General features: G+C 36.5%; 8 protein-coding genes across 16 annotated transcripts; 3 read left to right on the top strand and 5 right to left on the bottom strand.

Annotated features, from left to right (window-relative positions):
* Window positions 1-1,022: 1,022 nt before the first annotated feature.
* LOC131012120 (uncharacterized) lies at window positions 1,023-3,279 on the bottom strand. Its single transcript, XM_057940034.1, has 2 exons — window positions 1,960-3,279; window positions 1,023-1,628 (listed from the first exon to the last, which is right to left on the bottom strand). Exons 1-2 carry the CDS (start codon window positions 2,764-2,766, stop codon window positions 1,023-1,025), a joined length of 1,413 nt encoding a protein of 470 aa, XP_057796017.1. The 5' UTR covers window positions 2,767-3,279.
* A 10,893-nt stretch (window positions 3,280-14,172) lies between these two features.
* On the bottom strand, window positions 14,173-21,298 carry LOC131005378 (phenylalanine--tRNA ligase alpha subunit, cytoplasmic). The gene is made up of 19 exons (XM_057932324.1): window positions 20,953-21,298; window positions 20,555-20,677; window positions 20,435-20,470; window positions 19,939-20,031; window positions 19,616-19,672; window positions 18,864-18,919; window positions 18,631-18,723; window positions 17,900-17,990; window positions 17,353-17,390; window positions 17,215-17,253; window positions 16,695-16,771; window positions 16,533-16,617; window positions 16,354-16,450; window positions 15,678-15,774; window positions 15,253-15,324; window positions 15,059-15,125; window positions 14,855-14,980; window positions 14,629-14,683; window positions 14,173-14,379 (listed from the first exon to the last, which is right to left on the bottom strand). The coding sequence occupies exons 1-19, from the start codon at window positions 21,097-21,099 to the stop codon at window positions 14,326-14,328; spliced, it is 1,503 nt and encodes a 500-aa protein (XP_057788307.1). The 5' UTR covers window positions 21,100-21,298; the 3' UTR covers window positions 14,173-14,325.
* A 1,355-nt stretch (window positions 21,299-22,653) lies between these two features.
* LOC131005423 (NADH dehydrogenase [ubiquinone] iron-sulfur protein 8, mitochondrial) lies at window positions 22,654-25,958 on the bottom strand. Of its 2 annotated transcripts, XM_057932416.1 has the most exons (8): window positions 25,760-25,958; window positions 25,153-25,249; window positions 24,142-24,195; window positions 23,947-24,038; window positions 23,717-23,830; window positions 23,310-23,377; window positions 23,115-23,226; window positions 22,654-23,031 (listed from the first exon to the last, which is right to left on the bottom strand). In XM_057932416.1, the coding sequence occupies exons 1-8, from the start codon at window positions 25,811-25,813 to the stop codon at window positions 22,936-22,938; spliced, it is 687 nt and encodes a 228-aa protein (XP_057788399.1). In that variant the 5' UTR covers window positions 25,814-25,958; the 3' UTR covers window positions 22,654-22,935. The 2 variants fall into 2 exon arrangements, with proteins under 2 accessions (XP_057788399.1, XP_057788398.1); XM_057932415.1 differs by having other exon boundaries at window positions 22,654-23,226; window positions 25,760-25,935.
* An 8,653-nt stretch (window positions 25,959-34,611) lies between these two features.
* On the bottom strand, window positions 34,612-35,436 carry LOC131012110 (F-box/kelch-repeat protein At3g23880-like). The gene has a single exon (XM_057940025.1). The coding sequence runs from the start codon at window positions 35,269-35,271 to the stop codon at window positions 34,612-34,614; it is 660 nt and encodes a 219-aa protein (XP_057796008.1). The 5' UTR covers window positions 35,272-35,436.
* A 4,939-nt stretch (window positions 35,437-40,375) lies between these two features.
* On the top strand, window positions 40,376-42,322 carry LOC131005448 (uncharacterized). Of its 2 annotated transcripts, XM_057932457.1 has the most exons (3): window positions 40,376-40,619; window positions 40,873-40,991; window positions 42,013-42,322. In XM_057932457.1, exons 1-3 carry the CDS (start codon window positions 40,471-40,473, stop codon window positions 42,030-42,032), a joined length of 288 nt encoding a protein of 95 aa, XP_057788440.1. In that variant the 5' UTR covers window positions 40,376-40,470; the 3' UTR covers window positions 42,033-42,322. The 2 variants fall into 2 exon arrangements, with proteins under 2 accessions (XP_057788440.1, XP_057788439.1); XM_057932456.1 differs by lacking the exon at window positions 42,013-42,322 and having other exon boundaries at window positions 40,873-41,317.
* Window positions 42,323-42,810: 488 nt separating this feature from the next.
* Window positions 42,811-44,921, bottom strand: LOC131005361 (putative pentatricopeptide repeat-containing protein At1g12700, mitochondrial). Its single transcript, XM_057932292.1, has one exon. The coding sequence runs from the start codon at window positions 44,800-44,802 to the stop codon at window positions 43,015-43,017; it is 1,788 nt and encodes a 595-aa protein (XP_057788275.1). The 5' UTR covers window positions 44,803-44,921; the 3' UTR covers window positions 42,811-43,014.
* Window positions 44,922-47,143: 2,222 nt separating this feature from the next.
* Window positions 47,144-51,220, top strand: LOC131005400 (ADP,ATP carrier protein-like). Of its 4 annotated transcripts, XM_057932370.1 has the most exons (4): window positions 49,482-49,639; window positions 49,843-50,184; window positions 50,249-50,620; window positions 50,686-51,215. In XM_057932370.1, exons 2-4 carry the CDS (start codon window positions 49,852-49,854, stop codon window positions 51,031-51,033), a joined length of 1,053 nt encoding a protein of 350 aa, XP_057788353.1. In that variant the 5' UTR covers window positions 49,482-49,639; window positions 49,843-49,851; the 3' UTR covers window positions 51,034-51,215. The 4 variants fall into 4 exon arrangements, with proteins under 4 accessions (XP_057788355.1, XP_057788354.1, XP_057788352.1 ...); XM_057932372.1 differs by lacking the exons at window positions 49,482-49,639; window positions 49,843-50,184; window positions 50,249-50,620; window positions 50,686-51,215 and adding exons at window positions 47,144-47,576; window positions 47,641-48,015; window positions 48,096-48,620; XM_057932371.1 differs by lacking the exons at window positions 49,482-49,639; window positions 49,843-50,184 and adding an exon at window positions 47,197-47,576 and having other exon boundaries at window positions 50,686-51,220.
* Window positions 51,221-54,727: 3,507 nt separating this feature from the next.
* LOC131005406 (uncharacterized protein At1g01500-like) lies at window positions 54,728-57,698 on the top strand. Of its 4 annotated transcripts, XM_057932391.1 has the most exons (4): window positions 54,826-54,926; window positions 55,121-55,195; window positions 55,658-56,455; window positions 57,244-57,698. In XM_057932391.1, the coding sequence occupies exons 3-4, from the start codon at window positions 55,703-55,705 to the stop codon at window positions 57,466-57,468; spliced, it is 978 nt and encodes a 325-aa protein (XP_057788374.1). In that variant the 5' UTR covers window positions 54,826-54,926; window positions 55,121-55,195; window positions 55,658-55,702; the 3' UTR covers window positions 57,469-57,698. The 4 variants fall into 4 exon arrangements, with proteins under 4 accessions (XP_057788371.1, XP_057788374.1, XP_057788372.1 ...); XM_057932388.1 differs by having other exon boundaries at window positions 54,728-55,195; XM_057932390.1 differs by lacking the exons at window positions 54,826-54,926; window positions 55,121-55,195 and adding an exon at window positions 55,254-55,522.
* Window positions 57,699-60,948: the final 3,250 nt, after the last annotated feature.

The raw sequence follows: 60,948 nt of genomic DNA, 5'->3' as shown, positions 1-60,948 counted from the left end.
AATCCCTATGATTTAAACCATTCGTCTCTCACCGTGCCCTAGTTCTTTTCTGAAAATATTATCTGAGGGATTTGGGTTTCTTTTGGCCGTGATTTGTTTGATTTCGCCGGTTAAATGTCGAGATTTTACCCTGATCTGTTCGATTTTGACTGGATGGCGTCTTTGCAAACGTGGGTTGAATTGACGGTGATAGAAGATAGATGCAGAGAAGAGGCGGCTCGCCGAGCTTCAACCCAAGAAGGTAAACGGTCGATTTCTCCATCTTCTCCCTGTCCTTTGACGAATTCCGGTGAACAGCCGGTCTCCGCTTCAAGTTTCATGTCTGATGCTTACCCTGATTCATTCTTCTTTTGTGAGGAAAATTGGGAGCATCGAAACATGAGCGATGCTGTTGAATCTATGATGCGGATCCTGCTTCCTGCGTTCTTTTTGGTGAGATCTGCCCTATTTTGGATCTTTTCTTTATGGTGATCTGTGATATGTGGGATTATGTTGCAATTGTACTGTGGGAAGTGATAATCTGTGGCTGAAATGATAGTATTATGCTCATTCTATAAATGTATTCTGTCCGAAAATTTGTAACATCGATGATTACAATTTCAGATTGTATGAGATGATCTGAAAACTTGATCTTGCATGTTCCCTTGTTGATTATGGTTTGGTTTTCTATGGTCTAGTTGATTTGGATGGCATTCTTAAATGTTGGATCTGCTTGAAGCAGTGTGCATTTCATTCCCTGTGTTGGATCTGCTTGAAGCAGTGTGCATTTCACTCCCTGTGTTGGATCTGCTTGAAGCAGTGTGCATTTCACTCCCTGTGTTGGATCTGCTTGAAGCAGTGTGCATTTGTGCATTTCAAACTTGTGCATCTGAATTTCATTAGAACTTTGCAAGCATAACATACATTACAAAAACAACAAAAAGTGTGCAGCTGTGCATCTGTGCATATGTGCATCTGTGCATTACAAAAATATGTGCATTCACTTTACAAAAACAACAAAAAGTTTGGAATCCTTGAAATCTTCAATATCCACTTGTGCCCCCTTGAATTTGTAGCTGCTGCATGCTACAAGCCAGCCCATCTATTGTGCCTCCAATCATGCCTATAGGCAGATGCCTTAAGAAACCTTCACTCCCATTAATATTCCCCTGCTCAATTAGGTAAGCTATGCATTCCCTAACAAGCCTTGAATCAACTTCAAGGTTTGAAGGAAGCATATCCTGCCTAATCAAGGCATCCTTCTTCAAATGGGGAATTTTGTAACAGTTTTGACCTTTTACCTTGAGTATTTCAATCATGCAACTTTGTAGGCTAAGAAAAACCTTATTCAAGGTTTGTGCACTTAACTGATCAAATGAATTTTTAACTGCCATAAGTAAGTCACTGACATTGTTGCAAACTGATTCAGTTTGTAGCGATTGTATCGCCCTGAACCACCCCAAATCATTTATGTTGGTGTCGGGTGAGTTTGGTGGTTGATGCACCAGGTGTATGTCAAAGCCATCACTAGAGGCAGCTGCCCTGAAATCAGGGTCGTTGTCTTTAATGTGTGGCCGCGCATTATCCTGCTGTATGTAGATGACTTTGCTAGCAAAACTAGGCCACTTTGCCTTTATAGCAGGAATAATCTGAAATTACAATAAAACATGTATACTAAGCATCTCACATTACATGAAAATATGGATTATAAGCAACTGAAATTCCATGTATACTGAAATTACATGGGAATATGGATTCAAATCATCTGAAATTACATGAAATTATGGATTATAAGCAACTGAAATTCCATGTATACTGAAATTACATGAAAATATGGATTCAAATCATCTGAAATTACATGCAAGCATGGATTATGAGCAACTGAAATTACATGTATACATACTACTCATAAACTGAAATGATTTGGACCCCAAGCATTTTATTTGAACATTCCTTGCATAAATCATTCACTTGCCATACCTTGTTAATTAGGCAATCCTTCACCACTTCTTTGGTGATACTTTGAATGGGTTTCCACTCCATTGTGCCTGCTGCCCTGTTCTTACTCTTCCTCTTTGCTGGAACCAGTTCAGTAAATGGAAAAATGCCTATTTTTCCATCAAATATGCATTCTCCATCAGGGCCAAAGATAGGCCTACACACTGCACACATAAACATCACCTTCGTGATGAATTTTTTGCTTTTACAGGTTCTATGAGGCTCACTCTCTGCAGGGGTTAAGTAAAACCTTTGGTTGGTTTTGGTTATGTAGAACCATTTTTCATCAATGTGGATTGTGTTGTGCATGTTTTTAAATGTCACACTCCTCATAATCCTATCATACTCTAGGGCCTCTAATGAAAACCGTAGCCTAAGCAACTTGTTAGGAGCCGTAAGATCGGGTTTAATAGCATTGGAATGAGCTTTGATCAGCCCTAGCTTAATCCATCTTCCTACGGTACTTTTGCTACATTGAATCCCACATGCAAGCCTTCGAATGGTAGATCTTTTGGACAAGTCTAAGTTGGCAATTAACTGTAAATCTAATTGCACTCTCTTTTGTCTTGGTCTTTGTATTTTTCGACTCATGGAACATATTACCTCACCCTTCTGTATTTGCTTTTTTGCAGCTGCCCATACCCGATTGATTGTGCTTCGTGAGCTGCTCCATTTTGCAACAGCTGCTGAAATCTTCCCTCTAGCAGGCTTCCCTTCCTTGCTGTCTTCAAGGAGGAATTGGATTATTGCTGCCCTCTCAAATGTGGAGAGATCTTTTCTCCTAGCCATAGTGTAGTTTTTGTGGTTTTTTTGGTTTTGAGTTGTTGTAGCAGCTGCTTAGTTTAGTCTTTGTAAACTGAATTGGTCTCTATTTATAGAGGGGAGAAACCTTGTAAAGTGTGGGAAATTTAAAATTCTCAAATTTTCAATGAAAAGGCAAATTGGAATTGGTTTCTGCCGCCAGAATTTTAATGAGTTTGCACACTTTTCTTTTTGCCCCAAGTTTTACTTTAATCTGCACAGGTTCATGTTATCCATTTAAATTTAATGTTACAGGTTTAGATTTAAATTTAAGACTTAATGTTACGGGTACAGAATCTAAATTTAAGACTTTAATTTAAATTACAGAATTTAAATGTCAAATTTAAATTTAAATTAAATTAATTAAATAAATATTGCGAAATTTAATTTAAATTACAGTAATTTAAATTAAAATGCAGAATTTAAATAACTTAACTAAAAAAATCTTTAAATACAAACCTAACTAAATGGACCACACACCTTTACTCCTTAATCTACAACTCCTTAATCTCCGTGCCGAAAAGTTTTGTCCCATGAATAATGGGACGGAGGGAGTATTAAGAGTAATGAAAAAGTGAAAAGTAAGGGTAATGAGATATTTATAAGTAGTGGTGTATAGTCCAAAAAATAAGTAAGAAGTTCTTTTGTGAACGTCCCAAAAGAGAAAAATAGAAAATTTTCTTTCGTGGACGGAGGGAGTATGATTAATGAAAGAATTATCAACTTTCAACTAGCGAATTCAAATAATTTATAATTATACATTAGTGTTATATTTTGCATGTCATTGTGTAAGCGCACAATAGTCTATAGATGTACAATTGGCGTATAATTTATATATGAGACACACTCTTATACGGTTATGACAATTTTATAGTTACAATAAAATTTTATTTTCATTCTGTCAGAACTCTGTCATGTATCTCACTCTCTTCAAGGGATGGGTGACTGTTTTTAGTGCTGATATGATATCGGTTGAGATGTGTAGATTTCCCGAGCTAGGCATGTCAGTGTGGTGTATCATCCAAGTTACTTTGAATTCCTCAAGTCTTGTATCTATCATGAAGATGAAAGGGTTGCAATAGAAGGATTTCGGTCACTGCAAGAGTTGAGAGACATCAGTTTTAGCGAGATTAAACCTGCACTGTATCTTATACAGCAATTTTGTTGTGTTTCTCCCAAGCCTGTGCTAAGGTTTGGTGCTTTCAGGGCATTGCAAAAGGTTGGTATTTCATTTGTTCACTCTAGGTATTTAAATTCCTAATTTCTAATCTTGCTTTCTCCTCTATGTAAGTTGATCAAGTTGAACTAATCTTTTCTCCAATTTGCTGCTAACAAATCATAATAATTTGTATATTTCCTCAAATCTCATTTTGATGTAGCAGGTGTGTGCGGCGCAGAGACGGACATGGGCAATTCCTAGAGATTATATTGCAACTTGTCGGGATGAGAATGCAATCAAGTTATATCATGCGGCCTATCATCGTGTAGATCATGATCCATATATCAATCTGCATTTTTAGTTATTCATGGTAATTAATGGTTAATATTTGTTTTTTGTGAATAGGAGAAAGAGGCTCCAGCAGAAGCAACTCAAGTGATTAAATCTCAATCATATGCAATTAAGGAAGCTTCTACGCATAACCTTAGAAGGAGACAAGTCTGATTGGAAATTGGGATCATCATCTGCACAATCTGTAATTAATTAGGTTCGTGCGTTAAACCAAATGGTCTAAACTTAATTATGTAATTATTAGCCATGCCGTAGCAACAGAAAAAATCTTATTCAGATAAGATGATGATTGATCAATGTCAACAATTCTGAATTCAAAAAATGTCACGCCGATTTTAGCCGTTAAAAATCGAAATACAAAGCGTATAAAGCTGAAGAAATATGGTGATAAAGTTCAAATATTTGCAGAAATATCACATAATTTTAGGAGTGTGGGATGTCAAACTCCATTTCCTAATTCTGAGAAACTCCAATGTGAATTAAGAGGGTGACGATCATCTTTGAAATAACTGGTTCAGACACTTCATTGGATACACAAAACGAAAGATGCTTAACACTCCCGGAAATTTTCTAGTTCAACGGAATTCCCCGGCGGCAAGGTGAAGATGAAGACTGATTGAGTGAATTAAATTATATACAAAAAAGGATTATGAAGCGAGGAAAGGATTATATACTGAAAACAAAAGTTAAAAAAAATGTTGACGTGAAAAAAAGGGTTAATAGCCAAAAAAATACATGAACTATCATCAAATTTGCAAATTGCACACGACCTTCAAAATTAGCCCCAGAATACACCACCTTTCGATTTAATTGTAATTTGCACATGCGTTGACCATCATCTTAAACGTTGTTGACGTGGCAACCGGAAATTGCAGACGTGGACTAACAGCCGAGCATGTAAAACGACGTCGTTTTATCAAGTTTTTCTAAATAAAAAAAAATAAAAATAAAAAGGAAAAAAAAAACGTTTCTGCTCTCTCTCTCTCTCCACACAGAGACGCCACTCCCTTCTTCCTCACCGGCGTTGCCGGCGTCGTCACCGGCGTCGTCGCCTCACCTTTCTCTCGCCTCTCACCCTCCCTCTGTAACACACGCACAACCCAAAAAGACAAGGAATTCAAACAAAAACCAGCCCAACAAAACCCTAGATCTGTGCAAAGGGAGACGCTCTGTTCATGGGCAATTCGGTGGGGAAGAAATCCACCCCAATCCACCGCCAGATCTGCAATCCACCGCCTCGCCACCGCCAGATCTGCAATCCTCCTCCGCCTCTGAAGCCTCTCGGTTCGCGCGGACCTTGCTATTGGGGATCTGCAGCCATGGCGCTAGCTCTTAGCGGTGGAGGAGGATGAAGGCTGCGTTGAGGGAAGAGGACAGAGATGCGACTTGGCGGAGGAAGACGGAGTAGGTGAGATGGGGGGAGGTGGCGGCGTCGATGAGGAATGGCGCCCCAGATCCGCCGCCTTTTCCAGACACCGAGCACCACCTCTACCTCCACCTCCACCGCACCGCACCGCACACCTTCAATTCACCGTCATATCTGCAAAACCCTCAAATCCCCTAAGGTCCGACGCCTGATTTTGGTGGAAGAGCTGGCCGGCGGTGGTGGAAAGCTTGAGGAAGGAGAGGAACGACGACACTGTGATTTGAGAGAGAGAGAGAGAGATGATTTTTTGTTTTTTTTTTAATTTTTTTTAATAAAAATGGCATATGCATTGCCAAATCAATTAAATTGCCACGTGTATTGCCACATACAATAAAAATGTCACGCGTATAGTCCACGTCATTGCCGGTCAACTTTAATTATGGCCGGAGTTCTCGCCGTGTGCAAATTACAACAAAATCAATAGCTCATGTATTCTGGGGCTATTTTTGAAGGTCATGTGCAAAATGCAAATTTGGTGAAACTTCGTGTATTTTTTGGCTATTAACCCTGAAAAAAATAGGAAATTGAGAAAAGCATAGTAAACATAAGGGACTTTGTATATATCATCCATTAATAACATAACCTACACACTAACCTAACATATATATCACACACTAATTACTAACTGCATCAGTCTAACATAGATAAAATCCACCGCTAGTACAATAAGCATATATATATATATATATATATATATATATATATATATATATATATATATATATAGGGTCGCATTCAATGGAGACCAATTCTTATATAGAGAATGAAGACCAAATCAAGGCCATTCATCTCAATCCAATCAATGATCTAGATTATTTCCTGATTTGATTTTCATGTAATTAAATAATGGTTAATTACATTTATTTAATCCAAAAAGGGCAAAAACGTCCACTCAAATCCACGAATTATGGCATCTGGTTGAACAAATCCCGAAAATTATTCTCTTCCAATTATGGGATCTGATCCGTCAATGAACATAATAGATGAACATTAGTATGTTCATTGTTTTCCTACGAACATTTCAATGAACATTAGTATGTTCATTGGTTTTTCTACGAACATATCGACGAATATCAGTATGTTCATTGGTTTTTCTACGAACATATCGACGAACATCAGTATGTTCATTGGTTTTTCTACGAACATATCGACGAACATCAGTATGTTCATTGGTTTTCTACGAACATATTAACGAACATCAGTATGTTCATTGATATTTTCTGCGAATACTTCATTGACGATATGCAGATCTGCAAATCCGGCGACGGCGCGGCGCGACGATCGCCACCACAAGCGTTCTACCATCGTCGTCTTCAACGGCTTCACCTTGACGACGCCGGGGGAGCAGCAGGAGGAGGAAGAAGAGATGGAGGTGATAGGGGAGGGAGGCGGTGGAAGGGAGAATAGAGGGGATGGCGGCGGAGCAGAAGCGGCGACGGCGGAGAGGAAGGCGGCGGAGCAGTAGGAGAGATGGGGGCGGCGGAGCAGCAGAGATGGAGGCGGCGGGGGAGGGGGGAGAGTGATTGAGAGAGAGAGATAGAGAGAGAGCGTGAATGAGAGAGAGTGAGTGAGATTAGGGTTAAATAGAAAATGACATGCTTAACCTTTTGATTATAAAATAAATGAAAATTAATAAAATTAATCAATTAAATTACCACCATTAGATTAAGTTAGATCAAGGAACCAGATTTGGTCTTCATTCTCTATATAGGGGAGTGGTCTCCATTGAACTCTCCCATATATATATATATATATATATATATATGTGTGTGTGGGAAGGCTAAAATAAGAACGCTTCTTAAAATATAAATTAGGAATCATTTTCAGCCCTTAGATCATCAAGATCTACAGTTGATTCATCACCTTGTTGGACAAATTCATGGTCCTGAGTTCGAATCCCAAAGGTAGCTAAAAAATATTTTTCGCAATTCATGCCTTTATACAGTTTATTCATGCGTGTTATACATAAATTTCATGCATTTTTGCTGGTTCGTAATTCTTAAAATAAGGGTGGTTTATTGAATAACCGCCCCCTATATATATATATATATATATATATTCATCTCTTCTCGTTCTTCTTAATTAACTATCGACGGTAAGAGGCTAACATCGATCGTACCCATGGCCTGCAACAAGATAACAAATTCACATTATTAACATTTATGATGAATTGAACATTTATGATGAATTGAATTAATGATGACAGAAGAGTAACAAACATCATACATATGGCGAGCTAAAATAAAAACACCTCTTAGAATATAAAACAGGAACCATTTTCAACTCTTAGATCATTAAGATCTATGGTTGATTCATCACCTTGTTGGCTGAATTCATGGTCGCGAGTTCAAATCTCATAGGTAGTAAAAATTTATTTTTCGTAATTCATATAGTTACACAACGAATTTATACGTGTTCTACATAAAATCCATACAATTTAAGTAGTTCTTATTTTATATGGTAGGAAGTGTTTATATCGTAGTCCTCCCATGTATATATATATATATATATATATATATATATATATAGGGGGCCGCTCCAATGAGACCCCGTAATTTTAGTGAGATCTAGGACACGATCTGGTGCGTTTATTTTATCAATCCTATGGCTGATATTGTATCTGGAGGGTGATTTTTTTCGCAGGGTTCGAATCCTGGAGGGAGCAGAATATTTTAAATTTTGTTATTCATCAGTATATATTGCATTGTTCATCAGTATATATGTCTTATTCATTACGAATTTTTTAAATTTTATTTTTCAACAGTATATACATCTTGTTCATTAGATGTACATTTTGTTCATTAGTATTATATGTCTTATTCATTGTACTCATGTTACACGAAAAATAGGGGGTCTCACTGGAACGCGCCCCTATATATATATATATATTAATTTACTTTTGCATATTACTCCATCTGTCCTACTATAAGTGGCTCAAAACTTTTTGGCACGGGAATTAAGGAGAAGATGTAAATTTGTTAAAAGTGCTAAGACCCACACTTTTATAAGGGTTAAATTTTTTCATTTATAAAAACAAATCACTTATAATGAGATGACCCAAAATGGAATACATATCACTTTTAGTGGGACGGAGGAAGTAATTTTTACAATTAATATAAGTTTTTCTGGACTTTTATATATAGTGTTGCCACATTTTAACCAAAACTGTCGGTTTCGGTCCGAACCGGCCCGCAGTCAACAGTTTTGGCCCGAATCATTGACCACGGGCCAGAACCAATAATATGTGTGGACTGGTTAGGGGCCGAAATTTTTGGAACCATGAGCCGACAGTTAACCACCGAGCCAGACCGATTGACCACCGATTCAACGCGGCAAACAAGGCGGTAGGGCTAAGCGGCAAGCGGGCAGGCTGGCGCGCGATCTCTAAGGCAAAAACCAGTTTTGGGTGGTTAATCGACGGTTTCGCTGTGCCGCCCCTCCCCTACTCCCAAACTTCAAACTAGGTATTGCATACTGAGCTATAATACGATTGCCATATAATATGCTCATGGTTCTTCAATGGGACCCCATATGAAAATGCTTCTTCATATACGGTTTATGGCCAACTCCTACAATCGCATGCAGTACTAGTCTCCTCCTAAGGTTATGAGTAGAGATTTAACCACTTTAGTTGCTTCTGCATGAAGCCCTTTTTCTAGTAACAAATATTAATGAAAGTGACGATCATCGTTAGGTTTTCACAAACTCGAGTCTATATAAACTAAGCCATAACGAGTTATCAATGCATCACTCATTTCATCACTTTTAACATTTTTATTTGAAAATAGCTTAAGACTTTCCTCAACAAAAAAAAAATAGTTGACAATATGGCTAGCTCAGTTTCGGCAGACTATGATATGCGCATTCATTTTGTCGCCTCCATCCGACATCCGCTTGTCCTCGAGACTCTGGAAGACAAGCGGCAGTATGTCACCTCGGGGATCGACAGGGCAGTGGAGCTGATGGGCTGGGTGAGAGACAGCGACGGGAGTTGTGCGGCGCTCGAGGAAAAAGCTGTGGACTTGATGGAGGGGATCAAGTCGATGATGGGAATGAGCATGCTAGCTCACACAGTGTATGGTCAGGAGATGTGTGGACTGACCTCGGAGCTAAATGAGGTGCATGTGGCTGCAAAAAAGATTGCGGGGAAGGTAGACGATGAAATTGAGAATCTTGGCAAACAAAATGTTCGTGATTTATGTTTGATAACCTTAGGATTCCTGATTAGTCCACTTCGTGCTTCTCCCCTGTGCTTGCCAAAAGGCATCGTTGCTGCCACGTTTCAGATTTGGCCAGAAACATATCAGATCAACGCGAAGATGACCATTAATGTCTCTCATTGAAATAAAGATAGGCGCAAATAGAGGTGGAGGTAAAGGTTGTTTTTTCACCAGAGCCTTGGAGAGTTGGGCCATAAACTGTATATGAAGAAGCATTTTCGTATGGGGTCCTATTGAAGAACCATGAGCATATTATAAGGCAATTGTATAACTCAGTATGCAATACCTAGTTCAAAGCTTGGGAGTAGGGGAGGGGCGGCATAGACCTTGGGGGCCGCTGAAGTACCTCGACATATGAAAGCATTTTTTGCCTTCGAATCTTTTGGATAAGAGAAGAAGCAGCTGCTATTAAATTGAAACCCTTTTGGACCTTTTGGATAGGAGAAGAATAGCAAATATGAGAAGTTAATAATCAGCATTTTACAGAAGTCTTGATTAATATTTGTTTTTTCAACAATAGGATAAAAAGGGTCCATGCAGTGGAAACAACTCAAATGGTACAATGAGAAGTTACACACATATACCCATTGCTAGTATATAAAATTAGGCTACAATCAGCATATATGACAATATCATTTGTCTCTTCTCGTTATCTTTTATTAATATCGAAGGTAGTTGGCTAATATTTTTTTACTCGATTTGAAGAAAATTTAAAATATCCAAAAGTAAACATACATAATTATATTTTCCATGGGTCTATAATTAATTGTTATGTTGTGCACGTCAATCTATATGATGTGCAATAACAACTGCAGGTGTCTACAAATAAAAACTAGTGTTTTCCATTTATTCGTCTGTTCGTTTTTGGATGGCATCGTCAAATTAGCCAAGTATATATATATATATATATATATATATATATATATATATATATATATATATATCTTTTGGTTTGCTTATTTGGGATTTAGTTGTTTATGATAATTAGTGCACGTGTTTGGTAGAAACTGGATTAAATTGTGATGTATATGATTTGTGTTTGTACACTACTTTAAGTTGACGCATCGAACCACCCTAGCCAAAAAGCTACGACCAAAGAAAGAATTTGGATTGGATTGGATTGGCCCAAAAATCTATCAAGCCAAAAACCATGGTTCAATTCAATTTGAAAATTGAGGTGTCATTAGGCCATTTTTTTGGGAAGGATGAGAGAGGTTGGACTCACTGAATAAAATATTCTTGTATTAATTTATAAAATGTGACAAAAAAAAATTAGAAATATGCACGTTCAAAATGTATGCATATTTTTTTTTTGGCCATAAATTCTATTCGTGCAAAATTGACCCCATTTGGCCTATTTTTTTTTTTTTTTTTTGGAAGAGGTGAGAGCGGCTAGGCTCACTAAATAAAGTGTTATAATTTTTTCGCATTAATTTATCAAATATGACAAAAAAAAATTAGAAATATGCACATACAAAATGTGTGCATATTTCTTTTTTTCTTTTTTTTGGTCATATTTTAATGCATCTGAAAAATTCGTGCAAAATTAACCCCAAGATTTTAAGAAAATAAATAAAAGTTTACAACATAAATTTAAGAGTTAATTAATTAAATTAAATCAAGACTTTGCTCAATTAAGTTTAGAATATTTATATGACCATCTAATTAAATGTTAAAATCATTATCTAATTAAAACTTAAAAGTGATAATTAAATATTCGATCGTATCTTCCATGATTGCAATAGCTAATTTTTATGATTCTGATTGTCATTTTAATAATTTCAATTGTCCAAAATATTAAAAAAATTAAACGAAATGTTATACTAAAGCGATCTACAAAAAAAAAATGACGCAACAATCTTGGCAAGAAAAAATTAGGGTTAAGTAGTAACTATATTCCTAACGTTTATAGCAAAAAGCAATAGATTCATAACGTTATGTTTTGTGCAATTAAATCCTTAATGTTAATAAATTGAGGCAAATAAGTCCCTAATGTTAACAAATTGGGGCAAATAAGTCCCTTCATCTAATGGTTGCAGGCGTAATTTGTTGTCTTTTAACTTTGAATTTGTAGGTCGTGATTCATGTACGGCCATTGAATAACATGGAGAAAAGCAATTTTGGTTTCAGTAGATGCCTAAAGCAAGGCACAAAGCATAACCTGAATTGGACAACCTGAGACGTGGTTTATGTTTGATCATGTAACATGTGAATGAATAGACCATAGGTGTATTATTAGTTTATTACAAATGAATTTTATGATGGAAGGGGTTGACTAATGTTTTTTGTATGCATGAGACACTTTTTAGAATGATTGGCTTTCCCATGGTAGCCGGTTGGCAACTATCTCACCCGTGTCAAGAAATCCGATCGACTACCTATTTTTTTAGATTAATTAACATATTTATTTGTTGAATTTGATGTTAATTTTTCCAATTTATAGATAAATATTCTCAGTTTATTTTTCGAAGTTAAATAACGAATGAATAGCCGAAAAAAAATATTTTCAAAAATTAAAAAATGTGCATTCACAGTGTCTTTTTAGTTGCTTACGACCAATTTTATAGTGTCTTTTTGAATTGATGATCTTTTATGTTTGGGAGATATGGAGAGTAGCAAATATGGGATGTTCGTTTTTGGATTGATCACTTTACAAACACAGCATATACAAGCTACCTAAACATACTGACACAAACATACACACACATAAGGGTAGACAGATTTGAGTAGTGATGTCAATTCAAAATAATCTGCATAAGATATGTTAATTATCAAACCATCAAAATAACAAAATGAACAACAATATTTTGAACAATCTGCAGTTGATGAAATACAAGTGTTCTAATATGACAACGAGAGTCTTTATAAAAGTCGGTAGTAACATTTTTTCCCATTTTTAGTTATATGAAATAAGAATGGAGATATAGTGTTATGAAATTAGTCAAAATTGCTGTCAATTTCTAAAATGACTTTGAAAGTTTAGTGCAACTATTGGTAGGTCTTATTGGCCATTATAAATTTGGAAGAACGATCTGTTAAGTAGCCAACATTGGCAACACGTACTGAAAAACATGCCAGAATATACATAGATACTTCCTTCCGTCTTATAACAAGTATTCAATTTTTTGTATACGAGAATTTAGATGGATATGATTAAAGAGTAAAAAGATAAAAGGAGTCCACTTTTATTTTGTGAGAGAAGTAAAATTTAGGTGAAGATGATTAAAAGGTAAAAAAGTAAAAAGTGGTGTAGTCCACTTTCCTTTTTTAGAAAGTAGACACTTGTTATGGGACGTACGGAATATATATTAAAGATAAAAAAAAGAATAAATAAATTTAATTCAAATATACAAATTGATATCTTTTTTTACCTATTATTTGCCAAAATATGAACGACCAATAACATCTTCAAATAATAACTTAAATAATTGATTCAAATAAATTTAATTAAAGAACTTGTGTGTTAGAGATCGACCTCCCAATCCAGTGTATGCACGAAAGAAAAAATTCTCGTGGATTAATTAATTGTTATCAGTTTATCGTATTTTATTTTTATTGTTACTTCTTTGTTAAGCCCATTAATACATGTATGGCCTTTGATTATTTTTGGAGGTTGGTATAGGTAGTGTTTTATGTTAGGGTCTGGACTATAGGCCTTGGTTTTACTTCCGTTAATTGAATCACGTAGTTTATCATAATTTATTTTATTGTTATTTCTTTGTGTATAAACTTTGGTTATTTTTAGAGGCTAGCATAAATAGGGTTTTACGTTAAGGTTTAAAGATTAATCAAGTTTTTTTTTTTAAATTCAATTTGTTACACCCAAAAAAAGAAAAAAAACACTCACTCTGGCCTTTTAATTGACTTGAACCCCCGACCTATTGGTTAGAGGAGAAGCGTCAATCAAGTTATCATATAATAAGAACAGCATCTCTCTGAAGGCCTCGATTTGAGAACTCAATTTTACTTAAATTAATTGAATCACCTTATTTCTATCATGGTGGCTTCAAATGTTTGACAGGATGCAAATAAACATAGCTTCAATAACCAATTTTCGAAAATGAAGAAACGCGACAAAAATATGAAAATTCGAATATGGAATTATCACTTTACCAACGCAACAAATATAGGATCAGTTGAGTAGTGAAGGTTATTCAATTCTTCTTTTTCGCACAACCATGCATTTGATCAATAATCTAATCTGGGTAAGGACTTGAGTAGTGGAGTTAATTCAATTCTTTTCTTTTGTTTAACATAACCATGCATTTGATCAAAAATCTAATCTGGGTAAGATACGTCAAACCATCAAAATAACAAAATCAACAACAATATTTTAAACAATTTGCTGTTGATGAAAGACAAGTGTGTTCTAATCTGGCAGTGAGCGTCTTTCAACTAAGTCCAAGGCGACATATCGGGTTTCTTTTAGTGAGAGACAGATCCACCTGCAAAACCGTAGCAAGAAATCAAATCATGCAACCAAGTAAAGATATAAGAGTGATAGAAATTAACCACTTTTGGGACTTGCAACATTAGAACTTTATTAAATATAGGTCGAAGTAAACAAAATGTGCGATATGAATACAAAGGGATCTCATCAAAGAAGTAAAATGCATGATTCATATAATAACTTACTAAACCCAACACCTTATTAAGCTTGAAAGCAAGCAATGCCATAAAGCAGAACATCTTACCTTGTGGCCGAAGAGATCTCTGATGTTGTCAATCCCGTAAAGTATCATCGTGGGCCTGGTAAAGAAAGATGAAATATAAGAGAACAAAGGTATTCAAATAGATCATGGCAGAGCCGCCACCAGAAACATCATCATCATTATATGAATTACTAAACCAAAATTATAGGAACAAAGGTCTAGTTGATATTCCCAGACCAAAACAGGTGGAGATGAAAGCACTGCTTACCTCTCAAGTGAAAGACCCCATGCTATCACCTGCACATCTTCCGGAAGTCCCATTGGCCGCAACATTTCTGGTCTAAACATACCCGAGTTGCCAATTTCAACCCATTTCTTCAGACCTTCGTGATAACTGACAGAAAAACATTATATTAGCTTGCATTCAATGGTAAAGCCACAGCCGTGATAGAGGACTTCTTTTAATCATCACCTGAAGATTTCCATGCTCGGTTCAGTATAAGGATTGTAGGCGGGCTTGAACTTAAGCTTAGACATCCCTGAAATTGAAAAGATGGAGGTCGCCCTTTTTAACAATAAGTCCATTTTCCTTGCCACATATTAATTAGATTATTTAAGTAGAGTGAATGACGTCATTGAATATCAATGGAGAGCTAGTATATTTACCTATCCGAGAGAAGAAGTCTTCAAGAACTCCCCTTAAGTGTCCAAGTGAAAGCCCTCGATCACAAATTAAGCCTAACAACAGGGCATAAAACAAAATATTTAGTAACACTTATTTCTCTAGTGCAATTCAGGGCATAACAGAAAAGGCAGTGCTAACCAGATGCAAATTGCTGACATAAGGAACTATGGTGATTCAACTTCCTAGTCAAATATAAATGCAAGGACTCAAAGTAATTACATCACCAGACGAAAGTATTTTAACTTCCAACTTTGACATGAGCCACCATATCAATATAGTCCAAATTTTAAAAGGATCAAGTGTGCATGACCAACTAACCCATCAAAACATTTGCATGCCAAAACATGATTAATAGATTAGGTCGTGACTGTTCAAACATGGAATTGAACATATCCAGAAATGTAACCTTCTATCTGGTGGAATTCAGCAAGATGAGTTCGATCTACTGCTTCGTTTCTGAAAACACGGTCTATAGAATAATATTTTTTTGGAGTAAAAGGTCCCTGCAAAATATATGATTTCCAATTAAACTTCATGCAAACAAAGCAATTACTGAGGAAAAAGTATCCTGCCATGCAAACTATATGATTTCCAATTAAATTTCATGAAAACAAAGTAATCAATGAGGAAAAAGTATCCTACCACGCCATAACTGCAGCACACAACCTAGATGCATCTAAACATGAGAGCAATACAAGAGTTTGAGAAGGATTTTAAGCTCAAAGGAAATGTTTAAACCACAGTTAGAGCAGGTTACTAACGTATGATATTAATACAAATCCATCAATAGAGGGAAATGTCAATATTGAGACAAAAGAATTAGCAAAAAGAAAATGCAGTAGACCAAACTTTACCAAAACTCGTATCTCACCTCTTGAGGTGGGGAGACATATCACCCAAGAAGTCACTCACATTTAAAACAAAAAAAAAAATCACTCGTAATGGACTACACGCCCTTTCAAAATCGAGAGAAGTTAACAACATACACAATTGAAGCATTTCTTACAATCCAACCATATCCAACTATGTGCAGAAGGCCCTAGTGGAAAGATAACTAGGATATAAGGCCAAGAAAAGCTGACCTGGGCAAGTGCATACAACATCCTGGTGGATACAGCAGTCGTGTGAGTCCGCAGAAGATTCTTGTTTGCCTCCTCTCTCTTCCAATCATATCCATACCTAGCACAAAAGGAACGTAAATAAGTTACTTGCATTAGGGTTGGGTTGAGCTAATTACATTTTTAATCAACGAATTGCCTACCCCCGGGAGCCATAGCCACCAGATTCATGAACTGTTTTAACTCGCTCGACATATTCTTCAGGCAGACTCTTTGTGGTCGAAGGCACTGCAAAACATCAATGACAATATGAAAACTGGAATGCACAAACCAAGAATAAAGATCTAAGATGAGATTCCAGCCACCTTTCAGAAAGAATGTATCATGTGAATCACGAGCCGGATGTTGTTGAGGTTGGAAAAGTGCGTCAAAGTTCCAGAAGCTGCAAAACCAACCAACAACTATCAGTGTTGATGGCAGTTATGCCATCAGTGATTGACTTTGCTTCTCCAATTTATTGCTCATGCAAAGAGGGGGAAAGATCTAGGAATACGAGTCGGAAGGCCCTTATTTCCACATTCATGAAAAGTTTAAATCCTTCTACTATACAACATTATTCTCTTTCCTTATGTGTTTTGAGGGAATCATGGACTTTATCAGTTTGAAATATCACCTCAAATGATAATAAGATAACACTAACTGTAGAAACTAAGTATTTGCATCAAAGCAGCATTTATATCATATCTTATCTGGAACAGCCGATGGAACTCTTCTGGTTCTCATACATATCTTAATTAAAATCTACTGAAAACAAACAAACAGATAAGCTAGAACCAAGTCTAGCTATGACTTCAGAAATATTATTATATGTACTAATTTGTATACCTGCTCTCCACATAATTGTTTGTTGGCATCTCTTCAAATCTGCACGCCGTAAATGAAGAATCAGCAATTATTGGCACATAAGCCATAAGGGATTATAGATTAAAAAAAAAGCCTCCTTGCTAAGTTGTCTGTCCTTACCCCATTTGGAGAAATATCATCTGAAGTTGTTGCTTAACCTGCAAGAAAATGAAATCAAAATATGTAATAAGTGAAATACAGAAACAATAATATCCAGATTTTACACAAATTTAACAACAATAGATGATCACGTAATCAGAGATGCCATTATCATTAACATTTTTCTGACATACAATCAGAAAGAAGATATGTTAAATTAGACAGGAGTAGTAGGTTCCATGCTAGTTGCATGACTTTTTCCTTGGAACTTTTGCAGAGAACGAAAAGAAAACAGAAGTTTTTACCAACACAAATATAATATACATTACTAATATATTGTTTCCCTGTTAAATGAAGCAAATATACTATTTAGTCATTATTATTTTATGCTAAAAACATTATATTCCACAAGTTAGTAAAATAACTTTTTTTGAAGAAACAAGATCCAGTGTAATGTTCTGGTCCCAAAATACTAGGTTCTTGTTATGAAGCAACATCAGGAATGAATATCTGCTACAGGCAGTCAATTACAACAATTATATTATATAAGGAAGTATGATGACCCTGCCTTGTATAACGGATGAAGACAGCCACCTTCAGTTGGTTGGCCCTTCGCAAGGAAGTTGTACTCCTTAAACTCAATATCCTTCCATTCATCCCTTCAAAGAAAAACAGGAAGATTTAAGCCGAAATAATACAACACCATTTGGATTGACAAATTTAACATATATGACCCTGAGAATGTTGTGTTTCCGAATGAAACAATGTTTTTAAAAAAAAGTAAAGAAGAAATATGCTATGAATAAAAAGGTCGTCCACATATCAGACACAAACAAGGATGGAAACATGTGAGATTAGTGAAATCTTGACCAAGGATATTATATCTACTCTGGTGTCATCTCCAGCAGAATTTCAAGGTCATACATACGTAAATTTTGCTTTTTAACCATCAAAACTGCAATAAAAGTTGCAGTCCTCAAGTTAATCTTGTTTCATACTTATGTGCATGCTAAATTTGAAAACACATATCAAGTATTATTGCCCGCATATAAGAAGGGTTATTCCTTTTTCCAATCTAAATCGGACTATATTATTAGAAAACCACCCTCAGAGTTAGGTCTAAATAAAAATCCCCCAGTTTCCAAGGTAGCATGCACCTCCCTAACATGTGTTGCTCTGATAAACCATGGCCATGGAGAAGACAAAGGAGTAGCACAACTACAGCTTGCAATGAGCAATCATGTACTTGTTTTGCAACTTTAATTAAAAGTCAATGAAAAGAAAAAAGTGATTTATTACCTCTGTAGATGTTCGCGAGTTAAATCAGTAGCTGCCTTTTTCCTCTTTGGAGCATAATTAGGACCTTTCTTTACCGAATAGCCTTTCCATATCCTAATATCGAAAAAATAATAATAAATATATAGCTAAGACACAAAGTAGAGGTGCACAGATTAAGGAGCACACAAAAACCAAATTACATATGAACCGAGGAAAACTTGACAGAAGCTAAAAGACAAGTTGTAGGTTATTACTGGAGACTAATAAGCCTTCTTCGCTTGAGAGCATCAATATCCTTAGCACCAACAGCCTGTAATTTTTTAATCGTATCAGTTTATATCAGAGGATGGAGATTCATACAGAAGTTAGTCAAAAATATCTTAATTCATAATGCAAAACAGATGCAAGGAGCACACAAATACTGCCATGGAGCTCATTTCTCATGAACTAAAATGTCTCCGCAGCAATTACCTCTCAGCATTCCTATCTTCGGAAAATTTTACCTCTATTCTGTTGGGTGACAACACAAAGGAGCAGATGCTCAAGATTAAGAGAAAGGATGATCTATTAATATGTGTTTCAAAAATTAAGGGTATAAAAGTGCATGCTTTGTAAATAAGATAGGAAGATGCCAAAAAATGCCGCATCCTGAATGAGGAACATTTATGCTTACTTGCATAAATCAACAGTAGAAGATTTCAGTTCTCGTTCTTTAAACGGTGGATCTTAGCAATTCTTCTTTTTTTAATTTTTTGGGACCATTATCTCAGCAATTCTTGATATCTGCTTGATAATCTTAAAGACACTTTCAATTTATTTTGATAAACTGCACAGTAAAGCTTTTATATTTATGTCCAAATTGCATCCCAGAAGACAGTAAATCGACAATACCAAGCACTGCACTTAAATCAAGGTTTATCGGTGTGCCCAGAGATACTATCACAAAAAGATCCATAGGCTAAGAAAGGAAAAGGAAGAAAATAAAGCATACAAATGAGTTACACACCTCCCCATTCTGAATCTGGATTAGTAACTCTTTCACTCTGTCTTCAACTTGTTCAACCTATATCCAATCATCGAAGTAAGAAATAGTCATGGGAAGGCCTATGATAAAACAGCTTATGAGCTGATGGAGATTGCGTTTTATGTTATGAATCTTAAAATAAGGAGCTGATGGAAATTTTGTAAGTATCCATATTAGATGACATATAGCATACTTAAAAAACCTTAAGATTTGGAAGTTGGAATTTATGAACACACATTCCGACAAAACATTTCAGCTAAATCTGATTGCAACTAAGTACTTAAGACATTCAGAATCAGCATTACCTTCCGTGATACTTGAGAATCTGCCAGTCCTATCCATTTGTTCTTCATGGCCTGTGCCCACCCTTTGTCGTAAATTAAGGACTTAGTGTTGTCCTGTGTACAAAAGGGTGGTGATCAACCAGCATTTACCATGGAGAAGAAAACAGCTACCTAGACACAGCCATGATTCAGCATGGAACGAATAAAAGTTGGATTGTGCTTTGTAAGAAGTAGTTTGCTATTCATATTCTTTGTCAAGGGCTGCTATTCATATTCTATTATGAAGTTGGAACTAAACTCATCTGTATATTGTATATCAAGAAGTTTTAATGAGAACTTTGTTGTAATCAGCTGATGCATTGAGTAGGAAGAGGCATACATATATTACACAAAACATATTTACAAAACAATCACCACAGTTATAAAGAAAAAAGAACAGACAAGCATACAAACAATATTGGTTCATGTTCTAAACTAATCGAAAACCAAATAAACGCTACAAGTAATAGTTGCGTACATCAAGATCCGCAGGCAATTTTGACTTCAAGATTTCCTGCAAAAGGAGCATCAAACAATAAGGCTTACCATCTGCAGCATCAAAAAATACGCATCCTTATAAATTAAATCATTCAATTACCTGCAACTTAGCTTTGGCGGTACCCTCTGGTGGCACGGCTTCAAAGAGTAGTACTTCAGCAGATCCATATTTAACATAACTCTGAGCCTCCTCCGAGAGAGACCATCTCTCCCTCTTGATATCCTGCACAGTTCCACAAAACACAATCTCCATCAGCTCTATCGCATTAATCTTCGGCATGGACAATCTCAATCCACACCACATTTCAAACTTCATTTTAACTGATAAAACAGCTTAATTGCTGTTAGATCAACTTAACTGAGCTCATCTAAAACAATACACTTTGAATTTGCAACTTCTACAAATCTCCGCAAGAGATAAAATTCCAAAAAAATAAAAAATGCTATTTTAAAAAAAAAAGTAGAATGCAGCAGCGTCGAGGAGATGAGGAATCTGACCGTAGCAACAACGAGACCAAAGCCGTTGAGACTTTTGATGACGTTGACGAGCTCTTCATGGTCGATTCCTTTCTCCTGGGCGAATACGCCGGAATCTGATATCTCCTGGTTGTGCTCTAGATAGCCTAGCACGGCTTCTTCCGCCATTGATTATCGGCGAATCGGCGGTGGCGCAATGGCAGAGTTGCAGAGCAGTTGCGCCGCCGCGAAACAAAGGTGAAAAAGGATAGGCGAAAAATGGGCTTTCAAATAGGGAAATATAAAAAATGTACCAAACTCGCCTCACACCATAGTTATAATTGTGATTAATGGGCTTGTTTAAGACTCATAATAATAGAATAAATGATATGCATACTCAACAATTGTGAGCGTGAAATAAATAATTACTTGTCTGTACTGTATGCAGTTTCAAGATTTTCAAGAAATTTATCTTCAGGCATATGCTTTTAGCAAAAAAAAAAAAAATTCATTTTGTTCTTTTATTTGAGAGTTTATTTATGCTTTCCAAAATTTTGAAAATAATGGTATCGTTACTTTATTTACAAAAATAGTTTTAAAATAGTTATTCGTTATCATTATTATTTATTGTTACTTAAATACATGGGTACTTTTTTATCAAAAAGAAAAATATATAATAAAATTTTTCATGAAATATTTTCCATTCTCCTTCGTTTACCAATTACTAGTATGTCCATTCGTGTGATACACGACGATCATCAAAATTAAATGATATATTTAAATAAATAAAAATAAATATTAAATAAGATTAAAATTCTGACTTTAAAAATATAAATTTTCAACTTTGTATAAAGTGTAATGATAATTATAATTATTAAATAAATTTAAAATTATTCGATAATGAGAATTAGCATTACGTAGTATTGTTATGGAGTGTTACGCGTTATAACAAATATATAAATATTTTCACATACAAACATAAATAAAATATTAAAAATTTTAAAAATTTCATAACTTATTTATTTTAAATTTATTTTTGATGATTTTTATACTATATTAAATTTAAGATGCATATTCAAAAAAAATTTCATGAATCATATTTGACGATATTCAAAAGAAATTAAAATATATAAAGAAAAGTAAAAGAAAAAATAGTGGAAAATTAGTGGGAGAAGAGAGAGAGAAAAAAAGGGGGGGGGAAATGGAGGGAAGAAACTCCTCTTTTATATACTCCCTCCGTCCCGCTCAAGATGCTACATATTCCTTTTTTGGCCGTCCCAACAAAGGTGCTACATTTCCATATTTGGAAAAAATAAGGGAATTTAAGCACTTAATTAACACTAATTAAGTATTTCTTTATTACATTATCTTTCCTACTTTATCACTTTATTATCTTCTCTTTCTTACTTTATCACTTTCTCTCTCCTACTTTATCACTTTATTACCTTCTCTTTCTTACTTTATCACTTTCTCTCTCCTACTTTATCACTTTATTATTACACACTTAAAACATTAATCTACAACTCTTTAAATCCCGTGCCGAAAGGTAAATGTAGCGTCTTGGCCGGGACGGAGGGAGTATTATATAGATTGGAAAAACTTGGTATATGAAAATATAGCATTACATTCAGACCAAATTCTTTCTATTCAGACCAAATTCTTTCATACAAACGAAGTTAATGATCTCCTCAACTATGGCTCCATCTTCTCAAGAGAGAAAAAATAACTCTTGACCAAAGCTTATTGACAAAAAATGAGTTCATAATTGCGACGTCAAGTTATGCGTTCGATAGCAAAAATCAAATCAACCTGAGCTTCATCTATAAAAGCAACAATACAGCAATAAATATCTGAAGCAAAAATAGCAGCTGCATCAATACTTGTTTTTCTTGCCTTTCTCGTGAAAAAGCTGCCAAGAATCAGGATACAAGAGGTGCATAAACAAATTTATCCCTTTATTCAAACGTTTCAGAAATTAAGAGATCCAACTCCAAGTTTTTGCAGGCGTCGAGGCCGATCCACTACTCAACGGTATAGGCTCTCAGAACGGAGGTTCTCCGCGATCTCAGTCTCCCACCGGTCACCATTTTCTAGCAGCTTCTCCTTGTCGTAGAGAAGTTCCTAGTACATGCAAAATTTGTAATTAGTCCATACATCTTCTCAGTTGACATAGCATAGCAAGTAAAGAAGATATTGGTAGAAACCTCATGAGTCTCAGTAGCAAATTCAAAGTTGGGCCCTTCCACAATGGCATCGACAGGGCACGCTTCTTGGCAGAAACCACAGTATATGCACTTGGTCATATCAATGTCATACCTGTCATTCTAGTATGTAAGTAGAATGCATATGGATGAGGGAGCGAAATTCTTCATAAAGTGATTTGAAGCAAACTCAATAACCTAGTTGTCCTTCTGCTCCCATCTTCCCGCTCCTCAGCTTCGATGGTGATTGCTTGAGCAGGGCAGATCTGTAAAGGAAAATATAAGGTGGATCAAGTAGAGCTCACTGGAGAAGACACGTAGATAGCCCACAGAGACCAGCAAAAAGATATCCATCCCAAAGCAGATTTTTATGCCTTAACGAAGTAGTTCAGCAAGATTATGATGTGCAATAAGGTTCAACGGACAAAAGACATATAGACAAACCCATCAAAGCATCTTCAGAGTGATAAAAAGAACTGCACAAGCTGTAGCCCGGAGTTTATGGAACTTAACGAGTAAGCAGCACATAATTATTCCTTTCAAATATTGCTGCAGCAGTTAGCAATAACCTAAGGCAATAGCAGAGTTGAAAATCAGATCCTTACAGCTTCACATAGTTTACAAGCAATGCAACGTTCCTCTCCAGTTGGATAACGTCGCAGAGCGTGTTCTCCACGAAAGCGAGGACTTAGAGGGCCCTTCTCGAAAGGATAGTTAATCTGCCCAGCAGTAAATTTTTCAGAAAATGACTCATCCCACGGTAGAGAGCTCATCCAACAGACAAACTCTTCCAGATAAATATGAAATAAGAACAATGAAGGAAAAAAAAACGTACAGTGACTTTCGGTTCAAAGAAGTACTTGAGTGTCAGCATCAGACCTCTAACCATTTCAGTGAGGAATAATGTGTTAATGCTCCTCTCAAAAACTATAGGATGGCACCAGAATAAGAGGATAAGGTCACACATTCAGATATAGAATGCAGATGAGTGAAATGCAGCCAAAAGAATAATATATGGAAACTCATGTACCAGAACTCCAATCTTTAGATATCTCCCTTACAAGCTTCTCTCTTTCTTCATCATCTAAAGAAATCAAGAAACACAAAATTCATATCCATAAAAGGAAAGTTGACATACAATATTTCCAGAATCTAAATAGTTGCTCGTAGTATCACAAATGCGAAACAGAATTCAATTCATTGTCACCCTTTGCTGTTTCTAATGGGACAGAAGAAATGAAAAAACCAATACAGAAAAACAAAAAATAAAAGGTGTGAAAGAAGAGAAAAATAAAATGTTGCTGCTGCTACTGCCCAGAGAAACTCGCCTCAACTGTGCCCCACAAAAGTCGACAAGTCGTTGTGCCTTTCCATGGCCAAAGCATGGAGGCTTTTAAGCATTTCACCTGGTGCACCTAGGCAACGAGGCACTGCCTCTGCCACACTAGGTGCCACTGGGGCAATAATTTACCTACTAGATTGAAGTCGACCGGCATAACTTTATCTACCAAAATTATACATATGCTCCTAAACCTTTTCAATTGCAACTTGCCCAATCAACTTTGCGTTTTTTGTCAATATAATCACATTGGCTGCCCCTTATATTGTGCCCGAAATTTGCTGCACAAAACTTTATGGGCATTTTTGCCTTTTGCAATCTAAATTGGGGACAAAAAGTAGTCCAAACAACAAACAAACATATTATGGCATGAATACAAGAGAATGACCGTTCTAGTTTAATTTGCACTGACACGAAAGCCTTCAATATTCGCTTGCAAGTTAAACACCTAACTAACTCATGAGAAGTTTTCCATTATTAGTGGTCATAAGGGGTATTTTTTTGACACGAAAAATAAAATGGGTGGGTAAGTTGCAACTAGAAAAAGTTCCCCGCAGGACCAGTTTTTAACAAAGTTCAGTGGGCGGATTGTAGTCTTCCCTAAGTAGATAATCAAACTTTACTTCATAAGCACCATGAAACTCATAACAACTGATAATGAAAAAAATGAAATAAAAAATGGTTCTAGGAGAATCTGCAAACCCTTGTCGTTAGAGAATGAATGTTTTGTGGCAAATGTGCGCTCAGGGTAAATAGTCCCGATACGAGCAGAGCCCTGCAATGCTTGCCCTGCCAGAGCCTACAATGTCCCAACAGCAACACCAAACAAACGTTAAACTATGAAGAAAATTCATTACAAAAAATTAAGTGCATGACGAAAACTGGTATTAAACATTTTGCATAACCAAAGAGAAGGCGGCTAACATTGTTCCAAGATACAATTAACTGAACCAACAATTCTGGCCGCAAAACAACCTTTGAAGAAGGGCCTTTGTCGTGAAATAAAATAATCCAGAAAATTCTCACACCGAAATCGCTACATAAAGATAATCTAGTAACCAATTCAATCTTATTGAGAAAAACGAGATCGAATGACGAGCAAACCCTAGACGATAAGAAACAGATGACTAGAGAGGGTCTAATATGCATTCATTAGTTTCAACCTAGTACTACTGAAAATGGCTTCTCGAGTCCAATAAATACCGCATTCTAATTGAAATCCGAATTCACAGTGTGAAGCTCCATGAATTGTTGAAAACAGAGAGAAACAATCATAAATTAAATGAGGAATTGGAATAAATAGGCTTACGAGCTGGCGAGCGCGAAGAGCAGATAGGGATTTGCGAGCTAAGATGGAAGCCATTTCCTCTCAGTTGCAGATTTTCGTTCCCAAATGGCCAAATTCACGATCAGAAAGTGAAGTGCCGCTGTCCGCGAAAGCTCGTGCGTTTGTTTATAGTCGGTTCGTTTTGGTGTAATATTTTGTAATTAATCAATTTATTTACTATATTATTTATAGCAAACACTGAGCAATTACATTAAAAAATGTAGCTCCGACTAATGCTATTCGATCTATTTAATTCCTGAACTTTTTTAGTATTGAGAAATACCAATTTAAATCTCTAACAAATCACTTTAAAATTCATATTGTTGTTGTTTTATCAAAAATACACAAAAATATTGTGAATTATCGAAAAATATTAATTAAAATAATGACTTATCGATCAAATTATCAATAATATAATGAGATTTAATTTCCAATTCAATGTCAATATTGCTAGCTAGTATCATAATTGAATTATAAATTACCTTTACGAAAAACGAATTGGCCTAGATGTAGTTATGTAGATGTTGTGAACCACATCTCACGTTCAATCGAATCGAAAAATTAACATTGGGATGTTTTTTTTTTTTATTAATTATTAATTATTAACGACTTTAATTGACGTGTTCAATAATTTATGGCTGATTTTATAAATCATGTTCATATGTTTTATTGATGTTCTCAATAATCATACTAATTTTAATAATTTATAATATATAATCTTTTAATATATGTATCTATTATTAAGTTATGGTGTCATAAATGTCCAATTGAAATAGAGTGATCCTAATTAGAGAACGTGGTTACTTTGAATTACACATGTAGATACAAACCATGATACCATTCTAATATTGTTATACTCAATAAAACCTTTATTAAGTCACAAGTTTAGAAAATTCATGCTTTGCTCATTGCTATTGGATTATGTATTGAAGTAAACTTGGGAGTTGGGACAGGTCATTATATTTATGGACCCGTTCTTAGCTATTTATGTGCTCCACAATACTTAGAAGGGTTTGGAAGCATTGAGTGACGATCTTAGCCCTTAGGGAAAGCTTTTCAACATGCTCGGAAGTGTGCAATTTTTATTTTTATCATGCACAGCGAGACGCTAATAAGACGGCACACGAACTAGTTCGATTGGTTGTTAATTTTAATGAATGATTTAGACATCGAGTTTTTCAACTTAGTTTCCAGATATTGTTCGTTCTCATTTGAATATATGATTTTCCTTTATTTCTCCAAAAAAACATTAAAAAATTATAATTTAGAATTAAAAAAAACAATAATCCTAAATATGGTTAATCTGAAATAGAGGTATAAGATGTTTTCTATGTTTCTAATTTTATAAGTGTGCAAAATGTAAAAATTACAATTGCCAAATATTTTAACAAACATAATATTGTACGTGCGTATACATAGTAGACAAGCTCTTGAAAATATTTCGAGTTAAACAAAAAAAAAATAGTGTAAACAAAGTTATTGAGAACATGCAAGTTTTTTAAAAAATAAAAATAAAAATGATTACATGTAACCAATTTTTTTTGAACTTTGAAGGTCTATTTGATCTAATGTCGAGTATGGAAGGATATGCGCTCTAGGAGTTGTTAGATGTATGTTTTCTTATAGTGTTTAAATAGAAAATGTAATTTCACGCAAGCATCTAATGCCCTCTTTCTGCATTGATCATTAGGAAATTTTTGTTAAATAAATAATGGTTTTAGTTTATTATAATTGGTACGACAAAATATTTGCACTAAATTACCAAACTTTCGGACTTAAAGTGCAATTACATAATAAATTATTATTATTATTATTATTATTATTATTATTATATCTTAATTTACTTTTTGAATTATGAATCATATAATTAACATTAATGATGTATATTGTTGTTACTAAAAAATTTGGTTAGAGAAAATTTTCAAGGATATTAAATTACAATTTAACTATTATACATGTTGATTAATTTTATTTATTAGTAATACAAATTCAAAATCCTAATAATTAGTTTTGATATTTCCAAACACTGAAAAATGAATATACGAATAACTTTTCGAGTTCACATTACTTTCCTAGCAGACAAGCATATTCATAGTGTAAATTTTAAATGTATTTAAATCCCATTCAATATGATCAACTTTGTTTAACTTCATTTTAAATCTATTTTAATTATAATTCATTTATTTTTTATAAAATCAAACTTCTACAACAATCACTCTTCCACTGTCATCCTCTCTGTTGTCGCCGCCGAGGGTCATCTCTGCCATCGGTGATGACTTACCCCGAGAGGCTGCTCATTCCGAGCCTACTATCCTTTGGCATTCTTTATTGTTTGCAAAAATTAATTTGATCATGTACATTTATAACTATGTGTATCACTCACTCAATGATCCATCGCTATATATGTCACCAGATGCAGAGATCATCAGCTAAAGCACATTTAGCTGCATTTTCTTCTCATTTTAGTGTGAAGCTGCTTAGTACAGAAAGTTATCTCAACTTGGTTTCATTTGAATGCTCATTTTGTTTTTAACTAATGTGTGATTCTAAACATAGCCCTTTTTCTAGCCGCTTAATAAAAATAATAACAAAAATCTGAACATAATTACTATTTTATCCTCGTAGCCTTTAATTTAAAATTCTATAAAAATAATCACTTTTACATTGTAACCCCAAAACCATGAAGAAAGAACAATGGCTTGAATTCAACAAATCAAATCAGCAATGAATAATAATTGTTTTCACGAGACATAAACTCTGATTATGTTGAATCTCTATCATCAATGGCGATCCACGTTGTCCATACATACCAAAATAATTATCATTCAATAGCAGTAGCCAATGGAATTACAAGGCCCACTCATCTCAGGGCAATCCCTACCTTGCCAAATTCTACCATCCTTATACAGTTTTGATGTTTATACAGTTGACAACTTAATTGGAATATTGCAAAATAAGTTCAAAAGCAGAGTGAGAGAACACATCCCATTTATGATTTGCCTACTAATCCAATCACTTGTTATTACTCTTTGATTTACTAATACGAAATAATCAGGGACAAAAGGTGAGCAAGAAGTCTTATAGTTTGTTGCTTGAAACAAATAAGAGGCACCAAATCCATGGTGATCATGATCTTTGCTGGAATGCCCAGCAGGAAATTTTATCAGCAAAGTTAATTACTAATTACATACAAATCACTTATGCATATTTCATCTGTAAATTGATATGAGTGGAAGATTAAATACTGCAACACAAGTTTAAGAGATCACCAAGTATGAGCACAAAAAACATGAGACAGACCTATTGAGAAATCTTAAACCACAAGGTCAAAAAGCATATCATTCACAAACATATAAGAATTTGCTTCTGCAAACAATCTATGTAGATTGCAGAACAAAAACAAGACATGCTAAATAAGTGGTGCATGCATCACAAAGCCATGAGGATAACAAAATTAGCCATATCAAAGTTAAGAAACAGTGAGTTATAATGGCTACTCTTCACCACATACTTAAGAAGCAACCAGAGTGGCAGTAGAATTGTTTTCCAAACTAAATACTAGAGTTACTTTGCAAAAAAGCATAAAAGAAATCCCATCATCAACAAACAAACTCGGCAAATCTCATTCCAACGCATAGTAGCAAGAGACCTGGCCATTGCTGTGGTTGAAGCTCGACACGAAGAAGCCATCCATGTCATCGAACCCGGGCTTTCGCTCCTTGCTGCTCACACTCACACCCGCGGGTGTCATCCCCGTCACATAGGACAAGCTTGTTGGAAATATGGTTTTATGCCATATCTGAAAATTATTATTTAATTAAATATTTATTATTTAATTAAAATAATAATTGGATGTTAATCTACATCTCGAGTAGATCAACGTGATATACTTGAAGTCTCAAAACCGATTTCCGGTGAGTGAGATATTGTATGTCAAAGTTTGGATGTTGAAGAGGGAAAATCAGTTTCAACTTCTGCGTTCAACGATTGCGGCCACCTACCGCAACCGCCGGAGTTGACCACCGGCCGTTCACACCGTCCGTTCACACCGGCCGTTCACACTTGGTTTAACACCTATAAATATGGGTGTGTTGTGAGCTTCATAACTCACAACTTACGAATCATAATTCACAACTCACAACATAAGTCTAGCTTAGTTCTCGATCCTTATTCAGTTCGCCGGAGCTCGCCGGATTGTGGTGCTACATCCGACGAGACGAAGTCGTTTTACCTTTGGGGAAGATACGCCTAAACCGAAGAGCACTACCGGGGCGATAATCTTCTTGCGGGAAGAGATTCATCTCGACTCGACTTATTATACGTATAATTTATTTATACAGTATATTTCAGTTGTATAAAATTATTTGAGTTGTAATTTCTCAAATTATTTTCTTTGTAATATTTTTCAATTATTTTGAGTTGTAATATCTCAAAATATTTATTTTGTAATATCTCGATCGTGTACCCGGTTCTAACAATCGCAAGAAGATTATATCTCTGCCGTTGATACACGTTCGAGAAATGGCTCACACCGACGTCAATATGGACGGCTCCACCACCTCTGCAACCATTGGAACTTATTCACACCGATGTTTGTGATTTAAAGTTCGTGCAAACTAGAGGTGGCAAGAAATACTTTATCACCTTTATAGACGATTGCACAAAGTATTGTTACCTTTACTTATTGAAAAGTAAAGATGAGGCTATTAAAGCTTTTATAAACTTCAAAAATGAAACCGAGAATCAACTTGGATGTCGAATTAAGATGGTTCGAAGTGATAGAGGTGGAGAATATGTAGCTCCGTTTGCTGAATTATGCAACGAAAGTGGTATAATACATCAAACGACTGCACCTTATTCACCACAATCTAACGGCGTTGCTGAACGCAAGAATCGAACTCTTAAGGAGATGATGAATGCCTTGTTGATTAGTTCGGGATTACCCCAGAACATGTGGGGGGAAGCTGTCTTAACGGCCAACTATATCTTGAACAAGAATCCACTCAAAGGGAAAGATGTAACTCCCTATGAGCTATGGAAAGGAAGGAAACCTTCGTATAAATACCTCAAAGTGTGGGGGTGTTTAGCCAAGGTAGAAGTGCCTTTACCAAAGCAAGTTACAATAGGACCTAAAACGGTGGATTGTATCTTCATTGGTCATGCACTTAATAGCAGTGCCTATCGTTTTATAGTGCACAGATCGGAGATACCTGATATACATGTTGGGACAACGATAGAATCAAGGAATGCTATATTCTTTGAAAATATCTATCCTAACAAGGATAAAGGTACGTCGAACTCTAATGATGGAGTTGATGGTGATGCTACAGGTTCTAAACCTATGGAAGTAGCTAGTAATTCTACTCAAGTAGATGATGCCACGGGTTCTAATCATGTACCACCTAATAGGAAAAGACCAAGGTCTAAACCTATGGATGTAGAACCGAGACGTGGGGAACGAGTTAGAAAAGCTAATGTCTATGGACCGGATTATGTTGTCTTGATGCTAGATGGCGAACCGGTGACGATTAAAGAAGCTATGTTTGGCTCAGATGCAGCTCTATGGAAAGAAGCCATCGATATTGAGATTGATTCCATTATGCAGAATCATACTTGGGTGTTAGTGGATCTACCACCTGGAAGTAAAGCTTTAGGATGCAAATGGATCCTAAAGAAGAAGTACAAATCTGATGGTACTATAGATAAGTACAAAGCCCGACTTGTCGTTCAAGGTTTCAGGCAGAAAGAAGGGTACGATTTCTTCGATACCTATTCACCTGTGACCAGACTAACATCTATTCGGATGCTTCTCGCTATTGCTGCCTTGCACAATCTCGAGATTCACCAAATGGATGTGAAAACTGCGTTCTTGTATGGCGAGTTGGAAGATGAAATATATATGAAGCAACCTGAAGGGTTTGTAGTACCTGGGCAAGAGCACAAAGTATGCAAACTTCAAAGGTCTTTATATGGGTTGAAGCAAGCACCGCTTCAATGGCATTTAAAATTTGACAGTGTAATGTTGTCAAATGGATTCAGAATCAATGAGTGCGATAAATGTATCTACATTAAGAATTCTAATAACGGATATGTTATTGTTTGTCTTTATGTAGATGACATGCTCATCATGGGAAGTAATTCCCGAGTGATTCAAGAAACCAAAGACATGCTAAGTAAAAATTTTAGCATGAAAGATATGGGCTTAGCTGATGTTATCCTTGGAATTAAAATTCTAAGAAGACCTGATGGTATTACTATAACACAATCTCACTACGTTGAGAAAGTGTTAAAGAAATTCAACGCTTTTGACAAGCCAATAGCTAAGACACCATGGGAACCTCGTGTGCATTTGAATGTACACAAGGGAGAACCTGTTGACGCAATAGAATATGCGAAGATTATTGGGAGCTTGTTGTATCTAACAAATTGCACTCGTCCCGATATAGCATGCTCGGTCAATAAGTTGAGCAGCTTTACAGCTAACCCTAGTAATGAACATTGGAAAGCTCTTGAAAGGGTTTTGAGATATTTGAAATATACTCAAAACTATGCGATTCATTATACTAGGGAACCCTCTGTACTTGAAGGGTACTGTGATGCAAATTGGATATCTGATCGATGCCAAAGACTCGTTTTCAACGAGCGGTTATGTATTCACTGTGGGGGGTGGTGCTGTGTCTTGGAAATCCAAGAAGCAAACATGTATTGCTAGATCGACCATGGAATCAGAATTCATAGCTTTGGATAAAGCTGGTGAAGAAGCCGAGTGGCTTAAAAATTTCCTCGAGGATATTCCATGTTGGTCGAAACCTGTGTCGTCCGTAATAATTCATTGTGATAGTCAAGCTGCTATCGGACGAGCACAAAACCATTTGTATAACGGTAAGTCGAGACATATTCGTCGACGTCATAATACCGTGAGACATCTGATCACTAGTGGAGTTATCACAATTGATTATACAAGATCAATTGATAACATAGCGGATCCTTTGACAAAAAGTATCCATCGAGATCAGATGTATAAACTGTTAGGGGGAATGGGTTTGAAGTCCACAAATTAAGGATAATCATAGTGGCAACCCAACCATGATGACTGGAGGATCCCAAGAACTTGGTTCAATGGGACAACTAAGCTATGAAAATCCGTGTGTTGAACACTCGAATTACCTATTCCTTGTAGAACAGTGAGTGTTCGGAAACCTGCACGTGGTGAGGTTAAGTCTTTGACTTTTAATGACTCTAGAACTCCTCGAAGAGGACAAGTATAGCAGGATACTTGAGTTAAGAGTCACCTATGTAAGTGTGAAGTGGGGCCGCTTCGATTGAAACACTTATGAATCCAAAGAGGTGTTCCAAGGCCTGTAATGGACACAAACGTGAGAACGAATAAGGATTGAAACAATATTGTGTCAATATTGTTGACTCAGTATACACCGAGGAGGACTAGTTCAAGGAACCATATCCACTAGGCCGCCGGTATACTCGATAATATTGACTATGGCAGGTTCAAAGCCACAAGCTACCTTTCCAAATGCAATGTTGTTACTTAAGAGAACTGAGCTAAATGTCTGCATACATTCGCATACTGATTTCTCACTCATGTGGGGGATTGTTGGAAATATGGTTTTATGCCATATCTGAAAATTATTATTTAATTAAATATTTATTATTTAATTAAAATAATAATTGGATGTTAATCTACATCTCGAGTAGATCAACGTGATATACTTGAAGTCTCAAAACCGATTTCCGGTGAGTGAGATATTGTATGTCAAAGTTTGGATGTTGAAGAGGGAAAATCAGTTTCAACTTCTGCGTTCAACGATTGCGGCCACCTACCGCAACCGCCGGAGTTGACCACCGGCCGTTCACACCGTCCGTTCACACCGGCCGTTCACACTTGGTTTAACACCTATAAATATGGGTGTGTTGTGAGCTTCATAACTCACAACTTACGAATCATAATTCACAACTCACAACATAAGTCTAGCTTAGTTCTCGATCCTTATTCAGTTCGCCGGAGCTCGCCGGATTGTGGTGCTACATCCGACGAGACGAAGTCGTTTTACCTTTGGGGAAGATACGCCTAAACCGAAGAGCACTACCGGGGCGATAATCTTCTTGCGGGAAGAGATTCATCTCGACTCGACTTATTATACGTATAATTTATTTATACAGTATATTTCAGTTGTATAAAATTATTTGAGTTGTAATTTCTCAAATTATTTTCTTTGTAATATTTTTCAATTATTTTGAGTTGTAATATCTCAAAATATTTATTTTGTAATATCTCGATCGTGTACCCGGTTCTAACAAAGCTCTCATCATAAGCGAAAATCTGGAAGCTACAATCTTCCCCTTTCTTCAGCTTGCTCACTTCAATGCGTCTCGTCTTCGTATCTAAGATGAAGAGCTTCCCATCCGTGCAACCACCGAGAATCTTGCCTGACCTCGAACAATCGAGGCACTGATCCACCTGCAACCGTCGATTCACCCTGAACCTCCTCTTGATGCTCCATTCACCACCCTCATAGTCATAGCACCACACATCAATCCCCTGCAACCAATTGTCATCCTTTTTGGTGCAAGCGAGCACAGCAATGGAGCCCTCCCAGCTTACAAACGGCCATGGCCCTTGCCCCAATCTGTCAACCCTAGGCAACGCCACAACTGTGAATCTCATGTTAGTGGCATCAAATCTCAGCAAAGCTTGAGCTACCTCAAGCTCACCATTTCCGCAGTCTCTCCGGGCGATGCAGGCGAACCAGTAGGGGTCTCCATTCACAATCACATGATTCTTAGGGTACATGACTGTGAACTTAAACCCCACGTCCTCAATGGTTCTGGTCTCCATTCACAATCACATGATTCTTAGGGTACATGACTGTGAACTTAAACCCCACGTCCTCAATGGTTCTCCATGAACCAGACTTTGAGGAATAAACCTCAACCACAGTCTTCATTTTCCTTCCCTTCATACACGCAATCCTCACCACCTTGAAGTCGTCCCCATCTGCATTGCAACCAAACCCTAGCGAGACCATCTGCGCAGCCCCAAACCTCACAGTGGAATCCGGAAGAATTTTCCACAAATTGGTAGCAGGGTTCCAGAGAACAATTTTTTGGGTGTAGGAAGGGCGGGTCATGCAAACCATCCCGTTGCAGTGATCTAACCAGAGATCTGCTGCATCGCTCGGGGCAACCCTGTTGGGGTGGACGCTTAAAACAGGGCAGTTGAGGAGATGGGTTTGAGCAGCTCTCGGTCTCGGGGATTCTAGAGAGAGAGTGGTGTGGAGCTTTATGAAGCTCGGGTTGAAGACGAGGCCGCTCCAGGGCTTGCAGACACACCTGAATCGGAAGAGAGATTTCACGGGCAGTCGCGTCAAAATGGCGATCATAATGTCGCGAGGAAACAAGCAGTCGGCCATGGCGTCGATCTCCACCGCTGCGTTGTTGCTGGATTTGGAGCGATTGGGGTTTCTTTTCGGAGGCATTTTTGATTATGTGAACAAGCCAAGTGTGGAGGAGGGTTTTGTGAGGGTTTTGGGAGAGAGAGATTGGAGCGCAGACGAAGCGTGAGTGATGCTCTGCAACAGTACGTTACTTTTTCCTCTACATTTTGCAGTATATGAACACAGTAGCCCGCTTCATCTGCAGGGGTACTGTTGCAACTTACTTTTATTATTATTATTATTTGTTTGTTTCTGTTTTTAAATAATAATGGCCCCCATATCCTTTTGGGGTGAATAAATGCCTCACCAGTTGAACTATGCTTCAATGTCAGTGATATACTCGTTCCGTCCCACTTCAATAGCCTCATTTTTTTTAGGACGTCCCATTTCAATAGGCTTGTTTCCCTTTTTAAGAAATAATTTTAGACTTCTTAATTTTTATTTTTTAAAAATAAAAAGTTACAAAAAATAATTATAAAGTGGACAATACAATAAAATAATTATTTTTTGTAAAATAAAATCATTTCTTAAAATAAAAGTGGATAATTTTTCTTAAAATAAAATCCTTACAAAAATAATTATTTTTCTTAAATAATTATTTTTACTAAAATGAGATAAGGGAAGCAGAGATGAGATCTAGTGTCCCACAATTTTATGTGTATCACTGTGTCTCATGCTTATATCTATTATTTTAAAAATATTTTTTATAAAAATAAAATTTATTATAATACTATGAATTATATTTAATTTTTATTTCAAAAAATTAAAATTTTAAAAAAGTATATACCGTGATTTTGAATTTATCAACCTATTATTAGCTAATAAAAGTGAAATTAAATGATAAAAAATAATTATATACCCTAGATTGATGGAATAAACCCTAGTTAATAATCACAAAATTAAATTAAAGTATACAAAGTTGAAATTGAAGAAAAAAAAATATAAGAAAACACATAAGATTGAAAATGGGACACAAAGTGGGACATAAAGTATGGTACACTGAATCTCATTCCAGGGAAGCAAAGGTAATTAACAAAAATTAGGTATGTACTTAAAAGGTTAAAATTGTGTGGACCACACCATTATCTATCAAAAAGTGAGTTTCTTAATCTCTGTGCCGAAAAGAACTGAGTCTATTATTTTTTTTTCTTTATAAATTAATAATATTACATAAATTAATAATATTACATAAATAAATTTTTTCTTTATAAATTAATAATATTACATAAATAAATTTAAAGATCGTATTATAATTTAAAGGGAAAATTGCATGTAAATACACAAACTTTGCTAAAAATTCATATTTGACGCGAATTTAAGATTTTATAATTTAATACACCAATTTAATAAGTTGTTCAATTTTAACACAATTTTCATTTCCCCCAAATTAAAAAATGACGTGACTCCTACGTGGCTCACCGGCACACGCCATTCCGTTCGCCAGTGTAAAAATAAAACGACGCCGTTTTCTTTGAAATAAAACGGTGTCGTTTTACACTCTTTCTTTTTTAATCTTATTCGAATGAACCCTAATTCTAATTTTTGTTCCAATTTCAAAACGGGAACCCTAGCTTTCTCCCTGTTCCAATCTTCACTTCGACACTCTTCCGAGCAAAAAATTCAGCACAGCAAAAACGAAAACATCAAAATTCTTTGAACAAATTCAGCCACCCAGAATAATACCACCAAATGATCCACTACCGATCTTACGGCCGATCTTGAATTTACCTCCGAGTATTCGCTGCCCACCATCGATTCCCGGCGGCATCGCCTCCCTCGGCCACCACCGACGTCTCTGTCTCGTCCCCTCTATCTTCCTGAACTTGCACACAATTACATACAGAGCGAGATCCCCAATTTCAAGCCGTCGCCGCTGCCGCCCTCAGTCTCTCGCTTATTCCGCCGGAGGCAGTAGCAGCAGCCCCTCTCTACAGTCACCTTCGCCATTTTGCTTGGCCGACGAACAAATTGAGATATCTTCGACACCGGTTTCTTGCTCAGCCCGTCGGCTGCGACGAGGGATGAGGTGGTTAGATAAGTGGGGCTTCTCCGCTCTGTGAGGATTGAGAGAGAGACAACGTGATTTGAGATGGAGAGAGAAGGAAGACTGAAACAGGGAGCTGAAACAATGCCGTTTTGTTACACAACAAAAAAAGGCCATCGTTTCAATGCCACGCTGGATAAGTAGTTGACACGTAATCGACACGTCATATTTTTCGATCACCGAAAAAAAATTATGTTAAAATTTGACAACTTATTAAATTGTAAAATCCTAACTTCGCGTCAAATATGATTTTTTGGCAAAATTTGTGTATTTACATGCAATTTTTCCTAATTTAAATTAGAATTCAAGATTTTTAATTTTAGATATTATAACTCTATCACTTAGTTAATACACGCCCCATTATCTTACTAACTTGTTTTAGAGTACATCGATTAGTATGATTTTAATGAACATTTTGTGTTTATAATTTTCTTTAAAAATTTTATAGTAGCAATTTTCATTTATTAGGTGAGGTCTATGTATATACTCCCTCCGTCCACGATAAGTGTGGTGTAAATGGAAGGACACGGGTTTTAAGAAAATAATGGAAGATGTATATAAAGTAAAGAACGGGTTCTACCGAAGTTGAATTGTTAGTTAATTAATAAATGGTGTATGAGATAAGTTTTTTATAAATTTTCTGTGTAAATGGAGTAAAAGTATAAAGGTATATATCTGAAAATGAAAAAATCACATTTATTGTATATGTGAACAAAAATGATAAAAAGATCACATTTATCGTGGTGGACGGATGGAGTATTTTTTTGAAAAATTGGAAAGTGTCCTCGTCAGAAACAGAGATTATCACAATTTTTTTTTCACATTTTTTTTTTGACAATAGAGATTATCACAAATTATTATAAGATGAATTGGTGATGGTGACGTGATTTTGCAAAAAAAAAATGTAATGCAATTATTCTTTTTTTTTTTTTTAAGAAAATATTGTACTCCCTCCGTCCCATAAATAATGGCCTGTTTTCCTCTTTGGGTTGTCCCACAAATAATGGCCTATTTCCTTTTTAGGAAATAATTAGGGTTTACTTACTCTTTAATTAATTGTTCTAATTTAACTTCAATTTTCACCTAACCCTTTCACATACGGCATCTCTCTTTTGCTCTCTCTATTTCTCTCTCTTCCGCCGCTTCGTCTCTTTGATCGGAAACCCTAATTTTTCGCCTGCTTCAAGAGGCGCCGCCTCTTTGCTGTGGTTGTCCATGGCTTCTCCACCGTGAGCCACCTCTTTCCTGTGGTTCTCGACAGCGTCTCCACCGTGAGCCGCCTCTTTCCTGTGGTTCTCGACGGCTTCTCCACTGTGCGCCCCCATTTACTCCGATTCTCCGTTCTTTACGCGCCGCGATGACGAAATCCCAGTGGGAGGGTTACCTGAGCGGTGATTTCGTCCCTGACAGTGAAGATCCGTGCGATTGGGGCTCGCCGTCGGAGATTGAATTCCCCTGCTGGTTGCCGCCGTCGGATTTTCGATCTTCGTGTCCTTCACCGGTGTCTGGAGAAGCCTCTGTCGGGCTGCCTTCTACGGAAGGGACGAGTGGAGACGGATTTGCTCCGGACTCACCCTTGGCCACGGTTTCTCATGTGCCCAGGCGAACGATCTATTTTGGGTGAGATCTACCTTTTTACCTAATTATTGTGATGCTGGTGTGTTTGTCGATAATGGCATGTTCTTGTACACTGGGTGATGGATATAATTGGGTATTGAAATGATAAAAAAATGTTGCTCACTGTTTTTTTTGCCTAAAACATCAATGATTCAAGTATATTTGAATGAGGTGTTGAATTGCTCCTAGTTTACTGTCTATGTGCGGTTGTTGCTGCTTGGCTGCCTGTGGCTTGTGTGCTTTTGCCCTGTGTGGCTGTTGCTCTTGCTGCCTGTGGCTTTATGTGCTTTAGCCATGTGTGGCTTTGTGTGCTGTTGCCCTGTGTGGCTGTTGCTCTTGCTGCCTGTGGCTCTGTGTGCTTTAGCCCTGTGTGGCTCTGCGATTTAGCCTTGTGTGGCTCTGTGTTGCTGTTGCCCTGTGTGGCTGTGTGTTGCTCTGCCTTGTTTGGCTGCCTGTGGCTTTATGTGCTTTAGCCCTGTGTGGCTTTGTGTGCTGTTGCCCTGTGTGGCTGTTGCTCTTGATGCATGTGGCTCTATTGGTCTTTGCCTTAGCCATCTATTGAACCAAACAACATATTTTCATTGCATACAAAAGGCATTCTTTACATATTGCATTCATATACAAAAGGCATTCTTTACAACTAAAAAATGCATACAAAAACATCTGCATTTTTTCACAAAAAACAGTTTGGCTTTCAAAAAGTAATCATTCATCTTTCCTTCACTAAGTCATGGTTCTTGAATACCTAAGTTTGTCATTAGGTATTCAATCCCATCTAATGAAATTGATCCTATACCTAGATCATTCATTAGATGGTCCATGCCCTCCTCACACCCATTATCCACAAGATATTGTAGGCATTCCTTCACTAACTCATTAGAGACTTCCAAATTTCTTGGAAGTTCATTTTGCCTAATGAGTGTGCCCTTCTTCATGTGCGGTATCTTGTATGCATTGTGTCCTTTCACCTTCATCATTTCCACCATGCATCCTTGAAGACTCAAGAACACATTGTTTAGAGTAGTAGGTGAGAGGTCTTTATATGACTTCTCAACTGCAGCCACTAGCTCCTCCACATTGTTGCACACATTTTCTGTTTGCAAGCTCTGGATTGCTCTAAAAAACCCCAAATCATTGATATTCGTGTCTGGACTTTACAGCTTTTGGCGCATTAGGAGGGAAGTGAAATTTTGGGCAGGAGGGAAGTGAAATTTTGGGCAGTATATCTTCAAAAAAAACGTCCCCAAAAATTTGGCCAGTATTAACTCAATTAAAATTTGAATAATAAAATTAAAGAGAAACCTAATTGTAATAAAAATAAAAGAATATAAAAAAGTAAAAGTGGGCCACCACATTCTTAATGGTTACAATTACTTTTGCTAATTAAATGGTTAAAAAGGTGGGCCACCAACTTTAACACCTTAATTCAACACTCCTTAATCTCCGTGCCCAAAAGAAACAGGCCATTAATTCTGGGACGGAGGGAGTATCTTCTCAATAGGCGAGATAATCGCAAGTAGAATTGTAGAAGAACGCTGAGTAAAGGGTTTAAGCGCTAAAACCTCTCAACGAAAGCTCCAATGGCGTCGTCTGGCAGATTCGCCGCCATAATCGGTAGGAGGTCTCTGCGCATTCGCCCTAATTCAAGCCCCAAATCATTCGACTCAAATCACATATCCGTCCCCGCATTCTCTTCTTCGACCAACCAATTCACTGGTGCTGCTTCAAGGTTCGGGCACATAAATTCTTCATTTGTTGGTTTTACTGGATTGTTTTCTTCGATTATTATTATTTTTTTTTAATAAAAAAACTTTACCGCTCTCGTTCATATTGGATTAAATGTGTTTTTGGCTGGGTTGAGTGCTGTGCTGGACCCTTGTCTCTGGCCAATTTTGTACTGGTTATTTGATAAGGTTTGAATGTTTTAGGGTTATATATTATGTCACGGTTACCAATTTTGTGGTTTATTGTGTTTATCAAAGGTTTGCTCCAGTGTTGAGAAGCTTGGTGACAATGCTGCCGCTCCATAGCACGATTGCAGCTGCTCGATTGAAGTCTAATATCGCCATTGATACAACCTGCTGGAGTTGGCTTTCTCAAGGTTGGGTTTATCTATTTGTAGTGCATCTCTCAACTGGTTAATTGTGTTAGAATAAACTTTAACTGGTAAAGTTTGATCGATTTAGTTTTTCATATTGTTGATTTAGTATAGCTGCTGTCACTGTTGTTTGGAAGTTGATTCATGTTACAGTGTGCTACTTTGTCTGATAGTTTTGTTAAACGTAAATAGGTTCTTGTATTGCTTAGACAGTAGAATGAATTGTGTCGACTTCAATGGAAGTAAACTGAACAATTGTTTTATGTAAGTTGAATTATAATCTCAAATTCCATATGACTTCAGTGGAAATAAATTGAGCAGTTAATACTTGATATTTATGTTGAATTTTAATCTCGAATTCTACATGTGTTGAAACTCTACGGATGGAAACATTTCATTCTGCACCAAATAATGTCGACAAAAATATGTTGTGCAACTCTCTTCTTTCATATTTTTGGTCATTGTAATTGTAAGTTAACTGATGGTTTTTTCCTTTATGACAAACTGAGATTTGCTTGGAAATATTCGTATTCACGTTTTGATGCATTAAAGGTAAAGCATAAGTGGCACTGCATTGACCATTCACTGATTAAGCCTATTGTGGTGCATTACACTTGAACAGCTAGTACTGAATTGTTTTCTTTAATTGATGCTCCTATTTCTGAAAGCAAACAGGATTGTAGAGGTTTCATTTAGCAGTAACAGGTCCCCACTATCTGGTTTGACTTAGTTGAGATTTTGATAATCCTTCCCTGTTGTGTAATTCCTTCATATTTGGAGTTTTGAACTGAAAACTTTAATATAATTCATTGCTTAAAATTTGTGAGGTATAATAGCAAGACTGCAAGGGTTTACTCCTAGTCCTAGTTCAAATAAATCCACAATTTTTACAATATGAATTATAAATTCACTTTCAATTCTTATGATGCCTTATTCATTCCTTTGCTATTCCTGATTGCCGTTTCATATGCACTGTATTATTTCCACTGATTTTCAACCTCGATTTCTTCTCCATGTGCCATAGAGTTGGGAATTCCTCGGTGAACAATGATCCAGACAACATTGCATCTAGCAATCTCAGCCTGTTGGGGTTCACTTCAGTTACTCTATGATCCCCAATTCCTGGAATGAGTCACTGCAGGGCTCTAAAAATGAAGGACCATTGCTACTTTACCCTTAACGATGGATGTATTGATAAGATGTATTTGACCCTTGTTGATTGTCTCGAGTTTCCTACAAATCTTAATTTACACTAAGTTATGCTTCATCACAAAGCTTATCTGCCTGCTGGTTTCAACTTTGATAAATATAAATTATTAAATTGTTTACGTGGAGATTACAGATTCTCTGATCCTTCAAGCATTGAGCTTAAACAAGGTTTGCAGTTTCCAATCAGAGGATCAGATACTGTACCAGTTAATCACCTAACCAATCAGGTCTACTGTAGTGATTCAAGACATCTATAGTTCCCATGCTAGAATGTTGTAGCTGAGAAATGAGAATTTAGTGTTCATACTTGAAGCGTAAGTCTCCACAATCTAAAACAATAAAACTCAGCTTCCATCTTCCACACGATCCAGACTTAGTTTTAGCTAGATAGGGAATTATGTAAACTCTAAAGGGTAATAAATTGGAAACTCTAGATGGTTTCCAATTTCAACCAAACCTAGATTGAAAACAAATATTATGTTTACTAAAGTAATAATTGAAAAAATGACTTTTTTTTGTCATTCTTTTCCTTGATCATTCATTTCCTAAGTTCATCATATTCGCATCCAGTTTCATTGTTTCAAACAAATTATGTAGTTAGACTCCAATCATATCAATTAAAAATCTAAAATGGTGGATGTTGAGGATTATAATTGTTGATGATAAATTGGATACCATGGATGGTTTCTCATGTCAATCAGAAACAGAATAGATATTTTTCAGTACGAGTTTCATAACCTTATCAAAGAGAACACTATCACGGCCTTCCGTTGCCAAACTCTTCAAGTAGCATTGAAAAAGTAGTGGCATCAAGTGTTCAGCTCCTCGAATTATTCTCTTCCAAGAGTGGCAAAGTAGTGGTGTCAGGTATAAAGCCCCTTGAGTTCATCTCTTCCCAGAGCGGCAAAGCATCTTTAGGCATCTTGTTCGTTTTGAGAAGTTCTCGAACAAAAACATTGTAAGTCGCTCTATTAGGCAAGCAACCATTGTCCACCATTTGAATCAGTAAGACTTTTGCCTCCTCTATCCGCCCTTTTCTGCAAAGTGCACCAATAAGGATTGTATATGTTACGACTGTAGGCTGCAAACCTTTGGATGGAAGCTCGTCTAAAAGATCTTTTGCCCTGTCAACTTTATTATAATTGCACAATCCCTTAATTAGAACATTGTAAGTTACTATGTTGGGAATGATGCCTACATCTTCCATGGTATGCAACATCGAAAATGCTTGACTAATGCGACAAGCACTGCACAAGCCATCCAACATGATATTGTAAGTTATTATATTAGGAGAAAGTTGTAGAACCTCCATCTCTTTGAACAAATTCAAACCATCTTCACACCTTCCTTCACGAAATAAGGCATGTAGCATGATGCTATAAGAAACAACATCGCGCTCCAACCCTTTTGCAAGAAATGTGATAAAAAGACGCGAAACTTCATCCGCTCGTCCCATTTTACAATACACGTTCATCAAGGTACTGTTGCTTTTAATATTATGATCGATGGCGGATTTCACTGCTAAATCAAACATGTTTATGGCCTTGTTCATTTCACCTTGCAAGCAATATCCATTGATCAATGCACTGTAAATTTTAATGTTGGGTTGAGCATCTATTTGATTCATGAGTTCCAAAATACCATTCGCCTTTTCCATTCTTCCCTCTTTACAAAAAGCATTCACCAGAACAGAACAAGTAATCACATTTGGGTAGACCTCATTAGCCACCATCTCATTTAACATGTTTCCAGCTTCATTCGATCTCCCTAAATTGCATAACCCCCAAATCATGGAACCATATGTCAAAGCATCAGGTGAAATAGCCTTATCAGCCAAGGTGGAGAAGAGTTGGAGAGCATCGTCAACCATTCCATTCTTGCATAGATGATAAATTATTGTGTTGTAACCAATAACATCGAGCTTGCAACTTCCTCTTTCCCATAACCTGAGCAAATCAAGCACCTGGAGGGTATGTCCAGCTTTGCACAATCCATTTATCACTGTGTTATAAGTAACTGCATTAGCTTCGACCGACATCTTTTCAAACAGTTTTGCCGCCTCTACGATCTTTCCAACCAACATAAGACCTTTAATGAGAGTGGTGAAGGTTACAGCATCAGGCTCATGCCCAAGCTTGAAAAAGCTGCCTAAAATCGCAAACCCACAACCAGGTCTTTTCAGTCCGCAACAGCAATTAATCGCAATATTCAGGGTGTAGCGATCTACAGGAATATCACTTGCAAGCATTTTGACGAACAGATGGAGGGCAACAGAGTATTGTTTCATCTTCACTACAGCGCTCAATAATCTATTGAAATCAATAACACAAGGGCGAGGATGAATTCTCACCATTTCCTGAAATAGAGCGATAGCATCATCTGGCTCCCGAATAGATCCGAAATCGAACCTGGGTTCGCGGGAAAAGTGCCTTGTTTGGTGGCTGATTTTGGATCTGGGTTTGCGGGAAGAGTGCCGCATTTGGATTTTGTGGCTGACATTACGAAAATTAGATCTGGGTACAGGAAATGAGTGAAAACTTAGAGAAGCAATGTCAAAACTGAAAGATTTGAATGAAGAATTGAACGTAATTCTTTCCAAATCCATGGCAGCAAGCGAGATTCGAATATTCTCGAGTGGATTTCTTTATGTTTGGGGGGGAGGGGGTTCTTTTTCTTCGGATGAAAGGCCAAATGCGCATGAATTTGTTCCACTATTTTGTTTCGGGTAAAAAGGCCAAATGCGCATGAATTTGTTCCACTATCTTGTTTCGGGTAAAAAGGCCAAATGCGCATGAAATTTATGTATAATAACTAAATTTGCCCCATTATAAACCACACAAATTTTAATAAAATATGAATAAGATCTTATTAAAATAATATAGACTATCAAACGCTCATATAAACCAAGACTATTTAACAATTTTGACTTATACAGTATACCAAATGCACCTTTAAATTGGGACTCTTATTTTAGTAAAATATGAATAAAATCTTAGTAAAATTCCTTCAAGCATTGAGCTTAAACAAGGTTTGCAGTTTCCAATCAGAGGATCAGATATTGAAGCATGTAATCACCAAACCAATCAAGTCTAGTAATTCAAGACATCTATAGTTCCCATGCTGGAATGTTGTGGGCCTTGTGGCTGAGAAATGAAAATCTCAAAAGTCACTTGAAAAAGAGGTCTAAAAATTAGTATGTGATTAAAATGTTCATACGTATAAGACAACAATTAATATGATATGTGATGAAATTTTGAATAGATTATAAAGTAATTACAAATTTAATAATTTATTCGGACTTTGTAAGTTTAAGTCACTATTGATATTTTTTTTTTCAGTGATTGGTTTGAACTATAGCAATATAAATTTAAGTAACTTTCAAATAAATGTTGCAGTTTCTATTTAAAAATTGTGTGGGTCAATACTCTATTTAGATTTAGATTTCATAAGATATCTAATTTAGGTCAATTTCAAATAAATGTGACAATATTTTATTTTAAAAAGATCTCATTCAGTACTTTATTTTAATAAAATAAAATTAATAATACTCATTCCATTCCAATTTTTAGTATTCATGTTTTCATTTTAGTGTATCCCACATTTTTGTATCAATTTTTATTTTTAGTAAAAGTTTGTGGGACTCTTACTCCACCTTAATAATTTTAACACTCTCATAAAAATGAGACTCTTATTGCACTCACAACATACTCAATTATTGTCCTCTAGGGGACACCAAGTGGTGCGACCTCCTGTGTGTGAACAGTGAGGTCCCGGGTTCAAACCCCACTGCTCCCCCTCCCCAACTCCCCCAAATCAAAAAAAAAATACTCAATTATTTTTTTCAACATTATTGAATAAAGAAATTTAAAGGATGCACCATAGGGGACTCGAGCCTAGGGATGGCAATCGGGTACGACGGGTACGGATAGTAACTATCCATACTCATACCCACGAACTAAATGGATAGTGATTTTTAACCACGAAACTATCCATGGATATCAAATGGTATCCAAACCCGCTACCCGCGGATACCCGTTACCCGTCGGGTATCCGCCAACCCGCTATCCAACGGATACCCACCACCCACTATTCATCGGATACCTGCGAAACAGAATTTAAATATAAATTTATAACAAATTTAATACAGGAAAAAATTAAAAAAATCAACACAAATAACATAGTTCAAATCCACATCCTTCATCCATGTTGAAAGCCCATATTTTTAGGATTTTTTTGTGGATATTTGATGGGTATTTTACGGGTAATTGGCGGATATTTTCACGGATATTTTTCGCGGGTAAATGAGTTTCGCGGGTATGGATAGTAAGTATCCAAACCCATATCCACGAACTTAATGGATAGTGAATTACAACTACGAAACTATCAGTGGATATCAAATGCCTCTCAAACTCATCCTAATAGGTTCGGGTTTTCACGGATATCCGATATCCGCAGGTAAATTGACATCCCTACTCGAGCCCAATACATTTAGCCATAGTTATTAATCATTTACCGCTAGCCTAACACATGTACAGCAATTTCATTCTTAACTGGACACTAAAAATTTGAATGGGGTTTTTAGGCCCGGGTTTTTTCGGGCCTACATTTTGTACAGCCCAATCAGCCCAAAACACGGGCGGGCCGGGCCGGCCCGTCGGGCCGGATCAATTTTTGCCAGCTCTAGTCATAATATACTCATTCACTTTTATTAAATATTTCTCGTCTCATTCTACGACAATCTTTGAAAATGGAGGGAGTATCATAATTTAGAATGGAAAAAGTATTTTTCCAATTTAAAGTAATTTAAGCAGTATTTAAACATATTAGCATCACTCTAAATTTTTAAATTCATGAAATGATTGGCTATTTAAAGATATTCGTTAAATTTAAGTGCACTGCATGGGTGGTGGTTAAATATTAGAGTCGGCCGCAAGAAACTCAACAAACCCGACACTTGAGGAATATTCATTTGAGAGTGTAAAGATAAATGTGTATTTTCTTTCAAAATTATTATGCGCTGTCTTCCTCTGGATTACGTCTATCTTGTAGAACTTGATCTGTTTTGATTTGCAGGGAAAAGAAATGAGCATGAGTCAACATTCGGGAGCATCTGTGGTGAAGTCTGATGGTTTTGTGCAAGACAAGAGATTTGTGGGGCTGTCTTATCTGACGGGTGTGGCGGTCTGTAAAACCGCTACTGCTCCTTTTGATCGTGTGAAACTTTTGATGCAAAACGAGGGTGCAATAGTCATGTCGGGTAGGTTATCTGCACCATACAAAGGCATCCGCAACTGTTTGTGGAGAACAGTAATGGAAGAAGGAGTTGCCTCTTTGTGGAGAGGCAACACTTTGAATGTGATCCGCTACTTACCAAGCCAGGCAAGTTTTATAATATAGTAATTGGAATTGGATAGACAAATATAATACTATGTTTATGCTGCAGGCCTTGACTTTTGGAATGTGGGATTACTACAAGAGTAAACTCTTCCGCACAGAGATGACCTCAAAGGATGAAGATGGTTTGTTTGATTGGTTTGTTGGGAATTTTTTGGTGGGTGCAATGGCTGGTGGCTATTCCAGCGTCTTTACCCACCCAATGGACTATGTTCATACTAGATTGGCAATGGATGTAAAGACGGGAGGAGCGAGGCAGTTCAAGGGCGCTCTTGATCTTTGCAAGAAGACTTTGGCAGCTGACGGCGTTGTTGGATTTTATCGTGGATCCCTCCTATCTTTTTTAGGCGCCCCTATTTACCGTGGCCACTACTTTGGGATATACGAAACTTTGAAACGGGTTGTTCTGAGTGGCGAGATGCAGGTAGGTATATGCATATACTCCTATCTTGTCTTGTAGATATATACACGAGTGCTGCTTGTGCTGAGTTACGTGTGTTTCAGGATAGTTTCTTTGGTAGGTTCGGGGTTGCTTGGGTGAGCGCAATCGTTGCTGGTTGTGCATCTCATACATTTGATTTTGCTCGGAGAGGTATGATGATGATACCTGGTGAAGTCATATATATAGGCAAAATGGATGGGCTTCGGCATGTGAGACTGCCGGTAGATGAGACGGCGGGTGAAATAGCTATACTCAAGAGTATCCATAAAGGTGTTGGAGCAAACATTCCGAGGGCTGTCGTCGGTGCTGCTGCGCTTGCTGCATATGATATGCTCAACCCATTCAGTCTATCATGCCGTGATGCTCATGCTAATGCTGATTTTTGATGGAGACTCAATGTTTAATACCAAACTTTTCAAATAAGTACTAGGAAAAGCAAATATAATAAGTAATTAACAGCTTGCCCTTTTGCATGCTTTATTCACCATGTAAACGCTTGGTTGATTCCCTTTAAACTATGCCAAGTGCGGAATCAGCTCGTTGCATGTACGTGCCTTCCGCCTTAATGCTAAGTTTCAGCTATATTGGTTTTGTAATAAATTAGTGTCTGATCTGTTCAAATTCGACAGAAAATCACTTTATAATAAATTTAATTTCATATTTTATAGAGTTCAACTATATAAGATTGTTGCGCGGTGAAGGAAGACGATACATCAAAATGATGATGCTAGATTCGTTTAAAATATATATACTTGTATTCGTTCCAAATACAATACTCGCTAATTTATACTCAATCCTAATTAATTTATAAATATCACTTATTCCAATAGTTAGATATTCGTCACAATAACAATCCAAACATTACAAAGTAAATATTAAAAATAAATATAATAAATAACAAAAGATTAAAAATTAAAGAAAAATTCATATAGGCATTTCTATTGATTTGCAAACCCGTTTTAAAATATAATTTACTATCTGGTTTCATTTGGCAGTAACAGGTCCCCACTATCTGGTTTTAAAATATATATTTATTGATGAGATTGGGAACACCGATGATTTCTCCTCTGATCTGTGTAAATGAGATTGACAGTCTTCCCTTTGTGTAGATCTTGTTGCCTATCGTTTGAACTCATAATAAAGAAGAGCATATGCAGTCACTAAATCTGAAAAAAAATGTTTATCAATAGTTTTAGTTGTTGTATTATGGGTTTTTCGTCCATTATTTATGGAGTCTTCCTCAGTTGTGATACTTTCGGACTTCACATTGTTTAATTTGCTTCTAATTTTTTGGTTAGAGTTTTAATTTATGACAGATTCAGTATTTTGGTCTTTTTCCCTTTTAATTATTTCTGGGCGTGTAGCATTGAGAATTTGTATACAATTAATCATTGCGAATTTCTTTCGAGAATTAAATGTATATTCTGTACGTCTCTCATTATTTTTATTTGTTCTAGATAAATGTACTTCTTGACTCGTTAATTCATTATGTGTTTTTCTGTGACCGACTATTATTCAGGTCGTAGACGAGAAACATCGAAAACCAAATTAGCAAGAAACATGAAGCATATATAGACACAACTTATCGAATGGCTCCAAAATACTAGTAATAAATTATGCATTTGATGTTCTGAATTTCGAGCCACAATATATAGTATTAGGAAAGTAACTATATGAGCTGCATTGGTCAGTGAATTTTGAAAAAAATTCAAAAATCATTTTGGTTAGTAAACTTTTAAAAGTAGATTGCATGGATGTGCTGTTATTTAGGCTGAATTGTGCAAATTGTTTTGCTGTTTTTATTTGCAGGGAAAAAAAATGAGTATGGATGAGACTCCCATGACTCAACATTTGGGAGGGAACTCTGCATTGGCATATCCATCTGTGGAGAAATCTGGTGATTTTGTGCAATACAACAGATTTGTGGGCTTGTCTTATCTGACGGGTGTGGCAGTTTGTAAAACCGCTATTGCTCCTATTGATCGTGTGAAACTTTTGATGCAAAACGAGGGTGCAATAGTCATGTCGGGTAGGTTATCTGCACCATACAAAGGCATCCGCAACTGTTTGTGGAGAACAGTAATGGAAGAAGGAGTTGCCTCTTTGTGGAGAGGCAACACTCTCAATGTGATCCGCTACTTACCAAGCCAGGCAAGTTTTATAATACAGTAATTGGAATTGGATAGACAAATATAATAGTATGTTTATGCTGCAGGCCTTGACTTTTGGAATGTGGGATTTCTACAAGAGTAAAATCATCAGCAGAGGGGACTCAAAGGATACAGTTGGGTTGTTGGGGTGGCATGCTATGAATGTTGCGGCAGGTGTATTAGCTGGTTCTTCTTCTATCCTCTTTGTCCACCCAATGGACTATGTTCGTACTAGATTGGCAATGGATGTAAAGATGGGAGGAGCGAGGCAGTTCAAGGGCTCTCTTGATCTTTGCAAGAAGACTTTGGCAGCTGACGGTGTTGTTGGATTTTATTGTGGATTCACCCAATCTTTTATGGGCGCCGCTGTTTACCGTGGCCTCTACTTTGGGATGTACGAAACTTTGAAGCCATTTGTTCTGACTGGCGAGATGCAGGTAGGCATATACTCCTATCTTGTAAATATACGAGTGCTGCTTGTGCTGAGTTACATGTGTTTCAGGATAGTTTCTTTGGTAGGTTCGGGGTTGCTTGGGTGAGCGCAATCTTTGCTGGTTCTGCATCTTATGCACCTGATATTTCTCGGAGAGGTATGATGATGATGTCTGGTAAATTCAAAAGCTGTGTGGCTGCGCTTGAGCATGTGAGACTGCCGGTAGATGAGACGGGTTACAAAGCTATACTCAAGAGTATTTATAAAGGTGGTGGAGCAAACATTCTGAGGGCCGTAGTCGGTGCTGCTGCGCTTGCTGCGTATGATAAGCTCAACGCATTCAGTATATCATGCTGTGATCGTGATCGTGATCGTGATGGTGATGGTGATGGTGATGGTGATGGTGGTGATTTTTGATGGAGATTCAATGTTTGATACCAAACTTTTCAATTAAGTATTAGGAAAGCAAATATAATAAGTAACAACTTGCTCCATTTGCATGCTTTATTCATCATGTAAACGCTTGGTTGATTTCCTTCAAACTATGCCAAGTGCGGATTCAGCTCGCTGCGGTGCGTGCCTTTTGCCTTAATATATTGGTTTTACAATAAAATAGTCTCTGATTCGTTGAAACTCGACGAAAAATCACTTTATAATAAATTTAATTTCATATTTCGTAGAGTTCAACTATATCACAAAATTTCGGGAGGGTTGCTGATAACTATAATAGTACTCCCTCCGTCCATGAAAGAACTTTCTAGAAGGGAGTGGTATGAATTTTAAGAAAAATTGTCGTTGAGTGTATTGAGAATGGATTAAAGGTAGTTGAGTGTATTGGGAGTGGTGAAAAAGTGTTATAATTAATATTGAGAGTTGTGACAAGTGAAAAGTAAGAGAAATTATAAGTGGTGGATATAGTAAAAAAATAGGTAGAAAGTTTTTTTGTGGACATCCCAAAAAGAAAAGATAGAAAGTTATTTCATGGGCGGGGGGAGTATTATTTATATGGATTGGGTCTGAATATGAGTTTAAATCAGAGTGCGCATCAAAGTTTAAGTAAAAGTGTAACCCGGCTCCAACTATATAAGATTGTTGATCGTGGTGGAGGAAGATGATAAATCAAAATGATGATGCTAGTTCTGTTCAGTTACCTAAATTCGTTTAAAATCTATATACTTGTATTCGTCTCAAATACAATACTCGTTAATTACTCAAATCCAATTAATTTGTAAGTATAATTTATTGCTATAATTAGGTATTTTTCATAATAACAATTCAAACATTACAAAGTAAATATTAACAATAAATATACTAATAAATAATAAAAGATTAAAAATTAAAGAAAAATTTATATAGGCATTTTTATTGATTTTCAAATCAATTTTAAAAAATAATTGCACTACTCATTCTCGTGTCAAACTTTTATAATAATACTCGTTAGTTAATTATCATTTCAAAGTTGCATAATAATATCCGCTTTCGAACTTGTTTGAATTTTTAAAAATAAGTTGTTACAATATTTGCTTGCCTATTTTAACCAAATTCAAACATTACACGGTAAATATATATTGATAAAATAGTATAAATATTTGCTAATTACTTATTTTTGTGTCAAACTTGTATAATAATATCCGTTAATTACTCGAACCCCTTCGAATCTATAAATAAATATGGTTATAATAATTTATTATCTGTCATAATTATGAAGTAAACATTTGTAGATAAAAAAAAATATTAAATAGAAAAAATTTCATTGATAAATTTATGTACTCATAATCGTCTCATATCTGATAAATTATATGAACCCGTTTAAATTTACAAATGTAATTTATTATAATAATGATTGGTTATTCTTGTAAAAAACTTGAATATTATAAAATAAACATTAATAATAAATAGTATAATTAAACAAATATTAAAGAATAAAGAAAATTTCTCGTTCATGTTTAAAGATGGAGTTTGAAATGAAAGACTTGGGTAAAACCAAATTTTGTCTCCGCCTGCAGATCGAGCATTTCCCTGAAGGAATTCTTGTACATCAGTCAACTTATGTGATTAAGATTTTAGAGAAATTCTATATGGATAAATCACATTCACTTAGCACACCTATGGTTGTCCGATCACTAAAAGTGGAGAAAGACTCATTTAGACCTAAAGAAGATGATGAGGATATTTTAGGACCAAAAGTTCCTTATTTGAGTGCAATTGGAGCACTACTTTATCTTGCAAATTGCACAAGGCCTGACATAGCATTTGCTTGCTAGCAAGATTCAGTGCTTCTCCTACACGAAGACATTGGAATGGTATTAAACACGTACTTCGTTATCTTCAAGGTACAAAATATCTTGGTTTGTTCTATCCAAGAAACCAAGACATGACATCGATAGGCTATGCGGATGCTGGTTATTTATCTGATCCCCATAATGCTAAATCTCAGACTGGTTATGTCTTCCTCTGTGGTGGTACAGCTATTTCTTGGAGATATGTTAAACAGATTCTAATTACTACATTCTCAAACCACTCATAGATTATCGCTTTACATGAGACCGCTAAAGAATGTGCATGGTTAAGATCATTGATACAACACATTCGCGGATCTTGTGGTATTGCGGATGATAAATATCCCACTGTCCTATATGAGGACAATGCTGCTTGTGTTGCACAAATGGATAGCGGGTACATTAAAGGAAATTTAACAAAACATATACTCCTTCCGTCCGCCAAGATTATGTCAAATTGGTTGGGCACGGGATTTAATAAAATTGGTGATGATATTGATGTAGTGGAGAAAGGGTCCCACCACTTTATGAGATGTGTGGTTGAGATTGAATTTTGGGTGGATTTTTTGTAAATAAAGAGTGTTAGTAAGAATAAAATATTAAAGAGGATGGTGGGACCATTGCCTTAAAAGGAAAGTGACATAATCTTGGCGGACGCCCAATATAGTAATTGTGGCATAATCTTGGCGGACGGAGAGAGTATTATCTAAATTCTTTTACCCGCATGAGCTCCAAAAAAGCTGCGAAATTAAAATAAATAAAATTATCTCTTGTGATAATCTGATAAATTTATTCACAAAATCCCTTCCTACATCGACTTTTGAAAAACATGTTCATAATATTGGAATGCATAGGCTTAGTAGATTATTAGTTTGAGGGGAAGCGAATTCATTATGCCTTGAAGGTGTATTTTTTTTTTGTTGTTGTACTCTTTTTCTCTTATTAAATTTTTCTCATTGAGTTTTCTTAGTTGAGGTTTTTAATGAGGCAACAAATGCAACACAAAGTTATACATATCACATGTACTTTTTTCTTTGCGCAAATTCTTGTGTGCTCCATGTAGCACCGTGCTCCATAACATTAACACTTGCATTAAATAACACTAACACTAACACTATCTTAAAATAACACTAACACTATTTTGTTTTACAAATGACACTATCATGTAGTGTTAGTGTCATTTCGCGACAATGTTATTTATATAACATGATAGTGTCATTTGTAAAACAGAATAGTGTTAGTGTCATTTCAAGATATTGTTAGTGTTAGTGTCATTTGTAAAACAAAATAGTGTTAGTGTCATTTCAAGATAGTGTTAGTGTTAGTGTCATTTAATGTAATAGTGTCATTTGTAAAATAAAATAATGTTAGTGTTAGTGTCATTTAATGCAAGTGTTAGTGTCATGGAGCACGGTGCTCCATAGAGCACACAAGAATGCCTCTTTTCTTTAATTGTTTTTTCTCACAGCATTTTTCAGTGAAAGAGACATGAACATAATCAAGTAATGTCCAAGGGGATATTGTAAATAATATTATTTATTGTATATTGTACATTATTTATTCATATATATATATATATGATGATGAAACTGTTAGATATTGTTATGAGGATATAGAATCTGTTTTTCTCTCTCTTATTAATTTCCTTTTCTCCTCTCCCTGAATCTTCCATTCTTTACTTTGGAATTGCTTGCTTAGGGGATATTACAACATATACAAATTAAAAGATTGAAATGAAAGTAATAAATTGAAAAGATTAAAATAATATCGATACAGTTCCTAAATGTTGAGGTAGAAATCATAGTCTGGATAAAATTTCTGATGTTCGGGATATGTTGTATCATTAAATTTAAATATTATAAAAAAATATCTATCGTGTATATTTTTGCACGCGTCACCTATAATAATACTATATTTTATTTGCATGTATATTGATAATGGATATCACTCCGAGTCTCCGAGTGTATGTCCTGGGCGTGGGGATGGGGGGCGGAATTTGTTTGTTTGCGCCTCAATGAATAAGAAGATGATGTATTTTCGTCGTCAAATACTGCTGTTTATTCATTCATTTATTTATTTATATGTTTTGGAGTTTGTGTATTAATTTCTGATTTTTTTTCCCCTCTGATCTCAACTTTTATGGCGCAATAATGGATTTTTAATTATATTCCTCTCCATCACCGTCTCATCAATTTTGTAGTGTTAAAAGCAAGAAAATTTTGCAGAATTTCGGCAGTTCGAATGCAAGTTGGAGCAGTTTCAGCGTAATAAAGCCAAACCCCACATGAAATATTAAACTGGTAATTTTCACTCGTAATTTCTTTATTTTGCAGTTAATTTTTTTCCTGTCATTGTTTCTGTCTGTTTCTTAATCCGGATAATGTAGTGCAATCCATGTTTCATTATCTCCAATATCTTTAATTATCAACAATTTCACATTGATTAGCTCAACTCTGTTTTTCTTAGATTTTGCCTATCTTACTACAGAATTTGTACTGTTTTATTTATTCTCAGAATTTGCTCGGTCTTAGTCGAGAATTTGCTCAACTTTTCATTTTTTGCCCTAATTTGCTTGTGCATCCATGTTTCTGCTATCTAATTTCTTAAGTTTTTCCTATTTTGTCAGAGTAATTGCTCTTCTGAATCTCTATTTGATTGAAAATTCTTTTTTTCTTTTCTGTTGTGTGTGTGTGTGTGTTCTTGAAATGTGTGGAACTCATCTTGTGTATCGCTTTCACACTGCTGTGCTGTCGTGTTTCCAGGTCATCTCACTGATATAGCCCCTCCCTCAATTCACTTTATAAATCATGGATGCCAATGAAGAGGAGGTGCTGATTTCTCTTAGAGGAATGGGGGATACCGATGAAGTGCTCCTCCACGAAAACGGAGTAGCTGAAAACGGCCACCACGCTGTTACGAGGCACCCCTCCTACCAGCCTAGTAGTGTGAAGGCATCACTGCAGTGGCTTGATTTGAGAGTGTTTTATGTTAGAGTCAGCAAATGTGTTGTTGATGACGACTCAACACCAGAGTACCTCACGCTAAACCACGTCCCTTTGAACCGCGACACGCTCCTAGAGGTGAACTGTGTGAGGACTAGTATATACTCTGATGGCGTGTCCACCCTCCTGAAGAGGGATAGGTTGGATAAGCAGTCCGAAGAGGTCACATTCGTGAGCACCGACAGCATTAGGATGACGGGGAGTGTCAAGTTTGAGGTCTTTCGGGAGAATGTGCTCGTGCTAACGGGTAGGTTAGAGCTCTGCCACAGCAATGGATCTTTAGGGGAGCATAGGCATCCGGGGCAGATTTGGAGCATGAGCTGTGAGTCGGATTTAATTGCAGGCACCGGATTTCTCAAAGGGAATCAGAATGCGTGTGCACCGGCTATTGAAGTTTATGTGGCCGGCAGCTTCTCAGGTAGTCCTATAATACTGACTCAGACTTTGCAGCTCAGCCACCACAGGAGGAAGCAGACGAGGAAAGCGATGCTGGAAGCTATACCGGAGTATGAGACAACGCTTAGCCAGAAAGAGGGCCCGTCTACGCTCACAATGCCGGTATTGATCTTGGCATTTTTACATTAGCAACTTGTGATACATCCATCTGTTTTGATTGCTGCATGAGAATGGGGTGTTGTTGTTGGTGTGCACAGATTTTGACAGGCATATATAAAAGCATATCCTGGATTGCTAGAGGCTGGCGCATGTTTCTATGCACTATGGGAAAATAGACTGATGTGTGTGTGTGTGTGTTTGGGTGTGTGTATGTGTGTCTTTTACCACCTTTTATATGTCACATATGGATAAATCTTGATACATTATTAATTAGATGAACAAATAATTTGAACTTAAGCACCTCATGGACTTTCTTATCCTCTGGTTTCCCCCTCTAATGCCCCCGAACTCTATATGATTTTAGAGCTCGCGTATCACGATGGAGAAAGGGCAGAATATAGTTGAGAAAATGTATGGCCAAAATGAGGTCTAATTTCTTAGGTGATAGATACCAAATGCATTATAAAGCCTCATAACTGTAAAAAAGAATCAGAAACCCCTACGTCCCGTTTCGACCTTTTCTCTTGCTAGGACTGTCTCTTCTTGATTCAACAAAGTTTATTATGAATGGTCCATGTAGTAGGAAGTTAGATTTTCACGTGATAGAATGTCACACACTTTATATATAAGGTATTTACTATTTAGAATTCTTGAACTCAAGTAAAAACAAAGTTCCAAAGTAATTTGATATCCATTGTTGTCCTAGAATGGTCTAATCTGATGTTTATGTTTATGAACTCTATGTGCATTGATTTATGCATGATGCCTTTTTCATTGCAATAATTCTTCAGTTGAGAAACTATGAAGAGTATAGGCAAGAGGAAGGGCATAGCAATGCCTATTATGGCATGGAATATTTAGAAGGCGAAGACGGGGAGCTATCATGGTTCAATGCCGGTGTAAGGGTAGGCGTCGGGATCGGCCTTGGTATCTGTCTTGGGGTCGGGGTCGGAGTGGGGTTGCTCGTCCGGACCTACCAAGGGACTACGAGGAATTTCACGAGGCGCCTCTTGTGATGAGGTCTTCGGGGTTGTTGCAGAATGGCTAATCTTACCGCGTTTTTTTGCTATGAATAACTGCTGTGGATTACTCTGTCGTGTTGGTAAATTCTCAATAAAAGGTGATGATGGCACGAGATTGATTGAATTTTTTTGAGCAGTTGTTTGTGTTTTGATCTAATGTTTGTATCATGCTTTGTGTAACCTTTGGCTGGTGTATTAATCTTACATGCTATACCTTCATTCTAGTTGTAGAGACTGCACAAGCATCATACTTATATTTATAAATTGAACTCTCAAGAAAGAAACTCGTGCAGATCTAGACGTGTAATTGGGTCGAGCCGGAGCCGGTTCAACTCAAGTCGAGTATTGCCAAGCTCAAGCTCGATTCTTTATTATCAAGTTGAGCTTACAGTTCGTTCATTAGGATAATTAAGACAAATATGTGCCACACGGACTTCCACATAAAAGACTATGAGGGTGTTTGGCTAAGTTTATTTTAAAGAATTTATAAGTTTCAACAACTTATAATATATTTTAAGAGGTTATAAGATGTATTTTCTCAAGAGTTTATAAGCTGTGAAAATATTTTCAGTGAACTTATAAATTATTTTCAGTGAACTTATAAACTCTTGAAACTTATTTTTAGAGATTCGGTCATCATATAAGACAAAGAATTTAAATAGATGAAATGATTTTGTTGTAATAGTTATGATTAAAGAAAGATGCATATCAACCCACTACACAACCTCCTTTATCAAATGAAAAAAATGCCACTTGGCCTTTTCCTATTAAAAAACATACAACAATAATTAATGAAAAAAGAAAATATGTTTAAGTTGGAGTGAGCTATTAATAAAATATACAAGTTGTAGAATTATTGATTGGGTATGTGGAAGAGAGAAAAATGATTTTTTTTATTATTATTAAAAGGTTGAATTGATATAGGTTGTTGATAAATATATATTCTTATAAGTTATTTAGAACTTTATCTTGTCAAACACTTTAAATGACTTATAAGAATCTAAACAACTTATAAATTATTTTAAAGAGCTTATAAGTTCAGTCAAGCATCCTCGATGTCTAGCCCAAGGTTGTAAGGAGCCCCAAAAAGAAAATTGTTATATTGAGGAAAAATTGGCAGCTCATTTTATATGTTACTTGTACTCTTTTTGGATTCGATTAAAAGGGATTTATACAAGGGACAGTTTCGTATAATATCACCAACTATGACGAAATTCCAATTTTCCCACGAATTCCAAATTTTCCAAAATTTACCACGAAATGAATTTTTGGTCCAAATTTCCCACGATCTCAAATTGCTAAAATTCAAAATTGACCCCTTCAAAAAAATTTATTGCGCAAAGCCCCAACTATTTTACAAAAGGTACCAAAAACCCCAGATTGAAAATCAAAATTTTCTTATAATTATGCTTAAATGGTATATCGGCTGGAAACTTTCCTCGTGCCCGATAGATTACTTTGTAATCTGGGTCTGGACTGTGAGACAACGCCACGTACTTTTAAGCAAAAAACAGTTAATATGATCCTTGTTGAAAATGGTATCAGAGCGGGTTTTTATAGAGGAATTATATAGTTTTTAATTTATTTTATATTTAACCTATGTGGGAGGAGACTCCATTAAAATTCATGGATCCGGACGAGTGTCCGAGATGTCTTGTTTACAGGATTTCTCTCCAATCTTTGGAGAGAGATAACAGTCGCCTGCTAGGCGAATTACGATGGTTTTGGAGAGCACTCATGCTCAACATTAACGACGACGAGGAAGATGTTCGTGAAATCATTACGAATATCCAGGAGCATCTTGATGCTCTATTAAGTAATGCTATGGCTAGAGCTGCAAATATGCGAGCCAGAGACAACCTCCATCAACAATATCATACTTGATGGAACAAAAAGACAAGGCGGAAGTAGCTTATCCGAGCTACCACAAGATCGAGCCAGACTCTTCCGACAATGTCAACTTGCGGGAGATTCAGAAAACGGTGGAATATTACGGCAACAAGCTGTATGAACTACCAATGGAGATAAGCAGAATATCACTCAAACAAGAGGAAATACTTACCCTCTTGCGTGATATCCAGAGAAGAATGGAGGAGATCGAAAGGCGAAAACCATGTTCCGGGAAAATTCGGAATCCATGGTCCAAAGACCCGACGTCTACATCTCTATTCGATGCAAAACCCAAGGAGTTGCAGCCGGAAGATATAATCCGAATCATGAAAGGCAAATATCATGAATAGCCTTGACAGAATCGGACTAGAAGATCTACAAGAGTTAGCAGAATCCTTTGCTAACCTTAATATGGTTGATCTAAAGATGAACCAAGGAGATGAGGGCCCCAAAATTGAGCCTCAAGAAGAAGAATCGTCAAACAAAGGGTCAGCCCAAGACGATGCAAGCCAGTTCCAGCGAACCAGACGACGGAGGCCTCAGATGCAGAATACTCCGGTTGGAAAGGTTACATTGGAACCAGTCCATCCATATGGATTGATCCTCAACCTTGACGAAGCCAGCTTCAAAGAATGGGAGGGTCTCATCGACGAATGGGCTTCATCATTGAAAGTCGTAATCGCTACCATTGATTATGACAAAAAGGAATTTGCCAGAGTCTTTGAAGCCAGTTTGGCAGGCATGGCAAAACAATACTGGGATAAACTTGAGATCCCAGTAAGAGAAGAAATGTTTAGTAGCACCTCCATGTATGACATCATCAAGGAGATTACTAAGCAGATTAAAATCCATTTCTTGGGAATGGGTTTTTTCGAAGGATCCGCGGAGGAGAAGCGCAAGAAATATCAATAGGCACTTCACAATCTGAGATTGATGGTGCTAGAGCCAAAAGCTCTCGATGAATTTCTGCGCCTTTATACCCTATATGTCCATATGGGGGAAGTGGAAAATCAGACGGCCATGGACCTCTTTTTCCCAAAGTTTCCGAGTCCATGGAGAGAGATGCTCATCAAGGAGTATGTTTCACCAGGAGGATATCCCCTCGATAGTGCTTCAAGGAGGATGTCTTATGTCCACAAGAAGCTGTCCGAATGGTGCCAGAAGGCAGCGGACCAAAGGAATCTCAAGAGATTGAGGAGACTCAACAAGAAATCCCCATTGATGTGCGACAACATTGATCTTCCAACAGAGATTGGTGCTGAGTTGCTGTATCAAAAGAGGAGCCGAAAGAAACATAGGTATCAGCCCTATGAAAGAAAGTCCAGAAGAAGTTCTTGGAAGCCAAGAACTATGTGGACAAGACAGAAGGCACGCTCCTACAAGTTAGGCCAACGGAGCGGACCATCCAGAAACCGATTCTCAAATCAAAAGAGAATCCCGGCGAGAAAAACTTTCAGGCGCACTCAGGCCAAAGCAAATGAAAGTTTCAAAGATTGCAACTGCTGGACGTGCGGTGCAAAGGGGCATATCTCTACAAATTGCCCAGACAACAAGATGAGGAAATTCGAATCCACACCGGATATC

The sequence above is a fragment of the Salvia miltiorrhiza genome, chromosome 1, assembly GCF_028751815.1.
Source record: "Salvia miltiorrhiza cultivar Shanhuang (shh) chromosome 1, IMPLAD_Smil_shh, whole genome shotgun sequence".
Classification (NCBI taxonomy): domain Eukaryota; kingdom Viridiplantae; phylum Streptophyta; class Magnoliopsida; order Lamiales; family Lamiaceae; genus Salvia; species Salvia miltiorrhiza.
Note: the sequence above shows the minus strand (reverse complement) of the source record. Positions and strands in the feature narration are given on the sequence as shown.

Excerpts from the sequence above, each read along its gene's own strand:
- LOC131012120 (XM_057940034.1), bottom strand. The coding sequence starts at position 2,766 with ATGGCTAGGAGAAAAGATCTCTCCACATTTGAGAGGGCAGCAATAATC. Across the intron at positions 1,629-1,959 it reads AGGATTGCCTAATTAACAAG|ATTATTCCTGCTATAAAGGC; the intron begins GTATGGCAAGTG and ends TTGTAATTTCAG.
- LOC131005378 (XM_057932324.1), bottom strand. The coding sequence starts at position 21,099 with ATGGCGGAAGAAGCCGTGCTAGGCTATCTAGAGCACAACCAGGAGATA. Across the intron at positions 16,451-16,532 it reads GGTGGCTATGGCTCCCGGGG|GTATGGATATGATTGGAAGA; the intron begins GTAGGCAATTCG and ends CTTTTGTGCTAG. Across the intron at positions 15,126-15,252 it reads AGACTTCTTCTCTCGGATAG|GGATGTCTAAGCTTAAGTTC; the intron begins GTAAATATACTA and ends TTTCAATTTCAG.
- LOC131005423 (XM_057932415.1), bottom strand. The coding sequence starts at position 25,813 with ATGGCTTCCATCTTAGCTCGCAAATCCCTATCTGCTCTTCGCGCTCGC. Across the intron at positions 24,196-25,152 it reads TTCATTCTCTAACGACAAGG|ATGATGAAGAAAGAGAGAAG; the intron begins GTTTGCAGATTC and ends TGATTTCTTTAG. Across the intron at positions 23,227-23,309 it reads GGGAGCAGAAGGACAACTAG|GTATGACATTGATATGACCA; the intron begins GTTATTGAGTTT and ends CTAGAATGACAG.
- LOC131012110 (XM_057940025.1), bottom strand. The coding sequence starts at position 35,271 with ATGCCTCCGAAAAGAAACCCCAATCGCTCCAAATCCAGCAACAACGCA.
- LOC131005448 (XM_057932456.1), top strand. The coding sequence starts at position 40,471 with ATGGCGTCGTCTGGCAGATTCGCCGCCATAATCGGTAGGAGGTCTCTG. Across the intron at positions 40,620-40,872 it reads TTCACTGGTGCTGCTTCAAG|GTTTGCTCCAGTGTTGAGAA; the intron begins GTTCGGGCACAT and ends TGTTTATCAAAG.
- LOC131005361 (XM_057932292.1), bottom strand. The coding sequence starts at position 44,802 with ATGGATTTGGAAAGAATTACGTTCAATTCTTCATTCAAATCTTTCAGT.
- LOC131005400 (XM_057932369.1), top strand. The coding sequence starts at position 49,852 with ATGAGTATGGATGAGACTCCCATGACTCAACATTTGGGAGGGAACTCT. Across the intron at positions 50,185-50,248 it reads TCCGCTACTTACCAAGCCAG|GCCTTGACTTTTGGAATGTG; the intron begins GCAAGTTTTATA and ends TTTATGCTGCAG. Across the intron at positions 50,621-50,685 it reads TTCTGACTGGCGAGATGCAG|GATAGTTTCTTTGGTAGGTT; the intron begins GTAGGCATATAC and ends CATGTGTTTCAG.
- LOC131005406 (XM_057932388.1), top strand. The coding sequence starts at position 55,703 with ATGGATGCCAATGAAGAGGAGGTGCTGATTTCTCTTAGAGGAATGGGG. Across the intron at positions 56,456-57,243 it reads CGTCTACGCTCACAATGCCG|TTGAGAAACTATGAAGAGTA; the intron begins GTATTGATCTTG and ends ATAATTCTTCAG.